At 41.4% G+C, this 72,089-nt stretch overlaps 3 protein-coding genes across 5 annotated transcripts; 1 reads left to right on the top strand and 2 right to left on the bottom strand.

Annotated features, from left to right (window-relative positions):
• Positions 1 to 12,768: 12,768 nt before the first annotated feature.
• LOC105042417 (E3 ubiquitin-protein ligase RHF2A) lies at positions 12,769 to 21,923 on the bottom strand. 3 transcript variants are annotated; one of them, XR_012139531.1, is made up of 9 exons: positions 21,710 to 21,923; positions 21,129 to 21,269; positions 20,945 to 20,991; positions 20,347 to 20,409; positions 20,148 to 20,256; positions 19,642 to 20,027; positions 19,423 to 19,530; positions 18,959 to 19,325; positions 12,769 to 13,115 (listed from the first exon to the last, which is right to left on the bottom strand). XR_012139531.1 is itself a non-coding variant. In XM_073253491.1 (8 exons), exons 2-8 carry the CDS (start codon positions 21,258 to 21,260, stop codon positions 19,013 to 19,015), a joined length of 1,158 nt encoding a protein of 385 aa, XP_073109592.1. In that variant the 5' UTR covers positions 21,261 to 21,269; positions 21,710 to 21,922; the 3' UTR covers positions 18,814 to 19,012. The 3 variants fall into 3 exon arrangements, 1 of the variants encoding a protein (XP_073109592.1); XR_831519.4 differs by having other exon boundaries at positions 12,769 to 13,096; positions 21,710 to 21,921; XM_073253491.1 differs by lacking the exon at positions 12,769 to 13,115 and having other exon boundaries at positions 18,814 to 19,325; positions 21,710 to 21,922.
• A 3,235-nt stretch (positions 21,924 to 25,158) lies between these two features.
• LOC105042418 (sialyltransferase-like protein 5) lies at positions 25,159 to 41,395 on the bottom strand. Its single transcript, XM_010919615.4, has 11 exons — positions 41,193 to 41,395; positions 41,030 to 41,106; positions 36,155 to 36,241; positions 35,944 to 36,021; positions 35,771 to 35,862; positions 35,467 to 35,668; positions 34,070 to 34,160; positions 31,148 to 31,206; positions 30,759 to 30,907; positions 26,122 to 26,203; positions 25,159 to 26,036 (listed from the first exon to the last, which is right to left on the bottom strand). Exons 1-11 carry the CDS (start codon positions 41,305 to 41,307, stop codon positions 25,644 to 25,646), a joined length of 1,425 nt encoding a protein of 474 aa, XP_010917917.1. The 5' UTR covers positions 41,308 to 41,395; the 3' UTR covers positions 25,159 to 25,643.
• Positions 41,396 to 67,547: 26,152 nt separating this feature from the next.
• Positions 67,548 to 70,349, top strand: LOC105042419 (fasciclin-like arabinogalactan protein 15). The gene is made up of 3 exons (XM_010919617.4): positions 67,548 to 69,123; positions 69,838 to 69,953; positions 70,047 to 70,349. Exons 1-2 carry the CDS (start codon positions 67,563 to 67,565, stop codon positions 69,909 to 69,911), a joined length of 1,635 nt encoding a protein of 544 aa, XP_010917919.1. The 5' UTR covers positions 67,548 to 67,562; the 3' UTR covers positions 69,912 to 69,953; positions 70,047 to 70,349.
• Positions 70,350 to 72,089: the final 1,740 nt, after the last annotated feature.

Below are 72,089 nucleotides of genomic sequence, written 5' to 3'. Positions count from 1 at the left end.
AGTGAGGAGTGGATAAAGGCAAAGAAGGAGGAGATGAATTTTTCATAAGAAAACAGTACATATGAGCTGATAAAGATGCCTGAGGAAAACTAAGCACTCAAAAATATATGGGTGTTTATGTTGAAGTCACAGGAGGATAGATCACAACTAAGGTACATAGCAAGGTGAGTTGTGAAAGACTTTGGTCAGAAAAAGGATGTCGATTTTGAAGAGATTTTTTTATCCATCATTAAGCTCATGTCTATTCGATTTGTCCTTGGTCTCACTAGTTGTTTAGAAATTGAGATGGAATAACTTGATGTAAAGAAAGCATTCCTTCATGGTGACTTGGAGGAAGAGATATATATATAGAGCAACTACAAATATTCAAAATTAAAGGCAAGGAGAACCTAATGTGTCGTTTGAAGAAAAATCTTTATAGACTAAAGAAAGCACCATAATAGTGGTACAAGAAGTTCAATTCCTTCATGATAAAGAACAGATATAAGAGCAATTTCTGACCATTGCATGTTCATGAAGAAATTCTTTAATAATAATTTTATCATACTTTGCTATATATTGATGACATGTTGATTATGAGACACGACATTACCAAAATCAATGATCTAAAGGTGAAGTTGGGCCAGACGTTCATGATGAAAGATTTGGGGCATCCCACAATGATCTTGGGGATGAGAATCATCTGAGATAGGAGATCTAGAAAGCTGTAGTTATCATAGGAGGTCTATGTTGAGAAGGTGCTAGATCGATTCAACATAAGCATAGCAAAGCTGGTGGTGAGTCCACTTGCAGGATATTTTAAATTGACTAAAGAGCAAAGCTCAAAGAATGAGAAAGATCAAGTAGAGATGAGTAGGATTCCCTATGCCTTTGCTGTGAAAAGTCTTATGTATGCTATAGTGCGCACCAGACTAGATATTACTCATACGGTTGGTATGGTCAATCAGTTTTTTTCAAATCCCAGGAAGAAGCACTGAAAAGCAGTGAAGTGGATAATGAGGTATCTTAAAGGGACATCCAGGATATGTTTATGCTATGGCAGTGGAGATCCTATGCTATAGATTTACATAGATACAGACATGGTGGGAGATGTGGATACATAGAAATTCATATTAGGTTATCTGATGATATTCTCAAGAGGAGCGGTGTCGTAACAATCAAAGTTATAAAAATATGTCGCACTATCATCGATGGAGATGTAACACATCACTATAACAAAGGCCAGTAAAGAAGTATTGTGGCTAAAGAACTTATCAGAGGAGCTTAGCAAGGAGGAAGAGATGTATATCGTCTACAGCGATAGTCAGAGTGCCATCCATCTTAGTAAGAATCCGACATTTCATTCAAGGATGAAACACCTCGACATCAGATATCATTGGATTTAGGATATGCTAAAGATGAAGCACTTCAAGAAAAAGTTGATACTGAAGAAAACAGTTCTAATATATCGACGAAGCCAATTTTAGAGACAAAACTGATGAAGTGAAAAGATGCTGCAAGCTTGGTGGCAACCCCCATATGAGTCGGGAGGGGGAGATTGTTGGTGTGGTCCTTCCCATATGAGACCCACCACCAAAAAGGAAAAAGGCCTGTGATGCGTGGTGTGAATTTGACACATGGAATTCTCTGGACGTGGAAGTCCTTTTGCAGCTCGAAAATAAAACATGCGGAAGTCTTCTGTTATGCAGAAAATGAGTTCGTAAAGGACTCTAGCTCTTGTCCTATAAAAGAAGGGGGGCTGTCAATATGAGAATATGAGTAGAACACAAAAAAAAATAGACCATGAGGAGGCCGTGAGCCACCAAAAGGAAAGAGGGAGAGAGAAGAAAGAGAAGCTTGGAGGGTGCTTTGTTCAAAAAAAATTTTGAAAAACATCGATTGGAGGAGTTTGCTCAATCTCATATTAGAGTTATTCCATTGAGGGTTCTATTAGAGATTTATTTAATTCTGGATTTTTTCTTTTTTATATCAGAAGTGGTGTTCCCAACGTGGTGTCAAAAAAAAATTTTTTGTACTCTAGACTATTATTATAATGAAAACTCCTTGCTATGGTCGCTATGTGGATATAGGTTTCAGCTGAACCATAAAAAATTCTGATGTTTTTGTGATTGCTATAATTTCTCTGTGCCTTTGGTATTATCGTTAACATAGTTTTTTGCTTCTATTTTATCTATTCATTTTAGTACTCAAATCTCAATAGATATTTAAAAAAAAAAAAGGAAGGTCATTGTTATTATTCTAGTTGTCCAAGAAAATATCATATTTTATCCTGAAAGAACAGTGGAAGAGTAATATCATATATATAAACCAATTATAGCATAGCCAGTTAATAAAGTACTGGTAAAAAAATCACATTAAAAAAAAAAAAAGCAAAACTTGTCCTAATGACTATCTGGTCTATTTAGATGAGAATGACTATGGTATTGATCATGTAGTCAATGTAAGCTTATATGATCAGACTATTATATATTTCTAATCAGCTAAGTAGCTTGATGCTATATGTAATGCGATGTAGTTTATGGTTAAAAATAAAGCATAGGATCTGGTGGAATTACTTAAAGGGTTTGAGCCTACAAAGTGTAAGCAGGCGTTTAAAATTAAGAAAGACTCTAAAGGTAATATTAGACACTTTAATACCAGATTGGTTGCATAAGGGTATATAAAAAGAGACATAAATTACAATGAGACTTTTTTTCAATCTCTTGTAAGGATTCTTTAAGAGCAATCATAATATAAATAGCTTATTTTGACCTACAACTTCATCAAACGAAGGTTAAGATAGTTTTTCTAAATGGTGATCTTCATGAAGAACTTTATATGAATCAATCATAAAATTTTATTGAGAGTGAAAAAATATATATGGTATACAGACCTAAAAGATATATCTATAGTCTTCAACAGTCATCAAGAAAATGATATTTTAAGTTTGATGGCACTAAGCATTCTTTAGGATTGGAAGATAATAAGGTGAATCAATATATATATATATATATATATATCAGTGAGAGTAAATTTCTCTTCTTTATCTTATATATGAATGTTGTTTTGTTTGCTAGTAATGACTTTGTTGTTGCATGAGGCCAAACTATGCTATCTAAGATTTTTAATATGAAGTGTCCTAGAGAAGTTTTATTTATACTTGTTATTAAGATTCACAGTAATAGTCTGTGATATATTAAGGTTATCTTAGAGAGCTTACATTGATTATATGCTAAATAGATTTGGCATGTATAATTGCAAATCTGGAGATGTATATGTGGTCAAAGGAGATAAAATTCAGTAGAAACCAGTATCCTAAGAATAATATAGAAAAGAATCCATGAGAAATATGTCTTATTTAACTACTGTGTATAGTTTAATATATGCAAAGATCTGCGCTAGATCGAATATAGTATATATGGTAAGTGTACTTTATGGATTTATAACAAATCCGAATATGGAGCATCTGAAAAGCAGCAAAAACTGTTATAAGATATTTACAGAAAACCAAAGATATCATGCTGACTTATAGAAGGTTTGATTATCTTAATGTGATTGGATATCATGATTCAGGCTTTACTGGTTGTGTGGATGATATGAAATCCACTTCTAGTTAATTTTTATGATGGCTGGAGGAATTATTTTTTAAAAAAGTTCAAAAAATAAATTGTTGTGGTATCTTGTGCTATGCTGGAAGAGTTTATGGCATATTAGGAACTACAACTCATATTATTTGGTTGATGGATTTCATCCGAAGGCTTATAGTTGTTAATCCTATCTTCAAATTATTTTAAATTTATTGAGGTAATAGTGTAGCTATGTTCTTTCCAAAGAACAATAAAATTTTTAGCATCTTTATCTATATAGAGGTAAAATATTTTTGGTAGTCAGAGATTTGATTAAAAGAGAGACTAATACAATATTGACAAATCCATTGACCGAAGGACTTAAATTCATTGATTTATTAAATATACAAAAAAAATATTTATTGAAATCTTTTGATATGCTTGGTTAGTAGGAGCATTATTTTTATAATATTTTTTTCACTATTTTCATGTTGAAATATTGTATTTACATCTGTGCACATAAAGTGATTGTAAATACTATTTAAATAAAAATCTTAAGCATAAAGATGTTGCTAAAGCATAAATGTATTGTTTGAATCGAAGTTTCAAGCATAAAGATGCCGCTTCAGCATGAAGATATTGCTTATGTTGTAATTAATATTATTGATATTATTGATATTATGATTCATCTTAAGACATAAAGGACTCATCTTGAGATATATGATGAAATTATGACATAAGTTTAAAATTATTGTAGCTTTCAGTGGAAAGCATAAAAGGACTTCATTTGAAACCATAAAGTGGACTGATGATGGGTTTTGTATATTTTGATCGAATGGGTATAAAATTTACACTATACTCACTACATCACTAGAATCTATGTCAATAAAATTATTAATATTTATAACTATAGAGAGATTTTATATCAATAAATGGTATGAAGACTGCTGTAATTCAATGTTAGTGGTTTTAGTGGATCGGATTTTTGACTAAAGATGTTATTCATTTAGGACATTTGCATGAGGTGTACTTAGCTTAAGAGTCATTTTTAAAATATATATACAATAAATATATTTTTTAAATAAAAAAAATCTTAATCAATATTGTCTAATTGAGAAAATGTTAGAAATTCTCATAAAATGGGCTTTCATTAATTATAGACTGATTTCTTATTCTGATTTATTATGAAAATATAGGCTAAGTTGTTGTCTAAATAAATGGTTAAAAAGCCCATGATTATCTGTGATCATATTATTTGGGTCTTATTGTCTTAGTAAGGTGATATAGCAGATATTGACGTAAGCCTGACTCATCTAATAGGCTTTATGATAGATGGACCCATTAGCATTACTAACTGGACTAGGTCCTAACTTCACTTCTATATATATCTATCTATAGAGAAACTCTGGGACATCAAGATCTCTACGTTCCTGGGATGGACCTATTTTATTGAGGAGACAGGCATAAAGTGGAGATGGAAAAGAGGATCTATCTTGCTATTGTTGATTTTTCTTCTACAAGATGTTGGTGCAGTGATCGTTAATGGCTACTCAAGAATCTCAAGATATGATTGATTGATTGATTATCATTATTATTATTCTTTTGGAATCTAATATTGAATAATTTTTGTATTCTAATCTTCTGCATAAGATTCATAAAAAATTTCCAACAAAAGGAGAGGTGTAATAGAATGAGTCCAGAGACTTGTACTAGAAAAATTATATCCTGCATGCATTATACGATAGATGATCACACCAATCACAATTGTACAGTTGTTTCGATGGTGGTGTATTGAGACGAGCATTTGATGAATGAGATTTATAAAAATAAGCGATTATGATTGGTAAGGTGCATGACCATAGGGAGGTTGTGGTTTAGGGAGAATATAATATCTCCTTGTCTTGTATGGTGGCCTTGCTCGACATGCGTAGGAAAACTAGCATGGTCTCATCTCTCATATACTAATTAGGATCATCCCATTGGGCGGGTTACTAGATGGGATACCCACTATAATATGGTTAGCAGGACTAGGGGTACAAATCAGTCGAGCCGCTCGCAAACTACTTGAGCTCAACTCGAGTCTAAGCTCAACTCGACTCAGTAGTTATCGAGTCTCGAGTAGCTCGAATAGTTTTTCGAATCGACTTCAAATAGCAAGATACTTAGTTCGAAAGCTTGCGAGCCTATTCGAATTTATATATTTTTTTAATAATATTAATTTATTTATAATATATATAGTAATATATATTATTAGTAAGTTAAAACTCAATTTTGAGTTCGAACTTGTTGGGTGGATGTCTGGCCAGGACACCACCTCCCAAGACCCTTTCAGTACCACGCGATGCAGCAGGAAGAAAAAAGAAACAAAACAAAAGGAAAAACAATCAAAATACGTGGATCAGCCACAAAAGGGCTCGCCTCCACGGGGCATGCAAACTTCACTATGAAAAGAAAATTTTACAAGAGGAGACCTCACCCACAACCCTTGTACACCCAATTCTCTCTCACATGAAGTTCCCCTCACAAAAGCTCTCTCTCTCTTGGAGACCCCCCTGAACCCCTGAAGAGCCTGGCGACCGCTGTCCAGGAGCCTCCTGCTCCTTCTCTCAAAGCGCCTCACGCCTCTCTCTCTCCTCTCGGTTCGTACGGCGGCGAGAAATCGAAAAACCCACCTCTCTGTTTCGTCTCAGGCCTTTTAAAGCATGATTAGAGAGGGATTAGGACTCCTTAACAAAGCCAAGAAACCCTCCTGACCGTCGGATCAAGACCGGGAGCTCTCTGGGCCATCCGATCGCGCTCCGGTCCACGAAATAGGGCCGTGGACCGCGAGAAACGTGTGGGAAACGTCCACGCGGTCCACAGACCGCTCCGTGGACCACTCGGTCCACGGTGGACCGGGGATGGGCCAGCAGGCCGCTGGGTCGCGCGTCCCGCGCGGGCCTGGGCCTGGGACGCGCGTCCCGCGCAGGCCTGGGTCGCGCGTCCCGCGCGGGCCTGGGTCCCGCATCCCACGCGGGCCTGGGACGCGCGTCCCGCGCGCCGCCGCCGGTCGCCGGCGGTCCTCCGCCGCCTCGATTCTCGTGCCAACTTCAAAAGCTCGTATCTCCTCCATCCGAGCTCCGATTCAGGTGATCTTGGTCTCGTTGGACTCCGTTTTTCGCTGCGAACCTCGCTGTGGGCTCAATGTGGGCTGAATCTCGAGGTGTCAAATCCTAACAATCTCCACCTCGACTCGATATTCGACCTCCTCCAAACTCCGAGAGCTTCTGGATCTCCTCGCCCCCATGCCCTGGGGCAATCGCCTGCTGATCATGGATGGGCAAACATGGGAGTCGAGCCAGGCTGCTCGATCCCATCTCCGTCGTATGCTGTGTTCCTCCTGACCTGAGACCTGCTCGGGGCATCATCCTGCGGCAATAGGAATCTTACCTTGCGACGTCGCCTCTCGTCCTCCCGAGTCTCTTGTCTCGTGCCCGATCCGCCTCTTGGAGCTCCACCTCGCTCTGGGCTCCACCTGGCTCCCGATGCGCCACCTCGCACTGGGCTCCCTGCCAGGTAATAATGTCCTCTGCTCTCCTTCTTCCCCTCCAGCACAATCCTATCGCCGCGTAGCACCCTCAGGATTCCTCCACCAGCTACCGTCCTGTAGCCTCTCGAATCCAGTCTGCTAAGTGAGATAAGATTCCGCCTGAAATCGGGTATGTATCGGACCTCCCCCAATCTCCTCACTGCACCGTCATGTGTCCTCCAGCTGACCGTCCCAATGCCTCTGATCGCACAGCTCGATCCATTAGGCAGATATACAGTGCTCTCACTGTTCTCCAGGGAGTCAAACTGCTCCTCTCTGCAACACACATGATAGGGGCATGCAGAATCTAATATCCACTGCTGGGAAGAAGTAGATACCTCATCAGATATCTCCAGGACATCTCCATCTGAATCACTGCCGGCCGTCGCTACAGCAGCCACCGTCCGATTTTTTAGTTGAGGGCAATCTCTGGCTAGATGCCCCAACTCTTCACACCGGTAACACCTGATTTTGCTCAAGTCCCTCCTGGACTTAGACCGCCCTCGTTGCGATCTCCTGTCGCTCCGTCTACCGCCTCCTGCACCTCCAAAAGCCACCAAAGCTGAGCTATCGACACCTGAGCTCGAAGCTGGGTTCTTCCTCCTGAGAACATCGTTCTGGAGTATCGCCGCGGTGACCTCGTCCATCTTGATAGTGCTCTTCCCCACTAGAAGAGCAGTCACCAAGGACTCGTACGAAGAAGGAAGCGACGCCAGCAAAACCAGCGCCCTGGTCTTCTCCTCAACGTTCTCGCCAACGCTGAGAAGGTCGGTGAGGATCTTCTGGAAGTGGCTCAGATGCTCCTGCACGCTCTGTCCCTCAGTCATCCGCAGTTGGTAAAACTGCCTCCAGAGGAAAAGAGTGTTGGTGAGAGACTTCGCCATGTACAACTCCTCGAGCTTCGACCACAGCACCGTCGGAGAAGTCTCGCTCAGCACATGGATCACCACCTCATCCGCCAGGTACATGCGGATGGTACTCACCGCCTGCATCTGTAGCCGTTTCCAATCCCGCACCTCCATGGTGGTTGGTTTCTCATCGCACAAGAGAGCTTCGATCAACCCCTGTTGGATGAGCACGTCCTTCACCCTTGCCTGCCACAAGGAGAAATTGCTCTTACCATCAAACTTGTTGATCTCCATCCTGATTGTTCCTGTTTTCTCCATCTTCAGTCTTGCTCACCACCACTGCAATCTGCGTCTTTGTACCGCCTTGCTCTGATACCACTTGTTGGGTGGATGTCTGGCCAAAACACCACCTCCCAAGATCTTTCCAGTACCACGCGATGCAGCAGGAAGAAAGAAGAAACAAAACAAAAGGAAAAACAATCAAAATACGTGGATCAGCCACAAAAGGGCTCGCCTCCACGGGGCATGCAAACTTCACTATGAAAAGAAAATTTTACAAGAGGAGACCTCACCCTCAACCCTTGTACACCCAATTCTCTCTCACATGAAGTTCCCCTCACAAAAGCTCTCTCTCTCTTGGAGACCCCCCTGAACCCCTGAAGAGCCTAGCGACCGCTGTCCAGGAGCCTCCTGCTCCTTCTCTCAAAGCGCCTCACGCCTCTCTCTCTCCTCTCGGTTCGTACGGCGGCGAGAAACCGAAAAACCCACCTCTCTGTTTCGTCTCAGGCCTTTTAAAGCATGATTAGAGAGGGATTAGGACTCCTTAACAAAGCCAAGAAACCCTCCTGACCGTCGGATCAAGATCGGGAGCTCTCTGGGCCATCCGATCGCGCTCCGGTCCACGAAATAGGGCCGTGGACCGTGAGAAACGTATGGGAAACGTCCACGCGGTCCACAGACCGCTCCGTGGACCACTCGGTCCACGGTGGACCGGGGATGGGCCAGCAGGCCGCTGGGTCGCGCGTCCCGCGCGGGCCTGGGCCTGGGACGCGCGTCCCGCGCAGGCCTGGGTCGCGCGTCCCGCGCGGGCCTGGGTCCCACGCGGGCCTGGGACGCGCGTCCCGCGCGCCGCCGCCTGCGGCCGCGCCGCTGCCGCCCGCCGCCGGTCGCCGGCGGTCCTCCGCCGCCTCGATTCTCGTGCCGACTTCAAAAGCTCGTATCTCCTCCATCCGAGCTCCGATTCAGGTGATCTTGGTCTCGTTGGACTCCGTTTTTCGCCGCGAACCTCGCTGTGGGCTCAATGTGGGCTGAATCTCGAGGTGTCAAATCCTAACAAAACTTGAGTTCAATTATGACTTAGCTGATGTTTGAGCTGAATTGAGTCGATCTTGAATTTTGTCTATTTTTCATCGAGCCGATCTCGAGCTTGGGATATTAAAGTTCATTCTATCTCGAGTCAAATTTTGAGCTAAATATTTTAAAAGCATCAAATCAAACTCGAGCTTCCAACTATTCAACTCAGCTCGGCTCAATTGCATCTCTAATCATAGGACACTGAAGGGCCAAAATATGTCTTTCTCACACACGTGGTATAAATGGGGCCTCCAAAAAGTGACTGGCTTGGAGACTTTCCATGGGAGACAACTTTGAACAGTCGTGACATGGATCCTCTGAAAAATCTTGGCCACATTTAAAGGTTTGTGGTTGTGAATGGGATCCATTGGAGTATTCCTGCATGAGCAGACATAGAGAAATGTCCCCTGTTGGTCTTTAAATTGTCAAGATAATGAAAGGCATTGATTTTATGGGCTTTTGTTTGCTCCATTTTCTCTTATCCATGAAGATATACAACTATTTTTCTATTGTGCCTTAGATATTTGAATTTTTCAAAGTTACGTAATAAACTCTAGAGGGGAAATGGAAAAGAATACCGGGATTGTTCGATGCAACAAAGGTACAAGGACAATAAAATATTGGATGAGATTAATCACACCTATTGAGCTTTGAATGAACTGCCTGTAATCTGCTTTATACTCCCATATCAAAATTTCCCATATAAGACTATCTTTATTATTATTATTATTATTATTTGCTTCACTACTGTCATACCTTGTCTGATTCTCGTGATATTTGGACAAGGTTGTGGCAAGTTGCATAAAATGGGTAATGCAGTGACATTGATAAGTATCAAATTTAGATCCATTTTATTATCGATATGCCTTTTATGACAGCTTGTCAACCCAAATTGACCTGTTATCATTCCTTCTAAACTTAAGACTGACATTGGTAGTGTTAAAATACTCAATTATAGATTATACATATAAAATATATGCTAATAGACACTCAAATATTAATAAGTACGTTCCCATAGAAAATTCTTTAGAACAGACATCACTTGGCAAACTGGTATTTCTAAATAAATATGAAGACTTGAATTTTTAAGTCCAGCGAAATATCTAGCTCATTTACAAGGTTTGCTTTCTTAGAATTCTTTTGACACCAGATAATGACATGCTTAACTCGCCTAGACAAAAGGAGTTTTTTTCTTTCTTTAAGAAAAAAAGAGAGGAAAACTGGAGAAAAATTAAAGATATAATATTAAGAACACAAAATGGGTTGCATTATTTTGGTGAAGAAAATCAGTTACAATCTTGCCAGCAATCACTTGAGACAAAGTCGAACTTTTCAACATCTTTACAATTCCTAGAAGGGTTACCAGAAACCCAAAACTCCCAAATCCCTTTGATATCAAAATGGATCAATAAATTAGTTTTTCGGTAGCAAATTGAGAGATCTTTGGTTTCCTTCATGCCATATTATAGTTGTGGTCATGATATTTGGCCCAAATCTAAGTTCTTTGTTCTTTTTCTCCCCAAACACCATAAAAGAAACTGAGGGACCTGGCCATTTATTGCCAGAGTATTTATTGCATCATGGGCAAGAATAACATGACAAGGGAATTAGCAAAAGTTTTTATATGAGCCAGGCATGACCATGACACCTTAAAGTTCGCTTACAAGGTTGATGCATTCTGCCTTGACTCTCATGCTGCCATACCCCATCAAGAACCTTCTTAGATACATCACCCCTTCCCAAGTGGTCAAGGTTTAGGTTCAATTCTAGTTGACGTCAGCTCCCTAATTTTTGAAATAATATTTTTACCTAAAGAAATTCTTTGTACGCCGCCTGTGGTGTCAAACATGCTGCCATACCATCAAGAACCTTCTTAGATACATCACCCCTTCCCAAGTGATCAAGGTTTAGGTTCGATTCTAGCTGACGTCAGCTCCCTAATTTTTGAAATAATATTGTTACCTAAAGAAATTTTTTGTACGCCGCCTGTGGTGTCAAAAATCCGACGTGGAATGCACCATCTCATTCAATTAGACCACGTAGCCATTACTTTCCAACACATATTTAATGTCCGCGATTTTATTTTTTAATTTTAAATTTTGAATGACAAAAATATCTTTCTCTTCCTGAAAAGATTATGATATTCTGTGTTGATATTATAATATTCTACGTTGAAATTATAGTCATAATTTTAGTAAAAATATTTTTATCATTTAAAAATTTTATAAATTTTTTAATGATAAAAATATTCTTCCTTCTTTATGATATCCTATGAAAAAATTATGACATTCTGTGTAGAAAATCATAGTTTCAACCCAGAATATTATAATTTTATTAGGAGATGAAAAATATTTTTAATATTTAAAATTTTAAATGAATAAAATTACAGATATTAAATGCACGTTGAAAAGTAATGATTACACATCTCAATCAAACAATCGAACAAGATGATATGCTCAATATCAAATTTTCTATACGATGGGCGGTGGCATTCTTGAAACATAAAATGTGCTGACTCATATATAATTTGCTTTTGTTGCCTGATGACATTGTCCTCGAAGGAAAGTAGGAAAAAAAAAAAAAAAAAAGACATGCTGGATAAAGTTGGGCTAAAATGAACGTCAATTATTTTTGAGCAAATTAAAATCTATCAAGTAAATTGGATGAACCTATAATTTTAGCCGGGTTTGCTTCATGCCATAATCCATTCCAATTTGGTTAGCTCCATATGACACAATTAAATTGGGAACTGATTTGCATCATTTTTGGACCATGTGAAATTGCACATGGCCATGGAAATGAGAATGAGATGGCTTTACAAGGAATGCTGGGCATGCGGTGAGTGTCCAAGATGAAAGATGATGCAGATAAACATGATAAAATTACTATATATGGTTACATCATAAATAATCTTGGATTGAAATTTAGAAACAAAAACATCTCCACTTTAGTAAACTTTCATAAAATATATTAAAAATTAATATATTAAAATTTTATTATAATATATTTATTTTATTAAAATATATTTTTTAAAAAATATATAAAAAATAATTTTATTCTTATATGACCGGTAATCTTGAATTTTTATAGAATATCAAATAGCCCGTTACAACACAACATACCAAACATGATGATATTATTAGAAGCCATAAAAACATCCTTGCTAAATTGCAGCAGAGCCGTGCGCCGGTAGGCTTCTCCCGCGTTTTCCAAGTTTTTGGAGCCTTGCTTCCAATCCTGGTTCAGCATCGCATTGCCTTCACTCAAGCCTCCACTATTCATAATACTATTCAAAAATTATGTTTAAAAAAAATTATTGCTTCGTTTAAAAAGATTGTTGTTCCAGGCATAATTTACTGTCAATTCACCTTCAACCCTTGAGTTGCGAGCAACGCATAGCCTTGATCAAATTAATCGAAGATCTCAGACCACATAAACTACTGTTAAATCCTCATTTAGTAATTCAATGGAGATAAGCTGCAAATGATATTGCACCTGAAACGACGACAGTAGCAACCACTGCGTGTCTTAGAACAACAGAATATACGCCAGCACTAAGTGTACTATAACCATTATTAATGTCAATAGATTTTCTATCAACAGATTTACAAAGTTGAATTAGATAAGGGGAAATGCATTGAAGTCCCGAAAAAGGCTTTAGAGTTGATCTTCTGGTCCTTCCCCTTCCACGACTCCGAGATACTGAAAACCTCATACAAGTCCATTATCCAAACAGGCAAACAAATTATCCGAGGATGTCTAATTCCACCTCAGCATCATGGCTGCATTGAAATTTTACCACTTGAACGACCACATTCTAGTTAAAATTTGAGATTTCAACAATGCTTAAACATGTACCGAGCATTTTATTTTGGTAGAAATAAAAACTCAAAATTAACTTGCAACTGACAACTAGAATCAAGCATGTGGTATGCAAAGAAAGCCATAAATTATACTCGACAGATGAGAAAAATTGGTGCAGCATTCTAATCAAGTGCAAGTAGTGAATCGAGTTTGTTCAATCTTATCTATGACATCAAATTTCCACTCACGAAACCATCCTAATTAGTTAACCATATTGGTTATCCTTCTGACCAGAAAGGCAAACATTAGCGCACCAAACGACGGTCATACAGGTAATATAAAAAGAATTTCATGGTAAAATCAACTTGGCTGAGTTGATATGATGAGTACTTGGAGAACTCCAGAAACAGATAGCTATACAAAACTTGCAAAACTTGTGTATTTTTCACCATAAATAAAATACACAAATTCATTTTCGCTCACTTCAATCGCTCCTCCAATACCGGAAGGAGAAAGAAAAATGAAAATTATAATTAACCAGAAAATGGAAATTATAACTAACCCTAGTCATCTTGGTGCAACAGAGTCGTGATGCATTTCATGTCAACTCTATCAAGTGGCAAAGAACATAACCATTGCATATTAAATCCAAAATCTAACTTGAAGGTTGAAGCCGGACAGCACGATACAGGAACCTTTTGCCCATAACATAACTGGAATCTTCTACCTAAGGTGCCACAACCCCATGCACACCGGCTTCACCTCATCTCAGAATAGTTATTTTGCTTTTGCCCTTCACCAAAAACAGTTCTAGTGAATCAATCAGTGATTCAGCGTACAGTTCATTGTCTTGCCATTTTTCACATCTATAATGTTAAACAAAATAGTAGTAGTATGAGTAATTTTTAATACCCTGCAATGTTTAATAATTTTTTTTATACAGAAAGCGTCTCACTCTAAATTTTGGAAACCACTATTTCCCTGCACCTGCATGTGCTCATGATAGAGGCAACCCAGAAATGAGTCTGTGGCAACAAAATAATCAATAACATAATACTCATACTGGCATCTTTCCAATCATTTCGATAGTTAAATAGAACACTACTCCAGCTTGTTTGACTGGTAACAGTGTAAATAATTGCACCGTCTGTTGAAACTTTCTGAAAACCCCTGAAGGTCCAGAGTATGAAACATGTAACCATATATACACTTGATGCATGCCCATGCATGCTGCAGCTACAGCTAGAGCGCTAAGGACTGCAAACTACCTCATCCCTTGGGTTTAAATTTTCCTAAATGATTTCAACGCCTCGCTCATTGGTTCCTTCCTTTTTCCTGCACCACATCCCCTTTCAGTCTCACCTCAACCCTAAATCTTCTTTTTGAGTAAACACCTCACCCTTAAATCAAGCACAAATATAAACCGAGCAGGAAAGTGGACCTTCATCCTACAGGATGAACCCAGGACAGGTAATAAATGATGATCACATCTGACCTAACGCACTTGAGATGAACATGCATAAGCACCATTTTTGAATTCATCCCTTAGTGGGAAATGAGAGTGTATCTAACACTAAACAAACCACAGTCAAAAAAAAACCAATTAGTATACAATCTTAAACACATATAACACCCCACCCCCTCCCCCCCCGACCCCCGCCCCCCACAAAACGGCCTTTCCTTTGTCTTCACATTTTTCATGAAGTATTGTTATAGGATGCACTAATTAGCTAAAAAACTATGTTGAGTTTCTTTTCTCTAAACAGACCTTAGCTTAGATTTTTTGGGTTCACATCCAAAGAAAACTTTTAAACAACTTGAGATCAGGAGGCTTCCTATCTTATTACCAGCCGACTCACCATCACCACTCCTTCATTCTCCTACTGGACTCTCAAACAAATTTAAAAGTACACTACTTCAGATTCTGTTAGCAGCCAGCCTTATAATGTTCTCCTTTGTGACAGCCGGATAGGCCTGCCATAAATCCTAGAAGCCACTTGCTATGGAACCTCTTAAAGTAATCATGGTTCCCATCAACGAGAATGTATAGCAAAAACAGCAACCATAGATTCTTTATTTTACAATTTTAACAACTATAGGTTGAATTTAATACTGCATACAAGTGAAATTAAGTAAACTAGTACTTTTGCATTATCAACTTTATATTACACATATAATTACATCTTGAAAGTTACTCATTCAAAAAATTCATCGCACTTAATTTTTAGAACTGAAAAATACATTGAATTTGGGTTTTTTTCTAGTTTTATAAAGGTTAAATGGTTATTTATCATACATATTTAGTTTTAAAATGTTGTTACTAATTTTGTATTGAAAGTATTATTTTTGTGAAATGTCTTTTTATCTAGTTGTTCCTATAGTCTGTATAAAGTACTGTAGTAAGAGTTTTTTCAGAGGCCTTGGCCTGACAAGGGTTAAATTTATTATCTACCTCCCCTCTTGACTCAAGAAAAAGGAAAAGTTATAAATCAATATTATATAGCCTATGTACTAATGTAAACAAAAAATGATCCAAACATTACTAATATGCTCCAAATATATATATATATATATATATTAAAAAATATCTATGGCTAGTTTTGATAGAAACCAATCAGTTTAGCTCAAACTGACAGAAACTGCCAGATTGACTGAAACCTGAAACCAAGGTCTAGTTTCAGTTTGGTCTGAGCCAATGTGGATCAGTTTCCCTCAAAATCTTAACCCTTTAATATGAAAGACCCTTATTGATCCAGCACTAGCAGGCCAATGAGGGCTACAATGAATTAGACTGTATTGCAAACAAAGACAACGAGACAAATATGATGGAACCTAAAACAATTTAGAATCTTCTCCAAAGAAGAAAGCCATGCACATAATCATAAAAGATTCATCGTCCGTGCAAGGGAAACATGACCATATAAAATCGAACCATTACATATTAAGAATTCACAAATTTTAAGTCAATTTTCAGTTGTACCATGGTGTTCACAAGACTCATCCAAGCAAGAATTAAATCCCATGAAAGGAGAAAAAGGAAAATCTCAAAGCATTTGGCTAAATTCCCATGAGACGGCGAGCCCAGAAACCAATAAGGCAACTTTATTTGACATAATGAAAAAGCAAAGAAAAGTCAAACATGACCAAATAAAGAACTAATTTAGAAAGTTGAAAAGAGATGGGCATAAGAAAGTCCTGGAAAGGAGTGATGGATTTAGTGGATGAAAAACAAAGTGTTTGAAGTTGAGAACTCACGAAAAAAAAAGTGAGTACCTGTAGGTCGTCAAGTTAGTCATTTACTATCATGAGTTCTGACAAATAGAAATGTGCCAAGAGAGACTAGAGTTGGAGGCAACACATGTCTTCGTGGAAAAAAAAAAAGATAAACATAATTAATGGACTATTAGGAATTACATATCACAGCCAAAACAACAAAAAATATGCAAATCCCCATGGTTTTAAAGAAGAACAAAGAAAAAAGATCCACAGCAAAAGATGCTATATATGGAATACGTTAAAAATATTGTATGAGATCATAATTTTTTTTAAAAAAATGTCAGACACTCAATACATTAGTGAAGAATGCAGGTTAGGTCTTTTTACCTTAAATCAATTCAATATATGTTGAATATATACCCTTGTCTAACTTGCTAGATCAGTACATTTATGACAAAGAAATATATCTGGGAATGCAAACATAAATAATAAAAATAGTACAAAAAAATGCTTAGGTAATAATTTCAAAGTTTTACCTGACAGGTCATAAGTAATACCACCCATAATTGGGGTCCAATTTAGTTACTATGTTCCAGTAGAAATATCATATACTATATGAGACCACTTGTTTTATGCGAACATAGTTCGATTCTGTCTGAACTCTGAAGGAGGGACGGATGCAGTAAACTACCCCTTTATGTCCCTTGCTCCAGTCAATAGCCAAAACCAGAAACACGCTCAAGCTAACAATTTGTTTTAAACAAAGGTTTTCATTTCCAAGAACCCATCAAAGCCCCAAAATTTACATAAGGGAGAAAACCAAAAAAAAAAAAAACATAAGACCCCCAAAACCTGAATCAAGAACAGAACTGAAACACAGCCACCGCCAGGTAAATGTAGCAATGTGGCAAAGGAAAATGGGCAACATACAAGTGCAGTAAAGCGTGAGATAGACAAGAGCAGACCCACTCAGTTGCTCTAATTTTGTGACCGAGTGTATTAACAAAGCACCTAACTTCCCGAATCTTCAAGTATGTTGCCAACTTGGCAGAGATAGGAGGGGAACCAATTCTCATGCCACATGAACTCACACAGGACCTAAGTTCTTAAATATTCAACTATATGCAAATAATCAATTTCAGCTGCCAAAGTAGCACATCTAAGACTTTTTTTTTTTTAATTGATTTCAGCAGTTGTGCTGTCTTTTTCCTTCAATCTGCTTCTTTCATTCGACCAAGTGCAAAATCTACATGTGGCATCACAAATCACCAAGTCTTCTCTCTCATAACCACCACCCATAGCCCACTTCCAATACAGGTGTGAACCCACTGAGAAATCTATCCTATACGTTAAAGTGCATCCCTCCACTCTCCCTGCGTGCCATGTGACATGTAATACGTCAGAGCTGACTGTGCACGCACGTCAGACGTGGAGGGCTAAATACTTTTTTTTCTTTTCTTCGGCGTGCTTTGGATCTCTCCCGCAGGTGCTTTCCTTTCCATAGATCCCTCGCCACGGCCTGCCGCCGGTCTCCGCCGTCACCTTTCTCCCAATCGTCCTTGGCGTCGGCCATCCCTTCCGATCTCCCTCACGATCTCCTTCAAGTGGTGGTTTCCTTCCCACATCTCCGAAAAAGAGAGGCCGACGTCCTCCCTGCTCTCTCGCCAGTCTATACCGTCGCTCTCCTCCCGATCCTCACCGGCATCGGGCTCCCTCCTCCAATCTCCCACAAGTGCTCTCCTTCCCACAGATTTCTATTCTTTTTTTTTTTTGGAACCCTTCCAGATCCCTCATGCAGTGGGTGAGGCTTCGTGCAGCGGGTGAGGTGCGGCCCACGGAGATGTAGGAGTGGGGGTGAGGCACGGGCTGCGGTTTTTTTTTTTTTTTCATGGACCGCATGGGAGGCGGGGAGAGGCACAGCCAGCGAACGAAGACCATAAGGTCCGCAGGGGAAGAAAAACCCTGCCCCCTCCCCCCCGCGGCTCTACCGGCTGTGGCTCCCCCCCCCCCCCACCTCCCCCACGGCTCTGCCAGTCGCCGCCCCTGCCCCCACAGCTTCGCCGGCCGTGCCTCCCCCCCTCACGGCTCTGCCGGCCGCCGCGCCACACCCCCGCCCCAGCCCCTCCGCCGGCCGCACCTCATCCACTGCAAAGCGCGGGTGACATCCTAGTGTATTCCATTATCATTCAAACAACTCAATCAATTGTTGGACAACTGGCAAGCTCCTCTGTCTACTACCTCTTACTTTTACATATATTTTTTTCAAGCTTATACAAGTAACCAAACTTCAACCAAACCAGGAATGTTATTATTAAACCAGGAATAAATGAACAAGAAGGGCTACCCAGAATTAAAAATAACCCTACAGGTTAGCTTTCCTGCATCCAAACACAGCCAGCAATTGAAAAAGAACATATTTCATCAATACTATCAGCCATATATGCATATCAAACATGCAAATACATAAATTTCATATGAATTCACTTAAAAATCAGATCTGCTTATATTAAAGACTGAAGAGACCATAGCACCGCATTCCATGTACAACCTGATTTATATGTCAAGGCAGGGGAATATATATGCTCCTGACCATGAAATTGTACCTCAAAGTCAAAAGCACATACCTTCAAGAATAACTGCTGAGAGAATTTCCAGATCTTTAGAAGATGTAGCATAGCTTAGTTTGAACCTGAAGTTGCAGCACAAGAAGCTGATGCATTACCATTATTTGGAAGAGCATTAGCATTGTTCTCTCTAATACTTTCATTATTTGGTTCTCTAACTGAATAATCGCTAGAGTTAGGTGGCACAGAAGCACCAGATGTTCTTCTACTTTCTCTTGTGTCCAGGCGCTCCATCATGCGTGAGACAGTAGCAATTCCAGCATTAACTTCTCGCCTGACTTCAGACCCAAGATCTGCCACAGAAGTGTTACGTGAAAACAGTCTCTCCTTCCATCCCCGAGTACTCTTTGTGATGGACTCTTTGTACCTGAGTAGCAGAAAAAGAACAAGTGAGATGTCCAGAATCAAGTTATGACCATTTTAAAACTGCTAATCTGAAAAAAGCCTAAAAACTTTTAGGGTACCTTGTTGAGAAAGCATTTAGACGTGATTTCACAGACTCTGAAAAGGACTGGAAGTCTGACGGTCCTGCTCTATCCTGGTTAACTGGAGTTGACTGACCACCAAAACTCCTGCTAAAAACAGTTATTAGGTGCTATTCATAAAATGAAAAAAAGGGGGAAAAAAAAAAGTTAGAAACTATATATACAAAGATGCAAAGCAATATCTGGTTCCCTAAGTACCTGCTGCTAGAAAGACTAGACCTGTTGGCAGTAGCAATAGTGCTAGATGTAAAGACAGCAGCCTGATCAGCTTGAACAGGGATCTCATGTGGAGTTTGGGATGTGACTTCATCTCCTGCGACAGTAATGGAAGCTGATGGACTAGCAGCAATGATAGCAGGAGCAGGTTCATTTTCTCCACCTCTTGGGGCAGAAGAGGCAGAGCCAATGGCAGGTGTATTTGGATGTGCAGAGAAAACCAGAAATTGTGGGCGGCCATGAGCTCCTGACCTACCCCGCTGCCCTTCTCTTCTGGCAATGTGATGTGCTCTGCCCATTGCAGCAGCAGCAGCTAAATGCTGCATTATGCGCTCTTCCAGCTCAGCATCATTTCCACCTACAGGTAACTGCATTGAATATTTAAAGAAAAAATTTCTTAGACCAATCCATAGTATTATATTTTTGTTTTTCTAAAGTTGAGACAACTACATGAACAAAAGGTAACTTAAATAAATACAACTACCCACATGCTGCAACTCAAAATCTCCAAGTGTTGGATGATGAAAAATGGTAGTATTTCGAGTTTGATTAACTCTTACATTCCTTTCTCGTTCCACAGCTTCAAGTAGTTCTTGACTGTCATTCAGAATGATAAAGGACATGGATCAAACATATAACTCTAACAAATAAAATAAATTTCAGACATCTACATTAAACAAAAAGAACCTGGTGGGATCCTTCAAACTGATAGGCTGCCAACACATAGGGCATTGAGAACTTCTCTGGCACCTGCAATCGAAAGAGTACAAATCATGCTCTGAAATTGCAACAGAAAAGAATAACCAACAAACTGACATTTATGATTTGGATCCAAGCCATACCACTGCTTCTCAAACAAAAAAGAAAAAAATGCTAGAGCATAGTATCATCATAGACACATAGAACGTTCATGGTTCAACAAAAGATATGGTTGGCCAAATGACCTATCCTGCGCAAGGTTACAGCAACTTCCACTCCACAAAATCTGGAAGTTCGATCATGACCGCAACAGCAAGTGATCGCTCACATTGCAGTTAACTCGAGATCAATGAGCAACAAATGAAGTCACATATTTTGGTTTTCTCCCCTTAAAAGTGAAGTTGAAACTATAAAGACAAGAAGAGACTGATAACCTTTTTCATCCAAAAAACAGACCTAACAACAAAAGAATTATTTATGCTATGCCCTGGCTATTTCAACTAACCAACAATATCAACAGAATACACGCTTCACCTAACTTTATGTAATTAAAGAATCAAATGAAAGATAGTATTGATGGCATTACCATTCGAGAATGCACTGAAGATGGTACTCGTGCTTGCAGCTAGTCACCTGAACGTTCAGAAACAGAAAAATTCTAACGAAAAAGAAAATTTATAGCAGATTTAAGAGAGAGAGAGAGAGAGAGAGAGAGAGTAATCACACAAGAAAACTATCATAATCGAGAAAAAGTCCCTGAGGTCACATACTGTTGAAGGATCACTCTCGCAGAAGGCTTCAAGACAGATGCTACATGCGTCGTCGCAAGCATCTTGGATGCCCCCTTCCACAAAAGCCGCAGCTGACGACAGGTGGCTCTGCATCTTTCCAGTCTCGTCCATCCTCGATTCCTTTCAAAATAATAACATTGATATTAATAACAGAAATGATAGGGAAACAATACGAGCGACCAAGAAAATAAACTACATGAAGTTCACATCGGCGGATCCTATTTAGATCAACCGAAGTCAAGAAAATCGGCACATTCCATCGAGAATTCTACCAAATTACATCCCGAACCCCATCAAAGGCGGCATCTTTACAGGAAATTTCCCCAAAATTCGAACGGTGCATACCACTTGAAAGGAAAAACTGGGCATACCAATCAAAAATCGAAGAAATTCCTCCCCGATACCAAATCCAAAACCCAGAAGGGCAAGAAAAAGAACAGATCAATCACCGGCCAATGAAACGGACAGCTATGGCTGGATGGGGATCATCGAAATCAAAACTAAAATGAAACCCCAAGAAACGGATACAAATGAAAGCGAAGGAGAAGCCGAAAGATTACCGGACGATGAATCGCCCTGTATCAGAGCTGAGGAATCGATGACTCCGCCTTCCTAGTCGAGATCGAGCTCCAATTCGTGGAGCAAAACGATACTATTCCTTGGGTGGCGATCAAGAAACCCTAGAGAGAGAGAGAGAGAAAGGCGTCGGTCTCACTGGAAAGATAAGAGAGAGAGGGGGATCCTTTTTCTTACTTTCCTTGCGCCTAATAAACGAATCTGAGGCCCCCAGGAGGCGTTCCCACCTTTTGACCGGGTGGGAGGGGTGGAAGAAGGCGAGGAGGGGGGGATTGGTGGGCCCAAACTCCAATGCTACCACCGGTGGTTTGGAATGGATTGGGGCCCAACGAGGACCTTATTGGAATTTTGGGGTGCCTTGACTTGGCCTATTAGCTGTTAACCTCTATGATTGTTAACCTTTCACCCGTATTGGGGTAGGTTTTGTTCCCGAGTTTCTATTTGGGTGAGGTGTCCACCTTCTACGATTTCTTGCTTTCCAGTTTTATGGTTGAACTTCTGTTTTTGCTACGAAAGGTGACAATTTATGGCCCCCAATTTATGCAGAAATTATTGTCGATATTGCATGCACCCCATGGCATGCTATCAATCATGACTATTGATGCTTATAAGTCTTATTCATAAAGCACGTATCTTAATGTACCATCACAAAAATCAGTAGCTCAGATTGGCTGTGTATTCGGCCACACTGATGTATATAATGTAGATAATATTTTCTTCAATTTATATTTTTTTTTATTGTTCCCTCCCTCTTTTTTTTTTGTATTTTTATGACTTTAATTTGTGGATGTTTGTTCTGTGAATGTTCAAATGGTGGCCATGTTTTGCACCAAGCATGATTTCTATCCTTATCTTTCTTGAACATTATATTGATATAAGTTGATATAACTCCATAGTCAAAAAAAAATAGATATATATAAATACATCGATTAAAATATCTCTAAATTGCCAGGAATTAAAACCAACACCTAAAATCATAGTTATGCTAATATGGTACCAAGCGATATTTAGATACAAATATCTAAATTGTTTAATATCAGTTGACATAAATAATATCGTTGTTCATCTGGTATCAGTGTTTATCAATACATGGTACATTAGAAATCTTATTTAAGGTTTTATATGTACCAGCTAGGATTATGGGTAAGTGGCTTGTTGGTCTACAAGGTCCACCAAAGAAGCAGCATTCATCTTTCTTCTTATGTGTGGTTTTCTTAGTAACTACTGTTTGGATATTTCCACCATGGTATATAAATCTGCAGCCCTGCTTGTGGCATTCAGAAACACAAATTATTTTTCAAATATTAAATGTTGGTTTACCATATTGCACTTGGATATTTTACTGTGGTCAAAGTCTTGGCTCGTGGAAACAGGATGTCGAAGTATATCTTCATCCAAGAAAATTGTGCAGTGAAGACTGGTCTACCACCACCACTGCTGTCGGACTAACATGTGTACAGGCCTGGTATTGTTCAACCACAACGAGCACATATTTCTTTAGTCAATGGCTGGTGTCCATCTTAGACTTTTAAGAAACCGATCGATAGCAGGACTTGGTCTAACATGCTTGCGAAAATAAAGTAACAATATCAGTACAAATTATGGATTGTTTAAGGATTTGTTAAAGCTAAATGTAATAAGCCAATTGGAATTGCGTGGCTTTAAAAGTACACACGAAAAATAATCTTGAAACTTAGAAGGCTGTAAAATAGAAAAGATAAAAATCCATTTAATAAAATTTCCAAAAAAATTTAAACACTTTAGCTCCTTTCCCGTCAATTGCTACAGTGCTTAGAAATTGTACAATACATAGCATGATTTCGCTCGTACAAACATTTGTGCTTCCGTTGATATGCTATGAGGTGAAATGGAGATAACTATACGTTAATTTAATATTAGATTTTTTACATGCATATCTACATATTTAAATTTATATAAATATACTTTCAAAATTAATATTAACACATATATGCTTATAAAATATTTATTATATATATATATATATATATATATATATATATATATATATATATATATATATATATGCTAATATCATCTAAAACTATTCATAAATTAGTGGTTTAAAATTGAGATGGCGAGAATATCCTTAATAGATAAGTTTGAAAAAGAAACATTTATAGGAATATAGATACGAATAGTAACTTTACAAGTATATTCATGCAATTCATATATTTAGGAGGATACTTGACCATGGTGTATCATAAGATAGGGATGGTTTTGTAGAGGCCTCCGGTGGAGTCATGGGAGGAGTCGGAGTTGGTTTCCGGCTCGAACAAGGGAAGAGTTTGTTCAGGACTCTCACCAAGGATCAGGTCTCAATTGGGCCTCACAAAAATAGTACTAACTGAGAGTTCATGGATTTAGTTCCCTGCTACATTAACCTAAACAATGGTAGGGTACTGGTGGTTGTTCATGAATTTAGTTGCTCATTGGCTCATCACCAGGATCAGGAGGTTATACATGGTCTTCTTGTCAGGGTCTTCAGTGGTCAGACGCATCATTTTTGGTGGATGCCCTGAAGTCCCACTGGCGCAAATAACAGACAGTTCAAGGAAGAAAATGAACAATGTGGATGAGATTAGAGGTCAACAAGCAGTAACATTCTCTATCAACAGCAGCAGCTGCAACTACTTTGTTTTTGTTTCTTTTTCTCATTCTTTTTGTGTCCTACGACGACAGTGACGACGGCAAGAAGAAAAAATTGCAGCCGGAGTACTAAAATAGTTACCTTGTATGCAGCTCTAGAATGGATCGATCGGAGATTCTCTAGAATGCCTGTCATCGGCAATTAGCTCAACGGTAGGCGACTATCTAAATTTTTTGTCAGGATCTCTTTGGAACCTGCTGCTGGACTCATGCTACGTTCTCCATCATTGGTATCTCAACCGAGCATCATTATTGATATCATGAAGTAGAAGAAACGCGATTAGTTTCATGCAACAGGAGAAAGAACTTTTGTTAGCTTTCCATTATATATGGCAGAAATGGTAGATATAGTTACAGATAAAGATAATAATATCGATATAATAAATGTTTCCCTGAAATAGTTACGACGAACCAAATATTGAATCAAACAGCTGTGCCACTACAGTAACTGAAGTCGCTGCTCGTGATTCAATTTTCATGTGAATTCCTGATATTCTGACCAAATAAGCCCCACTTTTGGTCCTAAAATTAAAATTTTCAAACTCCTATCTTCATTTTGTGGTCAAAAGATACACTATTTGATAAAACAGGTCAAGGATAGTAAAAGTTGAGCTTCATTAATTTTCCAGGATACTCCTAAGAAAATAATATACAAGCTACCATGAAGTTTGCTGTTACCATATAAGAAAATTAAGTGGCATTATTAAAGTGCCAAGATGCACTTACCACAGAAAAGTACAAAAAGAAATAAAGATGAGATCAAAAATAAAAAATAAAAGGAACTTCCGTTGGCAAAAAAAAAAAATAGCTGTTATGTCAATTCCTGGAGACTCAACACATTTCTGTTATTCTAACACAAGCGATTGAAACCAATATAACACACATGGTATCGAATGCTACAAGGGAAGAATCTAACATTCTAATACAATCTCAAATGCGGTCAACACTGAACTTTAAATTCGTAGCTTCATAAGCATCAACCAGAATCACTCTTGGCTCGATCCAGAAGAGATCTCAGACTATCAATGTTGACCCTGCCCCCTTTCTTGTATGACTTAATTCTAATGGAATATAAAGCAACAAACTATTGTGCTGTGATCTGACCAGATTTTCCCATTTTTCCCAGAAAGAGGGATGCCCTAAGCCTTCTTTTTTACAAAGGAAAACCAATCTTTTATAGCTCAACTTCAATTACTATCTGGCTTCCACCATGGAATATAGGCCAATCAGTCAACTATGGTCCTCATCTTCTCAAACCTTTAATGGCAAGGTGTGGTTCACGCAGACCAGATCATCCAATTTGTTTCCATCCATTTTGTAGAGAGACACTCCATTCATTTGAACATGGTGCTCTCTTGCTTCTCTTCTCAGGCTCTCAAATGGCAGGACTTCCCACTTACTGTAATTTGAGTTTTTCCTAGTGTCACTCATATCTGCTGATCCCGAAACAGGTCCGCCACCATCTGGTCCCACTGAACCCCATACCTTACAATTGCCAAAGGGTCCCAGGTCATCTGCTTGACCAGCTTGCTTTCTTTTCAGACGCAAAGCAGCAACATGAGCACCTCTTCTGATTTCTTTGCTTGGCACATCTGACCAATCTTGCTTCCTCTGGGCTCTCATTGGAGAGTGTATCCTAATAACCTACATGGGCAGTCATTAGACTAAGTCAACAAGAAGCATAACTTTGCGAAGAACGTGTTGGTGCACCATCATTTTGAAAACCTACCCCAAGGCATTCTAGAAGTTGATAATAAGCTCGTCCTTGCAATGGATTGTGGCCTTGTCTGGGGCTTGAGAAGTAGCGGGTCCTAATATAAAATAAAATTTTAAGATATCTATATCCATCACTCAAAACTGATATGAAGCGCAATATAAATCAGAATCAAAATCCAAAGAAGCAAGACATGCAGTTCTAATCCAGACAAAGGAAGACATGACAATAATGCTGATAATTAGAGTTTATACAGAGATGGTAGTAGCCAGCAACTCCATTCTAAGAAATACCTGGAACATAGGGTTCATCAGATGTCTTAACATCTAATTTTGAAGCAACAGGTGCAAAAACAGTTTACCATTAAGAGGCCATAAAAGTTTAAAATAAGGTCTACATCCTCGACAATTCCAGTAAAACTCCCGTGCCATCCGTTCTCATACTAATGCTCTGTTAACTCAAATCTGTTAATGTTTAGCATTTTACGTAGTATTTTCTGTCCTTACAATCAGAATCGAAACTGAGGGTCAAACTTGGCACAACAGTAAGGTTGCTGTACTGTGACCTGGAGGCCACAGGTTCAAAACAAGGTTGACCTCCCCAGACCTCACAAATGCAGGAGCCTCATGCACCAGGCCACCCTTGTTACAATCGAATTGAAACTGAAAAAGGCCAAGAATAGTTCATCGTAGGTCAACAGTTTAGTTCATCATAGGTCAACAGTTTAGGTTGAACTTCATTAGTTGAAACTATGGAGTGAACCTCCAGGGTTTCCCAGTTCTACACTTTAAAAAGGTAATGTTATTATAGCAAACACAAACATGATAAATTGAAGAGAACTGTAAACAAGATTCAATTTAATTTCATTGTCAATTGAAAAGTGGCAAAAGCCACAAGATATTGAAACCAGTGGGCTCCAAAAAAGAAAAAGACATGTTTTTTTATTCTTCTGGTATTACATCAACTTACACAGAGGATTATCGCTGGCATGAATGGAACTGATATTACTCCAAATAGTGGTTTCAATGACCATAGTAAGCATGAAAGAGAACACTGTTTAGTCAATTTAGTGTATCAAACTAGAGATGTTAAAATGACATGTGGTCATGATAGATTCATCCTTGGAGTTTTAAGAGGCTTTAGAAGGTCATGTGTGATGAAGATGATGATGATGATGACACTGCTTGCAAACACCAACATGTATGGCTTGTTTTTTTGGCAGAAGATCGTGCATCTATTTGATTCTTTGGCTTATAAGTTGTGCTTCAAGGATTAATGCAGCTGTCCATATAAAACCTTCCACTCCTGCCTAGATACATCTCAGATCAGCCTTCATTGGTTTTGTCAACTCTGAAAGGCCGCTAGCTGTCCATCCCTAAGATGCCATATATTACACCTCCATTAGTTAATATACACCCTAATTACTTTCATATCTTAAGTGAGATAGAGGAACAAGAGTGGTGCACTAGCTAAAAGTGGGCATGTATTCATCAAACAGGGGATTAGAGGTCACAGCCACCCATGCTTCCCCTAGTGTGATCATAACACTCCATTCTCCTCCCCCACCCATGTGATCATATGCCTGACACTTGTCCTAGTCTAATGCTACCTTAGAGATTGTCCCATAGTTGTGAGCTTCCCTTGCGAGCAGGATAGGTTTCCTAACTGGTCTTCTAGGTTGCGATATACTCCACATCTTACCAAGCAGTTGCTTTTTCCAAGGATTTTTTCAACTCTAGGTTGACCTCAAGAACAGGGACCAGTTTCTTGATCCATTAAGTTGACCCAATAAATTTAAGGACTCTTGATTAAGGTTAAACCATGCTAATTTATGACACACATTAATGATTATGAACATTTTTAGAGAAATATATAACACTGAGAATCAGGAGTTGTTCTAACAAAAACAGTGATAAACTGATCTTTTTAACTGGAAAACATCCCCAAAGCAGTTACTTAAACTTTATTATTTCCCTAGAGATTGCAGACGCAGACTGAAGTGCAAAACTTTTAGATTTCCAGAACACATGTTTCAGAATAATGATCAAGGTTCCAAATATTTGTTCTAGATGGTGTTTCATTTCAGCAAGCACAGCTGTATAGCTGAAAACTGATGATTATAAATATAAAATATAAAATTAATTTCAAAAGATTATATTTTTTTGAAAAAAGAAACAAACAATAAGTTATGAGTCATCTTTCAATGACATGGGGTATTTCTTACAAAAGGAATAACAAACAGTGCCAAAACGTATATGTTATAACTGTTTTATAACTCTAATTGGTGTACTGGTGCTTCCGTTAAGTGAGAAATTTATTATTTCTAATTCACATGAGTCATCAAAGAAAAGAAAAAGAAAAGGGCATATGCTATATGATAGATAGCTAACAATGTAATGATTTTTAATTTTTTATACAATTAGTAACAGAAGATAGTTTCAGTCATTACTGTTACCACCAAGAAGTGGGATAAGTTTTTTTTTTATTATATATATATTTTGAATGGAACCTAAGTGGTTTCTTTTTATTAAAAAAAAAAATCCTTTTTCCACCAAAACAATATTACTGGATGAAACCACCATATTTACAATATCCATTCATCTCGACCTCAAAATTTCAGTTTCATAGACAATGAAGCCGAAAGGCTTTGGATCAAACATTCTGAATAGATAGAGCTTTGGACCACAAGGATGATAGGTAGTTTCTCCTAGTCTGATTATCATCTACTATTTAACGAGAACTCTGGACGTGCATCTCCACCCTCCAAGTTAGACCCCACCTTTTTCATTTCCCCTAAAATACCCTCCTGTGGATTCTCAAGAAAGCAGGAGGCTTTGAGGAGCCAAGCAAAAGATTGGGGATCCTGGTGCAACCTCTCAAGTGCATTGCACATGCTGGGGACTTAGTTACAACAATGCCAACCAGACATTCTTGGACACATAGGATACTGATGGAATTTTATCATATTCTAAGTGAAAGAAACCTTGTAATGGTTGTTTACTGTAAAGATTTTTCTATAGGTTGCCTTTGTTTTATTCAAAAGGTTGCCTAGACACATGATGACAATTAAGATACTTAGGGTGCTCTATCATAGGTTTTTTCTTTTCCTTTCTTCAAGGAAGGACAGTGAAATTTTTGTTCTTTTTTCTCTTTGGAACTTTTTCTATGCATTGCTGTTCTTAAACTTGGGCACTAGAATTTTGCTAGCCTTATTCTATGTCACAATAATTAACTCCATGATACTTGGTGAAGTTCCATAAATTAAACAATTATAGTCACCTTTCTTAGTCCCACAAAGACAGCTTATCAATCAAAGTACCCTAGCAACCGTACTTGTACCAATGTAATGTCTCATGTTGATTATTAAAGAATGCAATAATCAATTCCTTGTCCCCTCTATAACAGTAGAAATAGTTAAACGGCCATTAAGTCATGAAGAAGAACATATGCAATAAATGGTTACCGATGAACCTGTCCATGGATGACTTTCTATAATTGTCTCCTCTTACTTTTGAATCTTCCATACTCTTTTGATAGAGAGTAAGTATGTACATCCCAACATCAGTATGTACATCCTAACTGATGTTGGATTTAAGAAATTATAACACGTTCTATATCTCCTCTTTTGAGACATGACTTCCAGACAAGGAGATTCTAGGTTGGAATGCTGTGAAATATACCTTTTTCTTTCTTCCTTTTTTTCTTTGATCTACATACACCATATCCCTACGTAGTGTCCGTTTTCTTCTAGAATATTTAATTTCTATCTTATCAATCAAAAAATAGTTACTAGATTTTACAAAGCTCCCAGGAGTTCATAGTGTGGTTCACAAGTTAAATGAAACATATTAGTGCAGATTTACAAAGCACAGTTGTTCTTATTATAGCCAAACTCAAATTTATCACCTTTCATCACTCTCCTTATATTCAGTAATTCACTGAGCAGCCAGCCAATCAAATCACCAAGCCAACTGGGATTGTATCAATGATAACATTTTTGAAATTAATTACTTAAACTGTGTGAACTAATGAGTTATTCTTCTTTCCTTGACAGCAGTAGGAAACTACACATAAATTGCAAAATTGAAAATATGATATGAAATTAAGAATAGTCATTAATTTGTACATTGACAGCATTTCATACTATTTTGCTTTTCCAATGTGTTAATTATGTATCATTTGAAATGAGACATACAATCCTATCGGCCCCCAAATGTTCCAAAACATCACTAAACTAACTGCCTACTCACTCTGGACATTGCCCGCCCTTTTCAAAATGTGGATAAGCTAATAAAGTGAAAGGATATGCCACGAACTTTAATACTCCCTTGCATACATTGTACTCCATCATCTATGCAGATATTTATGGAACAGGACAAAGAAGGTGCAATAAAGTTAATACTTCAGAATAAGATATCTTAACAGGTTTTGTTGAGAGAATATCTTATCAGGTTTTGGAGCATAAAAATTCTTAGTGATAATGTGGCATGATATGTATGAGGTCACCCCACCTGCCGCCTACCACCCCACTCCCCCCCCCCCCAACCACAACCTCCTGTTCAATTGCTTCACACAATTTGCTTGCATCATTAATAAAAATTGGCTGAGTCAACTACAAGCACAGCAGCAATAAACAAATAAAATAAACTGACCATTCTGTATAGCCAGGATCCACTGTAAAACCATATATGTCAACAATGTCACACATGGAGAGTGCAAGTTCGATAGATTTCATTCCAGTTCCTTTGGCACCCCGTCGTAGCACAATACCTTGAAAAAGATAAACAGGATTTGGAAGCTCCTGAACAATATATCATACAAATTGTTATATTATGCAGTAATGAAACTTTTCCAGTCTATATAGAAATTTCCCAATGCTCTCACACAGCATAACACTACTTGTTTACACAAGTTTTACTAACGTGTTGTCAGCAGAAGGAACAACATTATGCTGATGAGCATGAGAACAAAAAGCTAATAAAAGACACGTACGATATATGAACATTTCAAAATAATCAGTCTAATGGTGGGACAGTTTTACCTTTATCACAGCATTGAAATCTCTATGCGTCACACTTTTGATTATAAGCACCTCATCAGCTGCAGTCCACAAATTTCTGATTAAAAATACTCATGAAATCTATAGTTAAAGAATGTAGTACAGGTCTTCAAGATAGTAATATAGCTGCTGATAAAAAAACATAAGAATTATATAACCAGAATACAATGCCAATGCACATTAAATGACAGCCCTTCATCCAGACAATTGAAGCCCTTTTTTGTTACTATCCATCCAAATCAAATGGACATCTTCAATCAAAAGAAGACTAACTCTAAATTGTTCCTCAAATTACTTTCTAAATTATTCATCTATTCACTCTCTCTCCTATTAAACAAGACAAACTATAAGGAGAAGAAAACAAGAGATATCGTGCATCTTTTTTCTTTTTGTCTTTTTTTTTGAGGGAAAAGATGGTAATCTGATTGAATTCATTAAAAGAATGAATCAAACAGAGTACAAAGTGACCCAAGGTCACTTAGAGAAAAAAAGAGTTAGAAAGTGGGTGAGATGGGACAATGAAGGAAAAAGATGGCAAGATGACAGGCCCGCACACCATGCCTTGCAATTTCTAAATTGCCTGGCTGTTTTTTTTAACATAGATATTCAGGCTGAAGCGCAAGATCGTGATCAAGGATTCGGTCCCAGTGGCACGTCTCACGAAACACCGGAATGGGATACTATCCCATGTGTCAGGACAGGGCCGTCTAGCTAACGTCCCAACATCTCAATTGGGACATCTTAGGACATCCTCTGTCCCAAGTGTCGGAAGAAATGGGACAGCAACGCATCTCGTTTTATGAAAAAATTGGAACAGCTCCGTCCCACGGAATTTAAAACCTTGATTGTGATGCCTTCCAAACATCCCCTACTACCCTCCTCTTGGCTATGAAAACTTTGAAATTCCATGAAAGCCAGATACATCACATCAGCATAGCCAAGAGTGCCCAAATGCAATCTCGTTGTCTAATATCTGCGCTCACCAATCCGACACCATGCCTTGAAATTTCTGAATTGCCTTGTCTCTATATGCCAGTTTTGACACAGACATTCAGGATGAAGCATGTAATCGTGATGCCTTCCTAACATCCTCCACCAGCCTCCTTTTGGATGTGAAAACTCTGAAATTCCATTACAGCCAAATGCTTCACATCAGCGTAGCCAAGAGTGTCCAAATGCAGTCCCCTTGTCAACACTGTGCTCACCAATGAGGCCAAAGAGTAGATGGACCGAGAACTCTGCTCCTCACTTCCAGTTTTGGTGTATCCCCTAGCCAGATTTTGGCATGATCCTCAGTTTCATTTACCTCCCAAGTATTGCATTATCAGCACTCGAACTTGGGTTCAACCTTTTTTACAGCCCTAATTATCCAACATAGTGCTAAACAATTTACTCTTTTTAATTCTTGTAAAATACTTGTCAAACTGTAGGCACCTTTTCAAATTCCTCCAGCACTTTTCTCTTGTTCTAACACTTTAGCATTAGGAGAATCATTTCTAAGCTGTGAATCCAGATCTATCAGATTAGCATTTTTTCCAAAAAAAAAAACAGTTAAAAAGTTAATGCATCATCTGCGAACAACACACAACATAGGGACCACCGGTTTATTAAAATAGTAAAAATATAAAGGGCTGAAAGTCAATTCTTGCTCTAAGCCCAATTGAACTAGAAACATGTTAGTCTTGCTGCAAGTAGTATTCACCCTTCGGTGCTTCCCAAAAATGATTGTAAAGCTATTGATGTAGCAATTGCTATGATGTCACTCTCTCTCAAATAGCACCAAATCATCTCATGGTAGTCTAAAAAAAGTGGTTCTCCATGTCAGCAGAAACATGCATCGAGTTTTTCACTTCAATCCATATGTTCCCATTGGTTTCCAAACATACCCACATCTGACACTGAGATAAGATGCTTGGATGTGCATCTAGGAACAAAACTTCTTTAGAGAACTAAATAGATGGAAATTTAGATATGCACATAGACTTGAAGTTGTTGCCCAAATATATCTAAAATGGTACCTTACTAACAGCAAAAAACCATTCAAGATTTTACCAATGATTCATACATTGCTTTCTAACCCCAATTTATAAACTTAGATAACCAACCCATCAATATGAGATGCCGGGCTTAGTGTGCTGGGCTCCCACCATTGCAGAGTTTGGAAAGGTAAGATGTATGCAGCCTTACCCCTGCATTTAGAAAAGATGTTTTCATGTTTCGAATCTGTGATCTCTAAATCACAATCGATCAACCTTACCATTGCGTCAAGGCTCACACTCATCAATATGACATGCCAGGATAGTACGTTATTTATGTTGAATACAAAGATTGCATCAGTTGCAAATAGATGCCTACGGATTCTCAATATATGATTTCTGACAAGAACCAGTGATATAGTTAACCAAAAGAGGCCACCGAACTTTAGCTCTAACCGTACCATCTCTTGCCACTTTGACAAGAGGTCAAGAGTTTGTTTCCGGTTGAAGTCCCCATCAAGGGTTGGGGTAGGAATAAAGGTAGAAAGGTGGGTATTAACCCCTCCTAATCTCAAGAAAAAAAAATAACAGGGTATTATTAACTTTATGGTAGGTAACAAAGAAACAAGGATGAATTCTAATCCTACGTTTGCTTTGACTAAATATATGCATGTTCATCATCATGTTTGAGAGTATTATACATATATTTTTTTGCATCTAAATAGCTGTCTACAATAATGAAAACACCTGATGCTAAAGGTAATGCTGATTGCAATCTGAAATACCATCTGCAGTTAACTCATCAATTTTAGATTTTGAGGATCAAATCTCAGAATAAGGATGACTTTCACAGATATTAACTACAAAACATAGCAGCATATCAATTTGAAATTAGAGTGATTTTTGTGCATAAAGCAACCAAGCTTACAGGATCCTTTAAGGATGGCAGCCATGTTACGTGCTGCACCTCTTACAACCAGACGGAAGTCCCTTTTCAGGCCCACATGTTTGGCATATTTCTGCAGAAGAAATGCAAATGCAAGATCAGGTGATAGCCATATGATGTAGATTCAAATCCATCATTTGGACCAGCGATAATGTATGTTATGGACATTCTCAAGTGTACTCGAAGGCAGAAATTTCAGCCCAGATGTCAATCTGGTAAATAGGCCCTTCATCAAGGCTGGCAATCAAGCCCAGCAGTCATTTGACGGTCTTTTTGAATCTTTCAAAGTGTTTGGGTCCTTTGGGATATATTTAAAGTGAAAGGTTAATTGTTGAATCATTAAATACATGTATTCTAATAGTTTAGAGGTGGCTAAATGTAGGGATTATCAAGAAATGAGCCATCAGTTAATTATGATTTAGTTTTGAAACATTAAATGGAAGTTCATAAGCTACCCTAACTGTCTTCCTATACAGGCATAATTAACAGTTCCTTGTATATTTTGATTGATTTGGCAAATTTCTAGTCTAAGCTTTGTATATTTTGATTGGTCATTCCAAACCTACCAGTTCCTTTCAAATCCATGTTTCTCTTCTTCATCTTGCTTCTCTCTTTTTTCCCTTTATTGCAAGTTTAGAATCTTAATTTCTGCAAATTTCTAACACAGGATACATCATCACACAAGCATTCCATCAATTAACGAATCAAAACTCATGATTCCATATAAGGATAATAACTAAGCCACTGATTCATGAACAACATTAAGTGATAACAGGGAGTTAGCGGTTAATCACAGTCCACTGACAACAGACCATGATAAAAACAAACAAGCCAAAAAATACATAGAAGGTTTAAAGAAACCACTACATGTTCAGAACACATTTTCCTCCGAACTATGACAAGTCGTTTTACCAGGGTTGAACTAACTTAATAGAGTAGAATTCAGAAGGAAGCCCTCAAACCACATAGAGAACTCAAGAATGATTGGTAAAAATAAGTGATTTTTCTTGAAAACATCAGGACTAGTACGCTGTAGGATAGAAGCCGGTCCATCAGTACATCCAAAATTTGAGTGCATTTATCACTAATCTATCCTGAAAGAATAATGATGATTTAAGTGAGCTATCATGGAGGCTTTCATCGATCCTGGGTTTCAAGAATCCTTAATCTTTTCTCCTTTTTCTTGGACTAGTAGAAATTACAGGAAAATATGAAAAATTAACACAAAAGACAAATGCAGATGGAATCATGCCTGAGAGAAGTTATGATAATTTTAGATCTTTACTTTTAAAAAAAAAAAAAAGCTAGAATACAAATCAAAGAAATAAAGAAATTAGGTGATGAGATCAAATAAAAACAGCAATGCATGTAGCAGTTACTTCATTAACAGGAGCCTCATTGTCCCGAAAGACAGCATCATGCTCATCAATTTCTTGCCCAAATTCTGTCTTTAAGAGATCTCCTGAGTTCCCAACAACTGCACATGTTCTAAACTGACGTGGATGAAAAGGAGGCTTTGCTGGTAAAATCAAATTAAGATTCTCCTCACAAAGAGAACGGTTGTAGCATTTATCTGCACCCCTGCAACCCCAAAAAAGAAAATGTGCCCATTTCATCTGTTTCCAACTAAGTATCAGAAACTATGAAATCAAACAAACAAATTGGATATGTTAGGCATCTTACAGTTGTGCAATCCTTTTTGCAGCATACTCTAACCATCCATCTGGTCGCACATCTAGGTATTCCCTTGTCAACACTGTAGTCATGTTACGGTACTGGCATTCTTTGTGGCTTCAGTACGTGATATTTTGCCAAAAAAAAAAAAAAAATCAGTATTATAATATATTGAAACTAACCTGCTCCCATAGAAGGATAGCTTCACAGACATCATATTTGTACTCCAGTGGCTCAAAAATTTTAAACTGTTTATTGAACTGCAAAGAGGAAAAAGAGAACTCAATAAAGTCAAGACAAGTTGCTTAAAGTGCAATATGTTTTTATATAATGAGAAATGAAAAAATAAAAAGTGTTAAAACTCTGGAACATAAGTTTAGAGTGAAGCTTGACCCAGGTACTGTTTGTGCCTTCAGGAAACTTGAGGACCAATCTACAGTGATCGATAATATCTGCTGTAAGGCCAAGTCCTCGGCTTGCCTGAAACAAATTTCAAGGTCACTCAATTAAAGAATATTTGAAGCTCAAAAGTGCAGTTACAAATATAATCAGAATAACAATAACAAACATAGAAGAATACAAGCAACCAAAATAATCCTTGTAAATCAGCTGACAAACTAAAAATTACAATGCATCAAGATGATCAAATAATAAATATTCTCTTTTTAGTTGTTTTCTTGTAGCTTAAAAATTTTGGTTAAATACGCATCCATCAAGTTCATAGATGATGATCATGCAAACACAAGCCAGTGGACAGAAGCATCAATTTGGTATGATCCAAAAAAGGAAAAAAAAAGTCCATTATATTTGTATTTTCAGGCTTTCTCACTCTCATAATCTCATGACCATGTATTATTTTGCTTTTAAAAAGCAGTTAATCAGAATACTAAGTATCTGACATAATGTAATGATAACTCTGTTGCATGTTAAGGAGGTAGGTGCTATGCTATTTCTTTTCTAAATATATCATTCACATGTTTCATAGGACTTTCATGACAAGGAGGCTTTGCTGCAAATGAAAATGATGTCAAGTGCAAGCAGTATGATCTGGCAGTATAATCAACTTTAACATCTTTTCTTATTGCAGTTACACACAGGTTAAAATCTGATTCTGGTGATACAAAATGGTAAGCCAAAGTCTCTATCCAAGGTTAGTGCACATAGCCCTATTCCAGTGGTAGTGAGTAGCTAATGCATTTTGAAAAAGAAGAGGAAAAACAGTGAACCCTTTGAGAAGAGTATGTTATGATCTTAGAGACAAAAAAATGATACTGCTCATAGACCCTTAAAAGAGCCTTGAATGAACTTGAAATCACCTTAATCAGCAGCTAGATGCTAGATTCTCAATGTAACAATGTACAGAACACAATACTAAACAGGTACTACAGTCTGAACTAACAAACAATCACACTGATATCAGTTTCAAGAGACATATTGAAGTTTCTTTAGGTGCCATTTTTCTCTAAGGCCCAATAAGCTAGTTATGCCTTCAAGCAGAGGCCTTTTACCTCTGATGGTCAAAATCTATCCAAGGCTTCATTTTATGTTCTCTTAGTTTCTTCATTTAAGATCTTAAGCACAGCAAGCTACGATTGTAGAGAGTAGAGAGTCGATTTCAAGTATTATGTTTAACAAAAGAAAGAGCCCTGCCTTCCACTACTTTCTTCTCTTCTTTTTATCTTGTTTTCCCTTCTCATATTTGGACTATCAGCTTACACAATTAGGTTTCGGGGTCTGAGGAACTTTAAAGTGCAAGAGGCTGCCCTGCACACCCCCCCCCCCTCCTTTTTTTCCTCTCTTGTAATGTATGGCAGCTAAATAAGCCAGCAGTCTTGGAGGAATATTTAGGTTTATACAGGAGATCCCTGATTACCCGTAAAATATAAACGTATAAGCCCTAGAAACAGCATTCTGCATCCTACCATGCACTTAACCTAGGAAATTTACTAGCTGAGTGATTTCATCATACTACTTTCCTACCCAATATGGTACAAATTAGAACTTAAAATATACATATGTGATACTCATCTGATTTATTGGAAGAAACTAACTCGTTCCATCTCACCGATAACTGCGGCTGCCATTTACCAGAAATAACTGGAATCTTCAATTACCTATACAAAATAGCTATTAAAGCTAAACTCTTTTATTTTTGGGCTAAAAACAGTGTTTCTTTGTTGGATGTATGCCCTAGAAGCCAATCTTGGCTGACGCATATCATATTTCTAGGACATGTTTTTGTACTTTATAGGCATTTATATTACCATTTATATTTTATGTATCCATGAATCATCTAATAGATTAATAAGATAATGACACATATTCTCAAAGAATTGAAAATTTGAGATATGTGTCATTGATGGTTAATTCCTAAATTACTCCTGATCATAGAATCATCATGGGGATGATGATAGATCCAGATAGATCAGTGCACGGATCGCTTTTTTCGGACAGATGGATCTCGAGTCTGCGGTGTAGTGACACTGGAGCGAGAGTGCAGGTGGTTGCCAAAGAACAACTAGCACTGAGCGTAACCAACACGAGAAGTCACATCGATGTCTGCTCATTTGTTAGTGACTTTCTCGATGCTGCAGTTGTATGACTGGTCATTTGACCTGTGGTGCTACAGCTGCTCGCAGTGAGGCTGCTAGAGTTTGACTACACATAAACATGGATCTCAATGAGCCCTTGTAGTGGATGTTGGTGACAGTTGGTCCATTGTAGGAGTAGGGTGTACACCTAGATGGGATCTATCGACCCTAGCAGAAGGGAATAGTCCTATGAAATTTAAGAAGCTGAATCTTTAAGTCTATGGCCATAGCAGTGTGATTAATGGAAAAGAGTTTCCATGATAATCACATATGAACTCGAGCTGATTGAACCTATCATATGACCGATGATGAGGTTTGACGATTCATCCATAACCTGCCATCTGGTGGGGACTCACGATAGAGAGACTACCATACATTAACTGCACCTAAAGGTTCATCACCTTTTATTCTGCTGGATTGTCACTATATATTGCTAGGTGTCACTGGTGAATTGTGAGACCCACGAGCATCATCTTGATGATCGATAATCCTTGATGGACAGAGTTGGAATGGTTCCAACCCATTAAAAAGAGTTTCAATGATATTATGATAAGGATCGCAATATATCTCACTACCAGACAGAATAGAACCTATGGGGTTACACACAAAGAGACTTTTGACTGATCAGATGGTTGAATTATGATTATGAATCATGACAGAATTTGATTATCAATTTGATTGATGATTGATCCAATACAAAAGTTGCATTAAGTAACTCGCTAAAGAGTTAGTGAGTTAAAGGAGGATTACATAAGCAATTGGATTGCTAGTTGGCTCAATTTGATTGAGCTATGGAGCTTGTATCAAATCTAATTAAATTGGATTTAATTTGACTTGACATGGATTTGATTTGATCAAACCTGATTGGGTTATGAGATAACTAAATTATATGAAAGAATGATTTCTAATTAAATTAGGATTTGGATTTGACTCAATTCCTAATTAGATTAGGATCTAAACAAGAATGTTTGAATTCCTATTTGGACTAGAAATTCTCATTTTCTTGGGTGCACCAAATCCTAATTAGATTAGGATTAAATTGAGTTTGACTCAAGCATCAAGAGAGAGTCCAAAAGGATTAGGACTCCTTCTCTAATTAGGTGACATTTAATCTAAATAGTTTAGACTCCAAATCAGATTTGAATTTTTATCTATTTGAGTCTAATCAATTACTAATATGATTAGGATTGGTTGGGATTTAAATTGGTTTAAATCAGCCACCTAAAAAAAGAATCCTAATTGGTTTAAATTCTTCCTTCCATGCGCCACAATGAAAGCCCACGCCAAACCAGATTTGAGATGCCATATCTCCTCTCCTTGTGCGTGTAATATTCCATGGGAAAACTTCTTCCTTCCATGTAAAACTTGGGCGCACAAAATTAAGCAATTGGGCAGCATAAAAAGATAAAGTCCAAGGAGAGTTGGACTCTTATTTCCTATCTAAAAATCTTATCCCTTCACCTATTTAAACCATGGACCATATGAGGTGTTAGATGACTGATAGAGATCAGTTTTTGATGCCTAAAATCAGAAGAGAATGCGTAGAGAAAAACAAAGGGAGAGGCACAGCGTGAAGGTCATTCATGGCGTGAGGTTTGGTTCTTCATATCCCTTTTTTTTTACATAACCAAAAGTTGATTGTTAGGACATCTCCTCTCCTCTCTTTTGTCCTGATTTGGATATGAGTTTCTCCTCTCCTCTTTGTCCAAAAGTTAAACAAAATTCCTACATCTCTAGTGTAGAGATTTGATGCATGGGTTTAAGGAAGAAAAGAGAAGAAAAGGTTCTTCTCATGATCTTTAGCGTAGAGATCAGCATCCTCCTACTTCTTCTTCTTCTCTAAGATTGTCTTGAGAGAAAAGAATATTTTTAACCGTCAAGATGCGATCTCTGCAAGGAAGCTAGTACTCCGTTGAGATCAATAAGCTTCTGATCAAATCAAAATCTCGTGTGCATATCGGTAGAGGCCGAACACTTGTGCGGCTTTAAGAGACTTTCGGAAAACATCTATGATCATCAATTCGCGGTGAAGATTGATCCATGCCAAGGTATGTTCTCTATTTATTTTTTTCTATTTGATTTCTGTATCTGAATCTTATCTCACATATGATGATCCTATTTATGGTTTTAAGATTTGATCTTATACGTACTTAGATTAAATTAGATTTAATTTAAAAAATTTTAAATTCCGCTGCATACTCATTTTGAAAATTTTGCATGCATGAAATCATGAAACTCCAACATTCTTAACATGATAAAAATATAACCCTAATTGGAAAAAAAAAAAAAAAAAAAGGAAGATTAGAGGTCTTCCCGTGGCTCACATGTCCAATTCTACAGCTCATATGCAACAAAAAAACCAAAACCATCAGATCCTAACCTTGACTCAATGTTGACCCACTAAAACTATGGAACTGGTCCGACTCCAAATGCAATAGCTTCTAGGTAATCATGTTAAAAACATACCGCATTGCTGTTTGCCCCTCCCTTTTTCCCTTCTAAAGATGATTAAGACTACCATCTTCTTCAAAAATTAACACTATCATCTCTTCCAATATTTCAATTTTCCAACTTAATTGTGACTATACTCATCAAATACGAAAATCGAATCCGGAAAGGCGTGAGTAGGCGAGAAAACCGAAAGAAAATCGAAATGGCAAAGAGATCGACAACGTACCACGCATTGCTGCACATGGGACTGGAAATCCGAGAGGATCCGTATCTCCTCACTGTTCGATTCCGATCTCGGGCTTCCTGCAACCAGAAGAAGATCCAGACGACATGGAATCAGATTTTTAGATGAGATGGAGGAGCGAGGATTACTTGGCTTCGACGCTTACTGGTGAAGTAGGAGGACTGAATGGAGACAAGGAAGATGGAGAAGGCGAGGGCCGCTCCGAGGAGTAGGACGACGGTAGGCCGGCGGGCGGCGGCAGAGCTCTTTGGGCTCGGCATCGGGATCGGAAAGCAATCCACCGCCAACTATGCTCTAGAATCTTAGATGGAAGCGCTTCATTCGCCGGGGAACCACGTAATGGAAGGCTAGGATGGACCAATAACTTCGTCCCCAACAGATTTGGCTTCCACCTTTCGCGCGAAAGAATGATTGATCTTTGGTGATATCTACCGTTGGATAGCAGCCTGCACAGATCACAAAGCACTCCGCACATGATAGTTTCATTTGTCCGATCTGCTCGTATGAAAATTTGAAGCAAGACAAATCATATCTGTCGATAACATTTCAGAGAAATTTAGATGCTATTTGGTATATCATCGATGATGTAATCATTGAAATAAAGTGATCATTGGAATGATATGAACACTGGGGTAATGTGTAAATACTAAGGTGATATATATTCACCGTATTTGATATATCACTGGAATATCTCTGAAAATAAAACTTCATTGTATTTAATATATCACCAAATAGTAATAGTGATAATGTATAAAATATCATATATAGCCCTATACATTAGTACATAATAATTACTCTATAACTTGATTAAATATTTTTCATGTATAACTCCTCACAAAAATATGTGACAGTAGTAATAATAATAATATTATTTATTTATTATTATAGATATTTATTTTGATGAACTTATTAAAATAATATTACGATAATATTATATATAATCAGGCTTGACTAGACTCACCCGATTTTGACCATCAATATTAGAGCTGCCCATTAGGAATGATTTAGCCCATCAAAATAAATTAAATAAAAAAATATGAAGAATTTAGCATAATCTATCTATGCCAATTAATCATATCTATATATAAAAATAAAATAGGTATCTAATAAATAAATAAAAGGTATCCATATCATTTAACTAAATATGACAATAAAAATAAAAAACACATCTAGTAGATAGATATCTATAAAAAAAGATGAGAAAAATTTTTATTTTTTTTTAATTTATTGACTAGAAATATTTTTGTTTCAAAATAATTTCAGCACATCATCATTATTCGGTGATGTGCTATCACCTAGGGTATGTGTGGTGATAGCATCACTGTATTGTGTAGTGATGCTATCACCAAATTTATCATTGGCTCCTTCATCACTGGATAAAATTTTGCAATACTAAATAAGACGATCACATGATCTAACTGACATCACTAGGGTAATGTGAAATATCACCCCCTACCAAACAGCATCTTAGGGTGTTTTTGGTTTGTGGCAATAATCGAAGTGGAATGGATTGAAACAAGAGTCGAAATGACTATATCTTCTATATATTTGGTTCGTGACTAGAATTGAAATTGAAATTAAAATAAATTTTAAATATTAAAAAAAAAGATTAGATATTATTATTCCTCCCAAAATCAGAATAATAATGAAATTCTTCTCAACTAAATGATTGAAATAGGAGTTACTCATTTTTATTTCTATTCGAAAGTCCAACTCTCTCCAACCAAACATATTTTTAGTGGAAAGTGAGAAATGAATATTTAAACTTAATTTCATTTGCATAATAGTTGTTTAACTTGGGAATCCTAATTTATGAATTATTGAAAATGAATGTCTTCACCATTCGGTATGACATGACTTGACAAATCAGTGGATTTAATAGCTACAAAGAATGAATTAACCTCTAGTAATGTCAATAAGTCATTATAACTACACCTCCCAAATCTCCTCATGCTAAACCTCTTTTCAATTATCTCTTGCTAGTTTCTAATTTTTAAGTTGCATTGTTGCTGATTGAGATAATCATAAATAAAAAGAATGACAATGCATACAATTATATGCATATACATACATTCTTTTGCATATATTAGAAAATAGCCTATGTTCAAAGTACTTGGTTGGCTTAGTGCAATTAAAGATTTGCAAATCCAAGCTAATTAAACCAAAAAATTAACATTGAGCCTGTGCATGTGCAAATGATACTATAATTTTCAGTATGTGCAAGAGTGAATAAACTAAGATGCATGAGATAAGGGTCTTTTCTTTTGATATATCTCCATCGAAATGATTCTTATGAGAGAGAGGAATAGACAAGCTACACCTTATAATAGGTAGCATTTTATGAATTCCATTATCATAAAAAGAAAGATGACAAAATTGGAAACAAAAAGCAGAAAGAAAATGGTGGAATCAAGGTTTTACATTTGATGGAACCGAGGGCGTCCCAGCCATGCCATCCTATTTTTATGAGAAAACAGGATCGGGATGGGCTCGAAACTCTAAAATCCATCCTCGTGAAGAGAAGAAGAAAGAGGAAAGAAGAAAATGAAGGAAAGATGAAAAAAAGGAAAGAAAAGGAGAAGAAAAGGAAAGAAAAAGGGAAGGAAAGAAAGGAAAGTAGAGAAAAAATAAAAAAACAAAAAACAAAAAAGAAAGAAAGAAAGAAAGAAAGAAAAGAAGAAGGAAAAAAAGATGGAAGATATCAACTAGAATGTATGATCGAGACTGCAATTGGGATAGAACGGGCCAGTGGGACATCCTGTTTCATAGATAAATTGGGACACTTTTATCCTATAGGATTTAAAACTTTGAGTGAAATCTTCAATTAATGAAGATTTAGTAGCCTACGTTAGAGTTTTGAGTCTACCATCAACAAACATATCTATATTAGCTCCTTCATTTATAGTTGATGCATGCTTACATATTTTTTTTTATTGGCTTATAATCTAATACATTATTATGGTATTCTTCTCCTCCTCTTTTCATTGCTCCTTCCTTATCCATCTTTTCCTCTCTTTCTTTTCTATCTAAAGATGCAATATTTTTCTAGATCTTGCTCCTTCCTCAAAGGACTTCTTAGTATCAGGAAACCACCATCTTTCTTCTTCTACTTTTGCCTTCTTTACCTCCAACTCAACTAAGCCTTAATCCCAAATCAATTATATTTATCCTTGCCCACCTTTTCTAAAGACACAAATTCTCACCTAAATCACTCATTTAACCTTGACGATACCATCTAGGATATGTCTAGCTTATAAGGTGTTATCTTCCCCTTTGATTCGTTCCTATTCTTAGAAGGCCCTCCTTCAAATCTCTCACCCTATCTCCTTGGAACCATAATCGAAGAATTTTTCATTCCCAATTTCGAATTCATTACTCTAAACTTAATTTCATACCTCTGAGGACCTATATTTTCTTTCTTCCTTTCTCCATACATCATCCTCTTTATCTAAATAATTATTCTTTCTTAATCAGGGAGCCTAAGCATGATCCTAGGGGCTCTTCAGCCACCCTGATGGGACCATATTGAATACATTTGTCAGTGGAGCAGCATACGTATGCATTTAATAGCCTTTCTGATCTCTCATTATGCAAAATAAGCCACTTTCTTAGCCTCAATCATCATCTATGAGATCAGTCACCATGATTAGAAGTTGATGAACCAAATGCATCACCCTTCATCATTTTCTTTGCTCAAATTTCTTAATCCTCATTTAGGACCTTGTTGAGTTGTTGAAAGAAGAATTTTCAAAGAGAGATGCACAAAAATTTAAAATCAAATTTTGAAAAACTTAAAACCTAAAAAAAATTAGAGGCAGTGGGAGGATGGGTGGAATATCTTATATATCAGCTAATTATCCATCTTGCCCAAGGGGCAAGAAGGTAGTTGATTGGATCATCATGTACATCATCATGTGTATACTGAAATTGTCTACCAGTTAATTGATGCTAATAGGGATGATATCTTTGGACCTTCGAACTCTATATACATTAAAAAATATTATGCATAAGCTAGACCCGAATTGCCAACCTTCTACTATCATTGTGTAACCAGCCTAGCAAGTTGATCAAATCTTAACCAAGAGAGTACAACCCAAAGGAAACTAAAGATAAAGCAATAATCAAGCCTATGACCTAAACCAGCACTTGCTTGGGAAGGCTCAAGGAGAGTCAACGATCCCTAATTGTCAAGGGTTTGGGTTATATCTTTCACACAAAAGAATAATTATTCTTTTTTAGCCATGTCAACCATCGGATCGTGTTTTGCATAGATCTCAAAGCAATTCAATCCATCTTCCATCTATCTGCTCAGATATTAGGCAATCCAACATTGTCACAAAAGAATGAGAATTATTTTTTCATGTGAAAAATAACAACCTGAATCTAGTTACCTTGGTTGAGCTATGCTACCTTAGGACCTTCCAAAATATTTGTATAATGGACAAAGAAATGACTCCACCAATGTCTAAAAAAAATAAAAAGAAAGAGCCAAAAATTGGCAAATAAAGATAAAGCTCCAAACTAGCATGAAAAGGGAGATTCAATTAGAATTTGATCATCTTCAAAGTCATTAGAGATGTCATTCTCATAAATCAAAATCAATAAGATGAAAACCTCACCAAGAAAGGCTGTCTAATAAGAAAATTACTAAACAAGGCATTGACAGGTGGAAAGCTTTGTTTCCTTAAAACAAGAAACCAAGTCAAATAAATATAATAAAAGGTCCAATATAGCTTGGCTTCAACTAAAAGCAATTAAGAGAGATCACTAAATTAAATCGACTTAAGATTGAACTGTCTACACTAGATGGCGAAGGATAAGGCATGTGATATCAAAAGGGAGCTTCATGAGAGGAGAGGGTGACTTGGTAAAGGAATGGCCTATTTTTAGGAACTTCATTCTTCATTTGCTAGGTAGTTCTCTTTCATTCTTCAAAAAAAAAATCAAAAAAAGAAAAAAGGCCTCCTCTTCCACTACTTACCCTAAAGGCTACCTTTTTGCCTAAGATAGGATGATCATATCATACAATGGGAAATCTAGATGTGAAATGCTGATCAGAGGAAAAAAATCATATAGGGGGGCACCAAAGAAAAAAGAGTAATTCTTTATACACTGCATATGATGTGGAAAAAATGCACTGCCTGAACTTGATGGGCTACGTAGCTACTGCTTTTCAACACGCATTTAATGTCTGTATTTCTGCTTTTTCATTTAAAATTTGGAATGATAAAAAATATCCATCATCTTCTAAAGAAATTATGACATTCTGTGACCATATTATGATATCCTGCAGTCAAATAATGACTTTCTATTCATAATTTGGCTACAGAATATCATAAGAAAGGGATGGACAATTTTATTATTAAAAAATTTATAAAATTTTCAATGATAAAAATATCCTTCTCACTTTATGACTTTTGAAAAAAAAATTATAACTTTCTATATGCAGGAAGTCATAATTTGATCATAGGATACTATAATATAACCATACAATGCCTTAATTTTTTCAGAATAGAAGAGGCAATTTTGTCATTCAAAATTTTAAACAAAAAATAGAACTGTAGATATTAAATATACTATTAAATGCATGTCAGAAAGTGATAGCTACATACTTCAATATAGTTAGTTGGTGCACTCCATGTCACTTTTATTGCACCGCACACTGTGCACAAGGACTTTCTCAAGAAAAAAATATGAGGTGGGCATTTTTTTTGCCATGTTTCCTGTACTTTTTATCTTAAAGTAAAAATTCAAAAGTTAGAAACTTCTACTGATGGAGTCGTCATCTCATGATTTTTTTTTTAAAAAAATATTCTCTTTCTTTTTTATTTTTAGGGCATATTTTTTAATGGCGATCAAATAATATGATTTTAGTAAATTAGTTATTTAGAAAGCCAATATATACATCTAAATAAATTAATATATATTTTTAAAAATATAGTGTTCACTAGTACACAGTATATAGCTAAATAATATACACTTAACCAATTAGTTATTTGAAAACTCAATATACACATCCAAGCAAATGGTACATAGTTTCAAAAACATCATGTTTACTAGTACACGCTATATTGCTGAATAATACATATTCATCAACTTTTTAATACAGCAAGCTTCTTTGAAATCCATTTAGTAGTGATTTAATATATATCTCCAAGTAAAAGTATGTTTTAAAAATTATATATTAATTTATCTAGATGTATATATTGGATCACTATTGAATAAGTATCAAATAAACTAGCAGTGTATATCAGGAAGTTGATAAGTATGTATCATCTGTCCATGTAATGCATATTAATAAACATGATATTTTAAAAATTGTATATCGATTTACTTGAAGGTATATATTGAGTTGTTAGATGACTAATTTACTAAGTGTGTATCACTTGATTGTAAAATATGTACTGGTGAATATCATATTCTAGAAATTATATATTGAATTATCTTGATATGTATATTGGGTTTACTAGATGACCAATTTTCTTAGTGTATATTATCTGACCATATAATATGTAATGATAAAAAGCCTACTTTGGAGATAAGGAAGAAAGACGATATCACGCATGATTTCCTTTCTTCTTCTTCTTTATCATGGGACTAATGATTCTGTTATTAGGAGAAATCTCTGGCCTTTGAGCTTGCACTTTAAGGTGGATATTAGAGGAAATGCATCAAAAAAACAAGCCCATCCGCCCCATATTTTTTCTTCAAGTGCCCACCCCATATGATTTGTTCCCGATCAAGTACATCACTTACACTTCTCAAGGCAAAGCAAAACCCTCGGTGAAGTGTCTAGGACCCATCTTCACACTAAAACCCATAGGTTTACCATCATGGAAGAGTTTTGTTCTCAAAGCATTTCATAATGTGCACATACTTAGGGCACTCATGATGGTTTCTCACAACACTCACATAAACAAAGATGAGTATGCAACTATGGAGTTAAGAAATGAATTGTTTGTCCATGATAGAAAGCTAACTCACATTAAGGGCGTCCCTTTGCACCCATGGTTAGGTTAGTCACGAGCAACCTCGCCGTTTCTTGAGGCAAACATTATTAGCCTAATTGTTGGCTCCAACGAGAAGGGTATCACTTCTTATCAAGAATATTTGAAACAAGCACAGGAAATAAAAGTGCATAACCCTATTTCTAGTGATTGGGTGCTTGTACTAATAGAAACACTATAACTAAAAGAGGTTAAGAATCAAAGCACCAAGGACAATCATAGCTCGGAAGAGGCAAAAGAAAGTAGACAAAGCAAAAGGTGAAGAAAAGCAAAGGAGGAGAAAAGAGCCGCGATAAGCAAAATGGGTCACCTCGAATCACCTGCTTTGTAATTGACCTATTTGGTACCTAAAAACTGACCATACAAGATGGTGATCATGTAATTCTACTATATATTGGGCCATATGTCATTGCTCATACTCCTGCTTCAGCTGCTCTATAATAAACATTGTGACTACAAAAAGATAAAAGGGAAAAGGAGAAAAGAATGGAAAGAAAAAAAAAATAGAAAAAGCAATAAGAAAACAGAAATTGAAAAAGGCAAAAAAAAAAGTGATGGAAAAAGAAAAAGTAGAAACAAAAAAATAAAAAATTATTTTCGAAAACCTCATCATGGGAAATATGAGTTTCCGTTAAAAATTAAGGATTTGGTTCTCACTGCACTTAGCCATTGACACCCTGATTTCAAAACATATTTAAAAGCTTTTGTGATTTTCTCGATCATGGAAAGTTTACTTTATTTCTGTTTAGCCTAATACATCATGCATCTTGTTGGGGAATACCGACCGACCCCGCTCACGCCGACTTATAATCGGGCATACCCGATCGGCCGACCGACCGACCGATCGGCCGACCGACCAATCGTCGGACGCCATTACCGACCGGTTAACAGCTCTCTGCCGACTAAGGATATGTCGGTCGGGCAGACCTTTTCCACTCTCCCGACCGACTGCACCAAGGAGTCCGATGGCCGACTCTCGCAACACGTCCGACTGACCGTCGGAGGGACTCGAATCTCCATCCGACGCCACACAGCTGGCCACCGACCTAAGGTCGGTCGACTCCTCCGATCGCCATACAGCTGCCAGAGACCGTCAGTCCTGACAGCGGCATGCGGCACTGCCGCCTAAGGGCATCATCCCGCCTAAGGCATTGTCAACCCTAGTGATTTGACAGCCCCACGGTGATGTGATACTTTCACGGTGACTCTGACAGTCTACAGTGAGTTGACAATTCTTCAATTGTCTGCGCCATTAATGACGACGCCATACTACGCTCCACTATATATATCGGGGAAGGCTACAGTGCTACAGGCCCTTCGAAGCGACAGGCTCGCTCCCTCACTCTCTCATTGAGTTCTTTACTTTCTACTCACTGTTGCCTAGTCTCCTCTTTGACTTGACCGTCGGAGGGTCCCCGCCGGAGCCGCCTCCGGTCAGTGCGGACTTTTTTTTGCAGGCACTCGTTCCCGGCGACCAGGCGACGAGGGGATTGGCCGCAACAGATTGGCGCGCCAGGTAGGGGGGTCGCAGTGACAAGTTAGTGTTTCATTGACAGCACCAGGGATTGTAACCCCCACGGGATCCAAGATGACAAAGACAAGAGCTCAACGATCGAGAGTCACCGGGTTGGTGAGGCGCTCTTCCCGTCGGGAAGAGGCCTCTCCGCCACCTTCCGCGGCGGAACCCAGCTCTCCGCACCCCGCGGTCACCACGGAGGTGCAGATCGCGGCAATCGTACGGTAGATGACCGTGATGACGGACGCGGTCAAAAGCCTTCAGCAACAACCGGTGCGGCTGCCGCCATCGCTGGTCGGGCAACCGGCGGCACGTCCGATGCCCTCCAGGAGCAGCCGCCGGCACCCGCGTCGATCTCCGTCCTCTCCGTGGGAGCACCTGCCACAACGCTCCCACAGAGAGGAGGAGGGGCGGCCGCGACGCGATGCCCATCGGTCCCAACAGCTTTCTCCCTCCCAGCTGGAGCGAGCGAGGAAGGAGAAGCGACCACGAACGCCGTCCGCCTCTCTCTCGAAATCTTCTGGAGACTCCACTCCTGGGGTCTCCCAGCACCGACGGACGGACGACTACGAACGTAGGTTCGAAGAAATCGACCGTCGGCTTGCACAGTTGCAGGTGGACGGACAGAAGTCTTCAAACGACGTCGACTTCCAGACTGCCCAACCTTTCTCCCGACTCATCCTCGACGAACCGATCCCCAGTCGGTTCAAGATGCCGCACGTGGAGCCCTATGACGGCTCCACCGACCCAATCGACCACCTGGAGAGCTATAAAGCTCTCATGACGATTCAGGGGGCAACCGACGCTCTCTTTTGCATCGGCTTCCCCTCCACGCTCCGCAAGGCTGCCAGGGCTTAGTACTCCGGTCTTCGATCGGAAAGTATCCACTCCTTCGGGCAGCTCGAGCACTCTTTCGTGGCTCACTTCAGCACCAGCCGGAAGCCGCCGCGAACGTCGGACAGCCTTTTCTCCCTTAAACAAGGGGAGAACGAGACGCTCCGGCACTTCGTGGCGCGATTCAATACGGCCACGCTTGAGGTCCGAGATCTCAACGAAGACATGGCTATCTCGGCCATGAAACAGGGGCTGAGGGCATCCCGATTCACCTACTCCCTGGACAAGACCCTCCCCCGCACATATCCCGAATTATTAGAGCGCGCGTACAAGTATATGCGCGCGGACGAAGGAGCCTCCGACCGACGCTCGACCGAGTTCAAGGGTTCGAAGAAAAAACGAAGGGTCGGGACCCCGCCGAATCTAGCAGGCCCCCAATCGATGGTCGGGGCTCGCCCCCACGACGAAACCAAAAGTCGCCCCGACGGCAGACTCCAAGGCCGACACGCCCCAGGTATGACTCCTATACTCCTCTCTCCGCTCTCCGTGCGCAGATTTTGATGGAGATCGAGGGGGAAGAATACCTGCGACGGCCTCCGCCTCTGAAGGCAAAAGGCCTCGATCGATGGAAGTACTGTCGATTCCACGGGGGCCACGGCCACAATACCGAGCAATGCATCCAGCTTAAGGATGAGATCGAAGCTCTCATCCGCCGAGGGTATCTCGATAAATTTCGGAGGAACCCGCCGACTCGGCCAGTGGCCGACCGACGACCCCAGCCGACTGAGGAAGCGACCACCAATCAGCTGACGGTCGGGGTCATCAATATGATTTCCAAACGACTCGACCCGGGGACGTCTACTGGAGGGGAGCCGACGAAGAGGCCGCGCTCGGACGACGTGATTACTTTTACGGAAGAAGAATCTCGGGGTGTCCAAACTCCCCACGACGACGCTGTTGTTGTTTCGGCAACAATAGCAAACTATGATGTAAAAAGAATTTTTGTAGATAATGAAAGTTCGACAAACGTTTTGTTTTACTCGACCTTCTCCTGGATGCGACTATCAACCGACCGACTCAAGAGGGTCCCTACGCCCTTGATAGGCTTTGCAGGGGACGCCGTCGTGACGGAAGGTGAAATTACCCTGCCTGTGACGGCCGGCACCGAACCATGACAAAGCACGGTTCATTTGACTTTTGCGATCGTCCGAGTGTCTTCGGCCTACAACGCCATACTTGGAAGATCCAGACTAAACACCCTCAAGGCGATTGTCTCGACGTACCATCTCTTGATTCGGTTTTCGACCAGGAACGGAGTCGGGGAGATGCGCGGAGACCAACAGCTCGCTCGCCGATGCTTTCAGATCTCCGCTCAGAGCGACGAGTTGAGGGGCTCCCTGACGATCGACAAACTAGACCAGCGGGAGGAGGAAGAACGGGGCTCGCCGGCCGAACAGCTCGTGTCAATCCCGATTGCGAAAAACCCCGGCCAGAAGGTATGGGTCGGGTCTCAACTGCCCGACCCGGAACGGCAACGGTTGACGGAGCTGCTAACGGCCAACGCCGACATATTTGCTTGGTCGGCAGTAGATATGTCGGGCATCCCCCCAGAGACAATAACCCATCGACTCAACATCGACCCGACGATGAGGCCGGTGAGGCAGAAGAAAAGGTCTTTTGCTCCCGAAAGACAGAAGGCCATCGACGAAGAAGTGGACAAGCTGCTCGAGGCGGGCTTCATCAGAGAAGCCACATATCCCGATTGGCTCGCCAATGTCGTCATGGTCAAGAAAGCCAACGGAAAGTAGAGAATTTGCATCGACTACACCGACCTGAATCGGGCCTGTCCAAAAGATAGCTTTCCACTTCCAAAGATCGACCAGCTGGTGGATGCGACGTCCGAATTTCGACTGCTCAGCTTCATGGATGCCTTTGTCGGGTACAACCAGATCTGGATGGCGTCCGAAGACGAGGAGCACACTGCCTTCGTGACTCCCAAGGGCCTCTACTGCTACCGAGTAATGCCCTTCGGGCTGAAGAATGCCGGCGCCACCTACCAACGACTTGTCAATAAGGTCTTTAAAGACCAGATCGGGCGCAACATGGAAGTATACGTGGACGACATGCTGGTAAAAAGTGCGCAGATTCCGGATCATGTCCAGGATCTCGAAGAAACCTTTCGCACTCTACGACAACATCGAATGAAGCTGAATCCGACTAAGTGCGCTTTTGGGGTGACCTCAGAGAAATTTCTCGGATTCCTCATTTCTTAGTGAGGAATCGAGGCTAATCCTGAGAAAATAAAGACGATCATCGACATGCGCCATCCGAACACCAAGAAGGAGGTCCAGCAGCTGAACGAAAAAATCGTCGCTCTTAGCCGGTTCATTTCTCGATCAGCTGAAAGGTGCCTCCCGTTCTTCAAAACTCTGCGGCAGGTGAAGGGCTTCTCTTGGTCGGATGAGTGCCAACGGGCCTTCGAAGATCTGAAGAGGTACTTGGCTTCCCCACCGCTGCTTGTGAAGCCGGAGGTCGGAGAGACTTTGTATCTCTATTTGGCCACCTCCTCTGAGGCGATCAGTTCGGTACTCGTCCGAGAAATGAGAGCCAAATCCATCAGCCCATCTACTATACCAGCAAAGTGCTCCGCGGTGCGGAAGCTCGGTATTCGGAGACGAAAAAGATGATTTTCGTCCTGACTGTCTCCGCGCAGCGACTCCGACCATACTTCCAGGCACATGCCATTGTGGTTCTCACCAACCAGCCCCTGAGGGCGATATTGCACCGACCGGACACATCGGGACGACTGGCGAAGTGGGCGATGAAGCTCAGCGAGTTCGACATACAGTACCGACCGCGACCTGCCTTAAAGGCCCAGGTCCTGGCCGACTTCATCGTCGAATGCCCGACGGCCGACCAAGGGTCAGAAGATGCGGACTCGGGATGAGACGCGGCCTCTGAGCCAGACCTGGTCTCCACCTGGGTACTGCACATCGACGGAGCTTCAAACGCTCAAGGGAGCGGGGCTGGGTTCCTGCTCACCAACTCGGATGGGGTAGTCACCGAGTACGCCCTCCGATTCGACTTCAAAGCCTCTAATAACCAAGCCGAGTATGAAGCGCTCCTTGCCGACTTGAGGATGGCGAAGGAACTTGGGATCGACAGCCTCCGGGCATTCTCCGATTCTCAGCTAATCGTGGGGCAGGTCAAAGGTGAATTAGAGGTGCGAGACCCAGCCATGGCAAAATATCTCCAGAAAGTGAAGGATCTCGTAACGCACCTTAGATATTTCGAAATTTTTCACATCCCTAGGTCGGAGAACGCCCGAGCCGACGCACTCTCCAGACTGGCGACCTCGGCTTTCGACTCTTTGGGCCGGACATTCATGGAGAACCTCGAGCAGCCAAGTATCGACCAGACCGAAGAGGTGCTACAACTGACAGCTGAACCAAGCTGGATGGACCCGATTGTCCGGTTCCTGACCGACGGGATCAGCCCTGAAGATCCCACGGAGGCCAGACGGCTCCGATGGTCGGCCTCCCAATATGTGATCATGGAAGGCTGACTCTACAAAAGGTCGTTCTTCCTTTCCTTGCTCAGATGCTTGGGACCGACCGACGCAGATTATGCTCTCCGAGAAGTGCACGAAGAAATCTGCGGGAGTCACTTGGGGGGCAAATCTCTAGCCTACAAAGTCTTGCGACAGGGTTACTACTGGCCCACCATGAGGAAGGACGCGGCTGAGTTGGTCCGGAAGTGCGAACTTTGCCAGAAGTACGCCAACGTACAACACTGACCGGCCAGCCAAATCACTCCTATTGTCGCTCCATGGCCCTTCGCTCAGTGGGGAGTCGACATTCTCGGTCCCTTCCCTCCAGCATTGGGCCAAAAAAGGTTTATAGTCATCGCCATCGACTACTTCACCAAGTTGGTGGAGGCCGAGCCCCTGGCGCAGATTATCGAGCGGAAGATGGAGGACTTTGTCCAAAAATCCATCATCTTCAGGTTCGGATTGTCGCATACCATTATCACCGACAATGGACGACAATTCGACAATCAAGACTTCAGAGGCTTCTGCGCAAGGTTTCATATCGCGCACCGACTGACTTCAGTCGGGCACCCACAGTCCAACGACGATGTCGAGGTGACCAACCGGACCATACTACACGGGCTCAAAACCCGACTAAATAAAGCCAAAGGCCTCTGGGTCGACGAGCTGGGCTCCATTCTGTGGGCTTACCGAACGACCCCCCGCATTCCGATCGGGGAGTCACCTTTCAGTTTGGCCTATGGGACGAAGGCGATGATTCCACTCGAGATTGGCTGCCATCTACCAGGGTCGAGTGGTATCAAAAGCCAGACAACTCGGATTGCCGGAGAGTCGACCTAGACCTCCTCCCCGAACTATGGAATGAGGCCCAACTCCGCATGGCTTCATACCGACAGAAGGTAGCCTGATATTACAATGCCAAGGTCAGGCCAAAGCTTTTCAGGCCTGGGGACTTAGTCCTGAGAAAGGCAGAAGTCTCGAAGCCCCTAGACCAAAGGAAGCTGGCTCCGAACTGGGAAGGGCCCTACGTGGTAGCAGACACCTATGGGCCGAGGGCTTACCGACTGGAGACTCTGGAAGGGAAACCCATTCCCCGGACCTAGAACGCCGACAACCTGAAGTCGTACCACCAATGAACTTTGTACTTGTTCATTCGGAATACAAATCCAGTTTCAAATTTCGGAGTTTAACTCTTCGACTGACGATCGGCGCTCACCAAGAAGGTCGAGTCCCGACGTCCCGACTCGGACCTTGAGTCTGCGTGGAACCGACGGCCTGACCGCTGACGATGTATCAGGCGCTCACAAGGACCGAACCATCCGCGGCGATGGGAGTTGACACTCCTTCTACGGTCAAATTTTTGGGCCAGACTATCGGCTGACTTACCAATTGAGCCCTGACCAAAGAAAGATGAAATGCCTACGCGACCGCCGTCGCAACTTGCTGACCGAACTACGGTCGGTCGAAGGATATTCGGCTTACCACCATCTATCACACGATGCGACCACAGTCGCATTCATGACTCACCGACTGATCTACGGCCGGTCGGAAGATATTCGGCTTACCACCGTATATCATGAGGCGCAGTGTAAATACCCGACACAAAGGTATCGGGATCCGACTTATCATCATTTTTTCGACTAAACGCGCCGGACAATATCCGACTAAACGCGCCTGACTCACAACCGGGCGAAGGATGCCCGACTTAGGCCCTCGACCATCCAAAGGCCGATCCAAAGTCGGGACTTATTCTATCTTCGTGACGGCACGAGTTGTCGAGCGTCCTAACTGATCTATATGGGTTGGCGACTTACGTGTTCGGATGCATTCTACAACACATGAAGAAAGAAAAACAGGCAGAGGAAAAAAGTTTAAGTCCAAGAACTTTAATTTCATTGAAGATCAAAATAGGCTTTACAAAGATGGGTCGAAGCCCGGATACAAGCCGGAGCAAAAGCAAAAAGAAAAAACAAAAACTGACTAATCATCGGAGTCGGCCTCCTCCACCGGATAGCGATGGGGGACGGTCGGCGGATCCGCTCTGGCTTCGGCATTTGGGGTCACCTGATCTTCGGTAGCCTGCTCTGCGTCTTCTTCGGCTTCCGTCCTGGTGGAAAGGCCTTCCGATACTGGTTCGGCCGTCTCCTCCGCAGTTGGGGCCTCCGACTCTGGCGAAACTATGCTGCTGAGATCGAGCTCCGGGTACAGGCCTCGAACGGCTTCCCGAGTATCCTCGTACCCGACCCGATACGAGAGAAAGCCGCTCTCCAGAAGCTCTTCTCGGTACTCTTCCGAGTGACGGAAGTCTTCAACAGCCCGACCCAAGGCCTCCTTCGCCGACTCTGCCTCGGCCTTCGCGATGTCTGCGTCAGCCTGGGCGATGGACAAGCCTTCTTCGGCCTTGGCGAGATTTCTGAGGCTTACTCGGAGCTGCTCGCGGTCGGCCTCTAGCTCCTTGGCGAAGCTGTCTCGCTCGTGCCGAAGCCGGCGGACGGTCCGGGACTTCTTCTTCGCGTCATCCCTGGCCGACTGCAGCTCCGACTCCGACGATGCCAAGGCTCCCATGAGTCGGGAGACCTCCTCCGTAAGTCGGGAGACCTCCCCCTCAAGTCGGCCCTCCCGATCGGCCGACTGTTGCAGCTGGTCGACCAGGATGACCTTGTCGGCTTCAAGGGCCGCGACCTTGTCCCTCCAAGCGGCGCGCATGTCATCGAACTTTCGGTATCCGGCCTCCAGCTCGGATATATTGAAGACCAGCTGCACAAAACAAAGCCGACCGATAAGAAACCGAATTTACGGAAACTGCGTTAAAGGCAAAGAAAGGAGAAACTTACCCGGATCATCATCGGATAAAATGAAGACAGCATGTCGGAGACATGCTGGTTCTTCATTGCATCGATGTCGGCAGGAAGAAGGAGCGCCTGGCACAGTCTCCTGGCCAAGTCATGGTTGGCCAGGCCCGACGCACCTTCGGAGAGCGGGAAGTCGGTCGATCCTCCGTCGGCCGACCGTCCTTCATCGCCCGACGCCATGGGGGCCTTCCCTCGACCGGACGCCCAGGCCCTGACGTCGAAAATCGACGGGAGGCTCGAGCCTGACCGAGTCTCGACCGACGGCGCGGTGGCAGCGGGCGCCGGTCGCTCGGGTTCGTGGGCCTCCTCCCGATCTTCCTTCACCTGATGGGCGGCCGGTGCGCCGTCTACGGACTCAGCTGCCCGTCTTTCGGGCGAAGCGGCGCCCTCGCCCGACGGTCCCTCGGACGGGACTTCGATGAGCACTGTCGGTGCCGACAGCGCGATGACTGGCTCCGCCCCCGACCCAGTCGGTTCGCTCGGCGGAGCTACATGGGGCCTCTTGGGAGGCTGCGACAGTCCGACACCTTGCGCCGGCTTCTTTCTGACGGCGTACTGACGTACGTTGGCTGCCGTCAGTCATGATCTCGGCGGCATATCTGAAAGAGACGACAGATGGTCAGTACCATAAAGAAAAAACAAAAAGAAGAAAAAGGGGCAAGAAAAATGAAAAATCGATCTAGGCGGGGGACCGGGCTAAGGCCGGCGTCGTAGAGGGCCTGCTCGGTGACGAGCTCACTCTGCTTCGGCACCGAGATGTCCTTCAGCCGGTGGAAGTCCTCCTGATCTTCAGCCTCCACCCGACTGTTCTCGTTCGGCTCAGTTCGGAGATTTCCCCAATGGACGGGGAACCCCCAAGGAGCAGAAGACGATACAAAGAAGAACTGGTTCTTCCATCCGTGAATGGACGACGGAAGACCAGTAATGAAGGAGAGCCCCTTCCGAGGAACGAAGTACCACCACCCTCGGGCTTTAGGGTGGGGTCGGAGGACGAAGAAAGCTCGGAAGAGGGAGATCCGAGGATCGGTCGGCAGAAGCCGACACAAAAGCGCAAAGCTGACTATCAGCCGAATTGAGTTCGGCGCGAGTTGTGTCGGGCACAGCCCGTAATAGTCAAGGATGTTTCGGATGAACTCCGAAACCGGAAAATAAAGGCCGGCCCGAAGGTCCTCCAAGTAGAAGGCCACCTGGCCCTCAGGCGGACTGTTAACCCGATCGTCAGCGCCGGAGGCGAACAGTCGAAACTACCCCGGGATGCGGTATTGCTCCCGAAGCCGATCAACGTTCGGCCCCGAAAGTGAAGAAACCTCCACCTCCGGGGTCGACCGAGTGTCGTCAGTCGGCTCTCCCGACCGACCACCTCGTGGGGACGTCCTAGCCATGGACTCAAACGAATGACAGGGAAGAAGAAGAAGGAGATGGTGAAGATGATGATGGCCCTCAGAAGAAGAAGAAGGAACTACAAAGAAAAAGAGAGGCGGGGGAGAGTACCTGAAATGAGGACTTACGCAGGCAGAGTCTCGATAGTGAAATGAGGGGGGTAAAAAACTGAATAGGGACGACCCTGTATATATAGTACCCCCCGACGGTCGAGATGAAGGCACGACCAACGAGGACTCCCCAGATCCTGCCGCATGGCGTCATCCGGGCCGTCCGTCGGCCCGACGGTTCGACGCACCTACCTTCAGATCGAGCCACGTCACCTCCATCCGCTCCAACGAACCCGTCCCAATGGCCGCACGCCACGTGGCGTAAAGGCCGCGACGTTTTGTATCCCCGAAGGGACGGCGGGAACGGCGGTTCCCCTTTTCGATGGGACGAGACGTCTGACACCGACAGGATGTCTGACACCGACGGGACGTCCGATACCTGCAGGACGTCCGACACCGACATGACACCTGACGCCGACGGGATGGGACATCTGACACTGACTGGACACCTGACGCCAGCGAATCGCTTGGTATTCATGAGACGCCTGACATCATATCAACCCGCGGTACGGTCGGAATTTGGCACATAGTGAATCCACTCCTTTTCGCCCGGCGTTGCTGCCCAAACGAAGGCATCGGCCAGCGCACCGTCCGACTCAGGAGTGGAGAGGGGCAACTGTTGGGGAATACCGACCGACCCCGCTCACACCGACTTATAATCGGGCATACCCGACCGGCCGACCGACCGACCGACCGACCGACCAATCGTCGGACGCTATTACCGACCGATTAACGGCTCTCTGTCGATTGAGGATATGTCGGTCGGGCAGACCTTTTCCACTCTCCCGACTGACTGCACCAAGGAGTCCGATGGCCGACTCTCGCAACACGCCCGACTGACCGTCGGAGGGGCCCGAATCTCCACCCGACGCCACACAGCTGGCCACCGACCTAAAGTCGGTCGACTCCTCCGATCGCCGTACAGCTGCCAGAGACTGTCAATCCTGACAGCGGCATGCGGCACTGCCACCTAAGGGCATCATCCCGCTTAGGGCATTGTCAACCCTAGTGATTTGACAGCCCCACGACGATGTGATACTTTCACGGCGACTCTGACAGTCTACAGTGAGTTGACAATTCTTCAATTGTCTACGCCATTAATGACGACGCCATACTACGCTCCACTATATATATCGGGGAAGGCTACAGTGCTACAGGCCCTTCGAAGCGACAGGCTCGCTCCCTCACTCTCTCATTGAGTTCTTTACTTTCTTCTCATTGTTGCCTAGTCTCCTTTCTGACTTGACCGTCGGAGGGTCCCTGCCGGAGCCGCCTCCGGTCAGTGCGGATTTTCTTTTGCAGGTGCTCGTTCCCGGCGACCAGGCGACGAGGGGATTGGCCGCAACACATCTTACATGGATAAAGGAAATGTGGCAATCTCAGGTACATGATCACCAATGAAAATACTCATAAGATTATGCATCATTTCATCAAATTTTCTAATTAATCTTTATTTGAAAGACTTGAACGAAATGCTATATTATCACCTCTCTTGTCACCTTCCATTCAATGCCAGACTTGCATGGGGCCTGTTTTTCTTAAAAACCAGCGCATACCATATGGCTAGGAGGCTTGCCATGAGGGCAAACAACATCCTACCCATGACATCCATCGAACCATCCTTTTTTCTCTCTCTCTCTCTTTTTTTTTTTTTGGAGGGGTAAAATATCCTTTTTTTTCCCACTTTGGGCTTTGTAAAGATCTTAAGAATACAAGATTCTAAAAATTCTCTCAGATGACTCGTGATCTAATACATAGGATGCCACTTCACAACCCATCAACATAGGAAAGTGAAAGCTAATGGTTGTCTGGATCCTTGATTGAAACTTTGTTTTGGAGCACCAATCAAGGAAGTGCGGCTATATATAGGCACCACCCTTTTGGTCCCTTATATGCCTTCGGAGATGTCATCTAGTGCGTCAAAATTGCATCTATTTTATCTCTAAAGCCTTAGTCATCACTTGAAACATGCACTTTCAGATGCGAAGACTTTGGTGGTTTCTCTGATGTTAAATCGTGGCATTAGAAGGCTCCGCATGCAAAAAAAATAAAATAAAAATAAAAATTATATATATATATATATATATATATATATATATATATATATATATATTGCACCCAAGATGTTATAATACAAAAATGTCGTTGATAGGTTATGATACTAAGTTGAAAGTGACTTTCCAGCTACCTAGTTTAGATATGTATATAGGACCAAAGAACCTAAGTAACGATATCTTTCAGGCAACTATTTTAAGTGATGTTCTGTATTATTATAAATAATATTAGAGTAAATCCAATCCATATCCCATGTATAACACTAGAAGATACAGCAGCACAGGCCAATTTGTATTGACCATAAGCTGATCGTCTTATTTATGATTAGATTTGAGGGATCTAAATAGATTTGGATCCTTGGCCTTACAGGATGTCGAGACTTAATCAGAGAAAGTATGTTTGTATGGCATATATTTAATTCCAAACTGATTATATATTACGTAGATATTGGATAGTTAAATAAAATAAATAAATCTAAATAATAACTTCTGATTAGTCTGTTTAAGTGGCATCTTAAGTTATACATATGGCCTTCTTATTGCAAAAGTTTTGATCATCAAAAGTTGGGTATTTGAATTCCGCTTGTCTATAACTCCTCCTGAGGTCTTTATAAATAGCCTTCCAGTTCTTCCCTCTCAAAATTTGGTCAATCACTAGGCATTCTGCTGTGATTTTTGAGTGAGGGGATGCTTCAAGATGGCACTGCAAGAAAGTGCTGGAATTAGAGTTGTCATGCAATTTGGAGTAATTAACTCAGATTCCACCGAATGCTTTCTCTCTCTTCTTTTACTCTTTCCGATGCTTTTTTATTTTCTTTTCAATCTACTTTCATTTACAGGCGCCTTCCAGGCATGCATTAGAATAAGACATTTTTCAACCTACCTAGCTATTAGTCTTCTAACTGGGGGGAGGTAAGGTTTCATTCCCCATTCCTCGTCCGGTGTCCTCCCATGTACGTATCGATATATGGTGGTTATTATCTTGCATGCATGCATTCTTTTGACTAGCTATTTTACTACATCTTTGTAGTTTGATCTCAAATCACCCATCTCTTCTTTGCAGCCATCCTCATAAAGATTTATGGGCTAAGCATGCCCTAAACTAATGGAAAAACCCATAGCTAACCAAAGGATATGCATCATGGTGGCCAACAGTGGAGTAACAACCACAACATAATTCTGCTGGCATAAGTACACCCTCCATCCAGAGTGGACGGTGGTGCACCAGGCTTTACAACCTTGTAGCCAAGTCATTTCCTCCACATGACGCCCCATTCATCCTTTTAATGGATGATCTTAGTATATATTAATTTGGAGCATTTGTTCATGTTAATTTTGTCACACCATCAAACCTGCCATGATAGTTATAATGATAATGAGGATGAGGATCACAGAAACCTTGTGCCATGCGTATAAAGAATAACCTCTTGCGTGCTGCGTTGGAAAATTTTTTTGTCTAGGACCTTCATAACATTATTACTCTGAAGGACTTCTCGTCTAGGGTCTTAAACAGCTTGACGCCAAGGCTCCGGGTGGTGAAGGAGCTGGAGAAGCTTACGATACCCACCCTCCCTTCTCTCTCTCCCCCCTCTAATTTGATATTTTCTTCTTTTTCTCTCTCTCCTCTCCTCCTCCCCCAATAGTCATGACCTGAGCTACTGCCATGATCGGCGACATCACCGCCACCATGATGTGCTTAAACCCCTCCACATCCTCAGCCTCCCGATCGGAGAGCAACAACGGCTTCAATACCAAATTGGAAAGCCCATTCAGATAGCTTGAGACCTTCCGATGGTCCTACCACCGTTGATTCAATGAAAAAAATTACGATTAATTTCTATTCTTCTTTTGATTGACGATTTATCTTTCTTGTAGGAGTTGGTGTATACTCCCAAGCCTTGGGAGATCACGAAAAGAGTCAACATGTTGGCTCTGAGAGAATAGGACAGGTGTGGTCCTAGGGGCTAGGACAAGAGTAGTCCTAGGATGGAGGTATGTAGCTCTCCATGGGCTTGTGGTCCAGCTGTTGAGAATCTTAAGAGGCTTGGTTGGTGCTTTAGAGACTTGGAGATACAAGATTAGGCAAGAAACTAGAGCCAAGAATGAAGACTGCAGGAAAAAAATAGTTTCTGGATCTTAGTTGGCTCAGACTGAGTCGATTAAGTCTTAGAAAAAGTGTCCAAATAGAAAGACAGATTTCAAAAACCTGTGGCTAGCACATAGGTGAGTCGACTTAGTTCTAATTTGAGTCGACTCAGTCATATTAACTGAGTCAGCTCACTTTGAAATTGAGTCAGCTCAGTTTTGCGGGTAGAACTGTGTGGGTTTTCTATTTGGGCTAGGGCGAGTTTGATCCTAAGGATCATAAGGCCTAGTTTAAAAAGCCTTAAGGAGGCTAACCAAGGGTTTGGACTATGATTAAGTTCAAAAGATGAGAGAATGCAAGGCTTGGGTGTAGATGAGTGCTTTCATGTATGGGTTAGCTGAGGAAGTTTTAGGCTAGGGTTTTAGTCCATATATATATATATATATATATATATATATATATATATATATATATATATATATATATATATACATACATACATATATGTGTGTGTACATTGTAACCTTAAATTAACAGTGGAATCAAAAGATGCTCTTTCTCCTAAAAACCTAGCCGCCTCTTTCTCTCTTCCTCTCTCCTTGGTATTGCATGCCGTCTAAGGCATCACGCGCGCCCCCTTCCCTAAAAAGGGGGCGCGCAGTATCTAGAATCAAGTCTGGATCTAGGGCTTGATATTTGCTATCTCTAAAGAGTTTGGATCGTCATGGACTCTTGCAGAAAGGGATCCATCACTGGTCTCCTCAGGTCCATGTGAGGAAAGGCGGTCCTTCAATATTGTATCAGAGTGGTATCGGGTTTCAACATGGTATCAGAGCGATACTGGGATTTCAACATGGTATCAGAGTTTGGTGAAGCATGGAAATGAGGGAGACATCATAAGGATGAATCAGAAATCTACAGATCTATTCCATGGTATACCTCATATTTATCTTCATTTTTTGCTATGGTTTGACCAACCAGGATCAGCGGGTTGAAGGTGGAGATTGAGAGGCTTAATAGAAAGGGATATTTTTTGGGGTAGAAAGTTTGGGTTGTAGATTTTTTTATCCAACTTCAATTGAATCCGGTCTTAAAGAAAGCAAAGCCAGAAGATGTGTGGTTAAGCGATGAAGTTCTCTGAGAAAGATGGACAGCAAGGGGCAGGTTTGGCATGCTGGAGAAGAGATCACCTAAAGGATCGTTGTCCAAGTAGAGCTGAAGAAATAACTATTCAGTCTTCAGATATAAGAAGGCTGGGGAAGTAGTTGAGATACATTCAGCGGTTCGATCGATCAGGAGCTTTGAGGGTGAATGGAGAAAGTAAAGGGTTTGATTCTCAGAGCGTCGCTGTTGGTTCAGAGGATGGTGAGTTCCTCTTGGGAGTTTCAAAGGGATCCATGGAGTACAGAGGATCCAAAATGGTAACAACGGTGATGGAGGTTCAGCAAGAGGCTCAGCAGGATTGTGTTGAGCAGCTAACCTCGGTTCAAAGTTTATTTTCTATAAGAGCACCAGGATGAGTCATCATTCAAGTGGAGGATGGTTTGGCACAGATTTAGAACTGAGGGGTGCAAGGATGGAGCCAGATTTTAGCACTAGTGGCGGTGATGCACAGCATGGTTTAATGTGGGATGTGCAGATATGGAGAGTCATAGCTCTCAAGAGATCGTGTCAAATAGTTCATTTGCAGCAAGAGATAATCCAGATACCTATGAGGAGGCTGTGGCAAGTCTCAAATGAGATAGGCAGGTCTGAGCCCGGATAGGGTTTGAGCTGCAGTCCCTTCAGAAGAAGTTGAAGCGACGGTTGGTGCATGTGCAAAAGGGAAAGACTCGATTTTTCAGTTTCAGTCGCTGAATCGAAAGAGTTGGATGAGTTCTTGTCAGTTTCGAAGGAGCCCATGGGGGGAAGACTCGATTTTTTAGTTTCAATTGCTGAATCAAAAGAGTTGAATGAGCTTTTATTGATTTCGAAGGAGTCCGTGGGGTACAGAGGATCCGAAATGACTTCGGAGGGATCCACGGAGTGCGGACAATCCGAAGGGATAGTGACAGTAATCGAGGTGCAGCGGCAGACCCAGTAGGATAGCATTGGCTGGTTGGCCTTAGGTACAGGATTGACTTCTACAGCACCATATGGACTTCAGATTCAGATGGAGCACCGGACAGAGATGGCTTCATAGGTGGAGAGGGTGTTTTAGCATGAGTTCAGAGCAAAGAGGTGCAAAGGTAGGAGCGACATCCCAGCACCAGTGTCAGTTTTGCACAGAGCCAAGTAGAATAGAGTGTGCAGATGGAAAGGTATGGCTCTGAGGGGACCATGTCAGGTGGAGCATCAGTTACAACAAGTGCCGATATAGAAACACTACAGTCGCTCCAGAGAAGTCCAAGGCAAGTGATGCAGCTGTCAAGTAGAAGAGAGCCTACAATAAGATCCAAAGTGGTGTCAAGAAGCAAGCAAAGGTCTTCAGCTATAAAAGCGATCATCCCAAAGGTCACCAAGGGGGCTCAAAAGCTGAAGAGGTTGGCGATGGCAAGGATGTTTACACAAGAGACTGTCAGGATATGCAACGACAGCGAGATCATGTAGGAGGACTTTGCCATATTTGTCAAGGCTTGAGGGTACCAAGGTGGAGATTATAGAAGTTAGTGTAGTGCTCCCAAGTCTTGGGAGACCATGAGAGGAGTCGGCGTGTTGGCTTCAGGAGACTAAGATAGGTGTGGTTTTAGGGGATAGGACAAGAGTGGTCATAAGGTGGAGGCATGTAACTCTCTACGGGCTTGAGGCCCAAGTATTGAGGACCTTGAGGGGCTTGGTTGGTGCTTCGAAAATTTAGAGACACAAGGTGGAGTAAGGAACCAGAGCCAAGGATGAAGACTGTAAGAAAAAAGTAGTTTCTGGATTTTAGTCGGCTCAGATTGAAACTGGATCAACTAAGTCTCAAGATAAGTAGCCAAACAGAAAGACAGATTTCAGAAACCTGTGGCTAGCATGCAAGTAAGTTGACTCAGTTCTGGTTTAAGTCGACTCAATCACAGTAACTGAGTCAGCTCAGTCTGAGACTAAGTCAGCTTAGTTTCGTGGGCAGAACTGTGCGGATTTTCTATTTGGGATTAAGGTCGGATTCGATCCTAGAGGTCTTAAGGCCTGCTTTGAGAGGTCTTAAGGAGGCTAACCAAGGGTTTGAATTGGGATTAAGTCTAAGAGATAAGAGCATACAAAACTTGGGCTTGGATGAGTGCTTTCATGTATGGATTAGTCGAGAAAATTTTGGTCCATGTATATGGGTATATATATGTGTACATTGTAACCCTAAATTGACAGTGGAATCAAAATGTGCTCTTTTCCTTGAAAATCTAGCCGCCTCTTTCTCTCTCCCTGATATTGCACGCTATCCAAAGCATTATATGTGCCCCCTTCTAGGGAAGGGGGCGCACTGTATCTAGAATCAAGTCCGAATCCAAAGCTTGATGTTTGTTGTTCCTAAAAAGTCTGGATCGTCATGAACTCTTGCTGAGAGGGATCTATTACTGGTCTCCTCAAATCCACGTGAGAAAAAATGATCTAAATGGTACCGGATTTCAATATGGTATCACCGGGATTTCAATATTTTTCTCCATGGATCGGGATTTCAACATTTCTCTCCATGGATTCATGCTGATGTGTCAAAATGGGATTGAACTGGTCTAAAAATGATGAGGTGGATTCGATCTAATTAATAATTTATCCTTGCATCAGGACACCAATTTATAATACCTAAATACAATATATATTTGTGCCCAGAAAGTTCTAAGACCTCATCTCACTATTAATTTTTTTTTAAAAAAAATAAATCTCGAAATAAATGAGCAATGCTACGGTAACTCAGAAAATTCACTCAAAAAGGTGATCAGCAGCTACTTTCCCCGTACCAATCGCTTTGCTTCGTTAATTAGATGACACACTCGCATTATCGCATACAAAGCGAGCCATGACATTTACGGCATCAGCCGAGTTACTTCGTAAGTGACATGTTTGAGTTATTGTGTAAACAAATAATGTGAATGTCTGGCTATAAGATAAAAACTCTGCACACGAAGTAGCGGAATCTCAATCTACTCGCTGAATAAATTGGTTATTAATACTTAATTAAATATAAAGTTAAGAAGGAGGACTCATATCCTTATTTTTTTAAGGAACTCCGGCGCATGCCAAAACCTATGCGCGTGACATGGAAAAGAGACCAAAGGAAACCAAAAGGAACAAGCAGTTATGATGATATGATATGATATAATATTGGTGTCAGAGACCAAAAATTAACCAAACCATCAGCATACGATCGAGCCCACGGTCGTGGCCTTACCCAGCTTCCGTTTTCCTCTTTATCACGGTTTCGTAGCTGGGAAGAGAGACGTCTCCTTCCCTCCTAATTAATTACTATCCTTTGTTTCGAGCTCACCTTTTGCTAATCCAGGATGCATACGCTAACAAAACAAAATTAGGGAGACAAGTGTGATATTTGCCACGCCGACACCTCATCTCCACTTGCCTCCTTCCTCTCTTTCTCACCGTGTCCGTGTGCTACGAAGTCAATCCCTTTGGCTTCCCAATCTCCATTCTCATCCTCTTTGGTTTCATTCTCTTGATTAAACTTGCGTGGGCAAAGTGAGGAAGCAGCTGCAAGCAAATATTGTGTGCCACGACAAATGATGGCCCAAGCTTTCTATATGGGACCCAATCTGTCCCACAATGCCATTATAATAGATAATAAATAAAAGGGACTGAAAAAGAATTTGGCACGCAGCCCAAGACCAAACTGAGGGCTGCTAGCTTTTTGGCCCCTTCAGGTCGAGTCTTGCCTGTACCGGGATCCAGCTGGAATTCCGCCATATGTGCAGGAACGCCGAGGGTAGGATCGTAATATAAGCGCTTGGTCACAAAATCCCTGCCAGTTGCCGCCCAGTTCATGGTCCGGAGTTCCTCTAACCATTTCAACCCCCACATCACCGCCCAGGCCCCAGGCTCCCATGGAGGAGAAATTATTGCATGGATCGAGGGCGAAATGGTCATTTCAAGACCAATGCGGCTTCATTACCCCATTCTAAACTCAAAACACCGACCCGCGTGTCACGAGAGCGTCCGAGCGGATGGTGGCCACCACTCACCGCTCCCTTTTACAACCACCGGTTCGTCCGAATGTCCCCACATTTCGCCACCTATCCTTTATCGACTCCGCCCAACCGACGTGTCCTGTTACACGGTGGTACCCGCTCCCTTCTCCGACCACCAGCCTGTCCCTCATTTCGCCATCTGTCCTTGTCTTTTTTCCTCCTTGGTGTAACGGACCCTGTGCCTTTAAAACTGGTCAAGATTCCCCATCGGAGAGCAAACGCGCACTCTCCAAAGCTTCGAGTTCTTTCTCCGCCCCTGCCGCCGCCATGGATTCCGGCCATTTTCCGCTTCTCCTCGCCCTACTCCTGACGATCCTCGCCGGAATATCGTCGGCATTGCCGGAAAATGCTCCCACATTGCCGTCGCAGATCAACTCCAACTCGGTCCTGGTCGCGCTGCTCGACTCCCACTACACGGAGCTGGCGGAGCTCGTGGAGAAGGCCCTCCTCCTCCGCGCCCTAGAGGATGCTGTCGGCCGCCACAACCTCACCATCTTCGCCCCCCGCAACGATGCCCTCGACCCCGAGTTCAAGCACTTCCTGCTCGAGCCCGGCAACCTCAAGTCGCTCCAAACCCTCATCCTCTACCACGTGATCCCCTCCCGCGTCGTCGCCTCCGAATCATGGGCGGCCGAGCCCGTCGACCAGCGGACCCTCTCCGGGGACCGCCTCCGCCTCTCCGGTGACGGCACCGCCGTGAAGCGGGTCGGGACCACCGTCGTGATCCACCCGGACGCGGTGGTCCGCCCGGACGGCGTCATCCACGGCATCGAGCGGATGCTGGTCCCCAGATCCGTCCAGGAGGAGTACCTCAACCGCCGGCGGAGGCTGTCCTCCGTCGCCGCCGTGCTGCCCACCGGCGCGCCCGAGGCCGACCCCCGGACGACCGGTCACCGCCTCTTCCCCTCGAGACCGGTCTCCCCTTCCGACGGGCCGACGACGTCCCCGGACCCCGCTGTGGCGGCTCCGTCGTCCGCGCCGGCGCCGGCGCCCGGGTCTGCCTTCCAGGTGTTCGATGGGGAGAGCGAGGTGAGGGACTTCATCCAGAGCCTGATCCGGTACGGCGGGTACAACGAGCTGGCGGACGTGCTGGCGAACCTGACGTCGCTGGCGTCGGAGATGGGGCGGCTGGTCTCGGAGGGCTACGTGCTGACGGTGCTGGCGCCCAACGACGAGGCGATGGGGAAGCTGACGGCGGAGCAGCTGAGCGAGGCGGGAGCGCCGGAGCGGATGGTGTACTACCACCTGATACCCGAGTACCAGACGGAGGAGAGCATGTACAACGCGGTGCGGCGTTTCGGGAAGGTCCGGTACGATACGCTACGGGTGCCCCACAAGGTGGTAGCCAGGGAGGCCGACGGCTCGGTCAAGTTCGGCCAGGGGGAGGCCTCCGCCTACCTCTTCGACCCGGACATCTACACCGACGGCAGGATCTCCGTGCAGGGCATAGACTCCGTGCTCTTCCCGCCGGAGGAGGATACCGTGTCGCCAGCGCCGGCGCCGACCGCCACCGTTGGCGTTGCCAAGCCAAGGCGAGGTTAGTCGGTTTTTTCTTTTCCTTCCCCGCCTTCTATTTTCCAGGAAAACGTCTGAAAAAAGAAATTGCCCTTTTCTCTCGGTCCTCATTTTCTTTAAAAAAAAATCTTTTTTTTTTCTTTTTTTCTTTTCTGCACTGCCCTATTTTCTAAACGAAATTTCTCAAAAACTTCTTTTTCTTTTTGTTTGTTTGTTTGTTTGTTTTTGTTTGCAAAATGCTGGGGAAATGGTATCGCTGGATTTGCTTGGAAGGTGGTCCACAGGAGCTGCAAAAATAAATAAATAAATAAATAAATAAATAGAGATAAAGGTAATAACATTTTGGGAACGGAGATGGTGACATGAACCAACTTTAATGTTGGGTATGTGGGGCATTTGGGGGAAGAAGACATAACGTCTCTCGTATCTGGACTGGTAAAATCCAGCGAGGGTGATAGGGGAGGCCCAGGGGAGCTTGTTTTCGTCTTTTGTGTTTGTAATTGTAGGAGGTCCTCATCGACAACGTGAAGCGGTCCCTTTCTTTCGTAACCTTTTCAAAATTTTGTCACCAGATTCCTCGGCCAAGTATGATATATGTAGTATAAAATAGCAGCATGCACGTATCACCCAAACCTCATCAAAACTGAGTGAACGTGTGGTTTTTGTAGCGATTAATTAATGGCATGTAATGCGAATCACAAAATTAGTTTGTTAATGTGTTCAAAATTGGTTGCAGGAATGTTGCTTGAGGTGGCGTGCCAGATGGTGGGTGCCTTCGGTCAGCGGTCTCGTTTCACCACCTGCCAGTAGACACGGCCAACCAGAAAAGAAGCATAGACAGAAGAATAAAAGGTCACACAAAAGCGCTCCATTACTTGTGATAATTGTGTTCTTTGCTATGAAGCAGAAGTGATGAATACTGATAAGTGAAACGTCTGTGAGCAGGTGCAGCATGGTCGCCTGAGGTAGTAGCCAAGCAGGATGATGTATAAAATTTGTTAGACAGCTTATCGCATTGGAGACTAGTTGGATTTCCCATAGATTTTCTTTCCGTTGTTCTTGTTCTATGGTGCAGCTGTATGCTCGGAGAGGAAAGATGAGGTGGCTAGCATGGATGGGGTTCTGGTGTTTCTCTTTGTTCGATTTTCCTTACTAGTTACTGGTTATATGGTAACACTCGCATGTGAATATCAATAAAGAGGAAATTAGTAGGATGAGCACTATATATTTGGACACTGTTGTCATAAATCGGTATGAGATGTCTCTTTATTTTCCCATGTTTCTTGATTTTTCTTTTGTAGTCTACATATTGTGTTAAATAGGTCACCAGCTATTTTCAGCAATGTTGTGGTATAAAGAGAGGATTTTATTATTCTCATATTGGTTGTGAGTCAAGGAGAATTCTGATTTATATAGAAGGATCATCTTTTTTATATGAGACGTCTTTTGAACAATAAAATCGTGAGGTCCAAAACGATCCATACAGTCTTTGGATTACAGGCTATAGATCAGAGCCATGAGTCCTTGATCATAATAAATAATATGAGCATTATCATCAAGATTCTCTATACATGATATTGGAGACCTTAATCCTACGTCCGCATTGTTTCTTCAGTTGTTTTGGTATGTCTTGTATCGAGGTCTTTTATTCCACCCATCTTGAGTTTCGTATTTCCATGATCTTCTCACTGTACTCCTCTCTCTACGACGTATGTCTAAATCCTCATGGAGATTGAAGGAAGAGACATCATACATCGGCCTACAAAGATGAGGGCACCAGCAAGTCAGAAAGATAAGAAGAAATACTATCATTTCTATTGAGACCACAACTACAACATCGAAGAGTGTCTCCACCTAAAGGATATGATCGAAGACCTCATTCGTCAAGGATACCTCGAAGGGTATGTCTGGAACAAGAGAAGGATTCTAACTCACTATCTTCTTCTTACTTTATTCTTTCCGTCCGAAAAACTTTTCTAATTTAGGCATCCGAGAGTTTTCTATCGGAGAACCCTCTATCTTCTTCTTTGACATGTGAGGATTTCTTTTATAGGTCCCTGAGGCCCTGATCGACATCCAATTGCTCCAGCGGTATGGAGAGTCCGAGCTATCCCGCCACAATGGACAACCTCAAGGAGGGGTAGCAACAGATTGAGTCCGAGCATCATGTTGTATGCATTTTGCTAAGAAGCAAGCTTGCCGCTTCTGATCGGAAAAGAAGAAGAAGAAGAAGCAATAATTTGATGGCGATTATATGGTCATTTTCAAGACAAGAAATGCTTAATGTGCTATATATGCATGTGGTGGCTACCATTGGGCGAAGGATTGCCCCAAGAAAAAGACCGTCAGCACGGTCCATGCCAAGGAGGCGAGGAGCAAGGAGAACCTAGAATGGAAGCTTTATAGGTGATAAATATCGCGAAGGAGCAAGTCAATGGAGGCAAAGCCTTTAAACAAAGAGTGGGCGTCTATTGTCGTGAGCATGCATCAACGGCAAGGCCACCAAGGCGATAGTCAACATCAGTGCCACATACAATTTCACTGGCGACTCGAAGGCAAAACGTACGCTGGTAAAAAAAAAAAAAAAAAAAAAAAAAAAAAAGGTCGAGCAAGATGTAGGCCATCGACTCTGTCGTAGGACCCTTGTTAGGGGTGGCCAAATAAGTAACGCCGGATATGAGAAATTTTTTGTGCACCGCCGTATAAAAAATCCACCGTAGAATATATATTTTATATAGTTAATCCACATAGTCATTATTTTTTAATATATATTTAATATATATAATTTTATTTTTTTATTTAAAAAATTTATATGACAAAAATATTCTTATCTTTTAGAAAAAAATTATGATGTCCTATGATGTATTATGACTTTCTATACACAGGATGTCATAATATGGTCCAGAAAATTATAACATCCTGCGTCAAATTATGACTTTGCATTCAGGATGTTATAATATGGTCCAGGATATCATAATATGGAAGAGG

This window comes from Elaeis guineensis, chromosome 3 (assembly GCF_000442705.2).
Source record: "Elaeis guineensis isolate ETL-2024a chromosome 3, EG11, whole genome shotgun sequence".
In the NCBI taxonomy this organism is placed as follows: Eukaryota; Viridiplantae; Streptophyta; class Magnoliopsida; order Arecales; family Arecaceae; genus Elaeis; species Elaeis guineensis.
Note: the sequence above shows the minus strand (reverse complement) of the source record. Positions and strands in the feature narration are given on the sequence as shown.

Bases quoted from the DNA above. Each gene is read 5' to 3' on its own strand.
- LOC105042417 (XM_073253491.1), bottom strand. From the start codon at position 21,260: ATGGACGAGACTGGAAAGATGCAGAGCCACCTGTCGTCAGCTGCGGCT. The intron at 20,410-20,944 runs GTAATGCCATCA...TTTCGATTGCAG, and splicing joins CTTCAGTGCATTCTCGAATG to GTGCCAGAGAAGTTCTCAAT. The intron at 20,028-20,147 runs GTGGGTAGTTGT...TATTCAATGCAG, and splicing joins GAGATTTTGAGTTGCAGCAT to TTACCTGTAGGTGGAAATGA.
- LOC105042418 (XM_010919615.4), bottom strand. From the start codon at position 41,307: ATGCCGAGCCCAAAGAGCTCTGCCGCCGCCCGCCGGCCTACCGTCGTC. The intron at 31,207-34,069 runs GTAAGCTTGGTT...TGTGGACTGCAG, and splicing joins TGCCATCCTTAAAGGATCCT to CTGATGAGGTGCTTATAATC. The intron at 30,908-31,147 runs GTAAAACTGTCC...TATATTGTTCAG, and splicing joins ATTTCAATGCTGTGATAAAG to GAGCTTCCAAATCCTGTTTA.
- LOC105042419 (XM_010919617.4), top strand. From the start codon at position 67,563: ATGGTGGCCACCACTCACCGCTCCCTTTTACAACCACCGGTTCGTCCG. The intron at 69,124-69,837 runs GTTAGTCGGTTT...AATTGGTTGCAG, and splicing joins CGTTGCCAAGCCAAGGCGAG to GAATGTTGCTTGAGGTGGCG.